The 70,093-nt window shown below is 49.2% G+C and overlaps 3 protein-coding genes across 3 annotated transcripts; 2 read left to right on the top strand and 1 right to left on the bottom strand.

Moving 5' to 3' along the window:
* Positions 1-2,330: 2,330 nt before the first annotated feature.
* LOC311191366 (solute carrier family 23 member 1-like) lies at positions 2,331-22,953 on the top strand (the record flags this gene model as incomplete). The annotated part of the gene is made up of 12 exons (XM_084263526.1): positions 2,331-2,384; positions 5,481-5,630; positions 6,869-7,026; positions 10,710-10,869; positions 11,645-11,826; positions 15,068-15,188; positions 15,323-15,479; positions 15,662-15,915; positions 18,173-18,337; positions 18,693-18,801; positions 20,306-20,401; positions 21,566-22,953. The coding sequence occupies 12 exons, from the start codon at positions 2,331-2,333 to the stop codon at positions 21,832-21,834; spliced, it is 1,875 nt and encodes a 624-aa protein (XP_084119652.1). The 3' UTR covers positions 21,835-22,953.
* A 3,869-nt stretch (positions 22,954-26,822) lies between these two features.
* Positions 26,823-41,319, bottom strand: STRA8 (stimulated by retinoic acid 8; the record flags this gene model as incomplete). Its single annotated transcript, XM_084261742.1, is given in 10 exon segments — positions 26,823-27,126; positions 30,992-31,103; positions 31,806-31,882; positions 33,356-33,638; positions 36,246-36,398; positions 36,797-36,881; positions 38,395-38,470; positions 40,916-40,993; positions 40,997-41,142; positions 41,145-41,319. Coding segments are annotated over 10 exon segments (1,260 nt in total). The 3' UTR covers positions 26,823-27,051.
* A 108-nt stretch (positions 41,320-41,427) lies between these two features.
* On the top strand, positions 41,428-59,418 carry WDR91 (WD repeat domain 91; the record flags this gene model as incomplete). The annotated part of the gene is made up of 15 exons (XM_084273040.1): positions 41,428-41,550; positions 43,306-43,485; positions 44,912-45,131; positions 45,956-46,035; positions 48,002-48,126; positions 50,094-50,271; positions 50,567-50,725; positions 52,737-52,936; positions 53,370-53,520; positions 54,915-55,009; positions 55,321-55,489; positions 56,271-56,379; positions 57,223-57,335; positions 58,080-58,277; positions 58,714-59,418. The coding sequence occupies 15 exons, from the start codon at positions 41,428-41,430 to the stop codon at positions 58,876-58,878; spliced, it is 2,265 nt and encodes a 754-aa protein (XP_084129166.1). The 3' UTR covers positions 58,879-59,418.
* Positions 59,419-70,093: the final 10,675 nt, after the last annotated feature.

Raw genomic sequence — 70,093 nt, 5'->3', positions numbered from 1 at the left:
CTACTTTGACATGTATATTGTGCTATTTCATAACCTTCTTCCAGACTCCAGATTATGGCATTAACTCTTTGCTGTCTGCTACTGTTAAACTCTTTGTTCCTAACAGGTTTACTCTGGTGCTCAGGTTTTTGGCTAGGTAGGGCTTCTTTCCTGCATTTTTTATGAAAACCTGCAGTCTCTTGGTACTCTTTAAGGTGCTTTTTTTTGGCACATCAGAGTGTCCCAGAATGGCAAAGTTGTTTTTTCTCAAAATTATTTTGAGAAAACGGATTGTTGTTGTTGTTGCCACTTTTTAAAGCATAATGATAATGATGATGATGATGATAATAACAACTATTATTATTATTTTCTTCTCATCCTGTTCACTTAATACTCCTTGCACAGGCAGTTTCACATGCTAGTCTGGGTGACACGGGCATTAGGTACCCTCTCCTTTGGGTTGTTACACAAGTTTACATGACCAGAGAGAAGAAGAAACCCTGATTACTGAATACCTGGGTCTCATTTGAAAACAGGGTTATTGCGTGACCGAGGAGTCATTGAACAGGTACTGGGCTGAAATTAAGTGGTAGACGACTTCTTTAATAGGAGGTCTCATAATAGTCTAGTAGAAATAGAGACTAGCTCCAGAGGAGTATTCTGCAGTGGCTTGGCAAAAAACCAAAATCACAATGAAAGAGACTGTGACACATGGAGAGTAGTTCTGGGAGTGGAGTTAATGGAGGGTATCAGAATGGACAGATTTAGATGGCTGCTTGGAGAAACGGCGCTGTATCCCTGTAGAAACGCAAGCAGGAATGTACCGTCATGAAAAAGGAATGGAAAAATCCAACACTCCTTTTCTGAAAAGAGCCTTGCAATGGTGCATCCTTCCTGGTATTGCATCCTCACTGGCACTGCTTAATGGACACTGCTGATACATGCAGTGAAATGGTAAATATGTAACGTAGCGCGGCCCTGCAGTGCACTGGATAGCAAGAGATGAGTAAGTCTGTACGACAGGGAGGTTCTGCCCTGCTCACTCTGGGCTGGGAACTGATAATGTTGAAGGTGAAAGCCTCCAGGGTAGTTTGACTGGTGAAAGAGTTCTTGTTTAGACCTTACAGAAAGAAGCTGCCTCATGCCAAGATCAGTGGGACTGGAAATGCACCCTTGGAGAAAACAATGCTGGGAGATGCCTATATAATAGGAGTTCAGGTATGAGATCTGGTAAAGCCTTGAACATGTGATTTTCCTGCCTTTAGATTAGACTGGCAGCTCATAAATTCACTGATGGCTTTTGGGACAAAGCTGGCTTGTCCTATAATGCAGTCCTGGTCTGAAAAGAAGGTCTGAGAATACCAAAGCTTAAGTTAGGGCAGCAAAGTTATGCCTCTTCCTGTGTGGAACCCAGGAGATGTTCCTAATGGGTGGTTGCTTTGTGTAGGTCATAGCTGCCCCTCTCCGCAGGAGCTCTCTGCAACTAGTCTGGGATGACATCCACTCCCTCAGGCAGCAATTAAATTAAATAGATGCTTTATCTGAGGAGGGTTGGTGATGGGTGGCTTGATGGAGAATTAACATAGTTTGCTACTTCTTAAGGGAAGGGCAGCTGTGCTTCAGGCCATCCAGTGATGACCATTCAGCTAGGATCCTTAGCTGAATTCCTGTTCAGATGGCCTGAAGTAGTCCTTTATCAGTCTTATGTCTTTTATACCTCCCTGGTGTCGAGTTCTGATGTATTGATTATTGCTCGCTCCCTTAAATAGGTTCTCAGTTAAATCCTCATTCTTTTCATGGTGTAATAGGATTATCGTCCAAGATGACGATGTTTGCTCCTAAGCCAAAATTTTACCGTTTAAATGCTGAATAAGTGAAACCATCTAGAAATTTAGTTGTCTTAAGATCAGCACAACGCTCTCCAAGCAGGCCCAGCCCACAAGGAAAGTGCAAGTTGCTGCTTAATCAATAACGAAACAACAAGTTTCAAGGCTGTGCCAAGAGAACGGGGAAATCTCACCTCTCTGATATCCCTTTGCATCCTTACCTACAGAGAAGGTTTTTTCATTAGTTATTGATTCACTCAATCTAGGGAAGGGCTGAGTTTGAATGCCAGTTGGTCCTCTAATTAGCTAGAGAAAAGGAAGCCAAGGGAAAGGAAATGCTTCTGCAGTAAGACTCACATGAATAGCTAGGACTGAGAGCTGGTTGACTTCCAAAGCCCAGCTCCTGCATCTTCTCATTTTGTTTCTTTACAGCTGTGTTGATTGCGACGAGTGGCAATTGGGGAGGCTTTCCCCTTCTTAATGATCTCTCTTTTCCAAGGCAGTTGCTGAAGGCAAGCAGAAGGTATGACCCTCTCCTCAGACAAAGAACTCAACGGGATAGATAACCCCAGCTTTGTGGTGAGTCTGCCCATCTGGGAAGGGTAATTCTTGCATATACAGGGAATCTGAGGAATTATTTTCTCACAACAGTCTTGCTGCTGCTGCAGACTCAAAGTGCTTTCTACTCTCTGGCACCCTTTTCACTTCCTTTCTCCCCATGGTTTCTAGAATGACAGTGTAGATGAATGGCAGCACAGGTGTATCTGTACTGAAAAGCAAACGGGCTTGTAGCTCCTTGTGGCTGTGTCCCTGAGTAGAGCATTTTATGGACTGATTAGTTAAACCAGCAGTTTAGCCTAGTGAAAAAATGTGTTTCTTTGTCTTCTGGATCTATTTCTGGGGCGGGGGGGGGGGGGGGGAATTGATTGGGGAGGGGGAGGGGGGGAGGAGGGGGATTTGAGAGTCAGCATGGGTAGAGCACCCTGTAGGGTTACAGCAGGGTGGTAAGACCTGCAGATGATGAGTCAGTTCAGGGGTGTGCACTGCTGTACCACTCACAGGGCAGAGGTTTTATTTCACTATGCTATTGATAAAGCAGAGGTTTTATTTCGCTATGAGATTGTTAGTGGTCTTGCTTTCTACCTGTTCACCCACAACAGAGAGCAGGCTAGTGACTTCCTCTGGTCTGAATAACCCCAAATAAGGTGGAAGATAGAGGTCTCTCACTTGTGGTTCAAGCAGCTCAATTTCTGACTACCTTCTCGATGCACTTATTTATGATGCTGTTGAGAACCCAGATCCTTTGTCTAGAGACTGATGCATATGGAGGGCGTCCTGATCCCTTGGATTTGTGGGAGCAGTTTGGCTTAGAGACAGCAGCAGTGGTACCCTGTTCCCACTCCAGATGGCTCCTGCCTTTTGCTCCTGACAGTATCTCAGTATCACAGACTGGATGACGTTGTAAAGGACCTTTGGAGGTCAACTCTTCCAATCCCCCTGCTCAAGTATGGCCACCAAGGGCCAGTTGCCCAGGACTGTGTCTAGACAGTTTTTTTAGAATGGAGACTCCATAATTTCCCTGTGGAACCTGTGCAGTAGTTGGTCACCCTCACAGTGAAAAAGTGTTCCCTGATGTTGACAGGACCTCCTGTGTTTGTTTCAGTTTGAGCCCACTGCCCCTAGTCCTTTCTCATCCTGTTAGCTCCGCTCCATCCTTCTCCTGCTGAACCCTGCTCACTCCCCTCCAGCTCCTGGGGAGGTTCAGGCATTCATGTGATGGTCATGTGAAGCTGTTACTGGCACAGGCTCTGCCAGGCTGGAATATGCCTCCTGGTTAACATGGGGAATATTGCAATGCAAGCAAAGGAGCTTACTGCTGTCCTCCTAGCTTAGGATTCATCTACCCATGGTGTTATTCAGGAGCAGATGTCCCCAAATAACTCTGTTCATTTTAAGTACTTTGCTGTACTTGTGTTAATACGTGGCTCAGGCTCTCCTGTTCTGAAATGAAAATGCCTCCACAGGGAGTTTTTCAGGAATGCCTTTTGCTCTTGAAGTTCATGCCTGAGTTCAGTTTAAATTAACTCTGCCTTTACCTATCCATTTTGAAGTATCTGTAATGCTCCCGGCCTACCTAGATTGGATAAACACACTGTGTTTAGAAGGTATTACACAGTGTATTTTCAACAGCGTGATCTAAAATGGGACTTTGGAGGCTCAGCCATGGGAATGGAAACCCAGAGTTTCCAGACAAACGGTGAAGCCCTTCGGGATTAATCTGCCACCCCTGCAAAAATTACAGCTGAAGGTAACACTCATCTTACATCCCTGTTCTCCCACTGCAGCACTAGCTCTTTGCTGGTACATAGGCCACAAGTGTTACTGCAGCCACCTCGATTTGCTGGGCATTTTGGTGTCTTTGGGTTCCAGCAGGACTTAGTGGATTAAAATAAAATAAATAAATAAATAAGCACATATTTTAGTGCTGACAAACTGGTTGATCTTCTTGTGGCAGCAGGTTTCTGTTCCTGCCTGATGAAGCAGGGCATCCCAGCCCAGGAAAGCCCTCTGCTGCCTAGAGAAGGGTCAATTAAACAAATGGTTTGGGATCTTAATTAGCTTTTGCATGTGGCTCAAAATGTTGCAGCTTCCCAGCCAACCTTGCTCTACCATGTGCACACGTGTGCATATGTGCAGCCTCTGTGTGTGTGTGTGTGCGAGTGCTCTGGGGCCAGAGTGGGTTGTAAGGAGGAACAGAAAACCACAGGCATCTACTTAGCTTAAGAACTGTGGCAATAGAAGCAAAGCAGTATTGTGCCTTCCATGGCAAAATATGTCTTTGTGTAAGTAGACTCTGCAAGGTGTACAGCTCCCTAGGGAGCCCTGGGGCTTCTGGCTGCATGGGAGGGGATCCCAGCCTTCTGGGCAGCCATTTTGGGGCCTGCTGCCTCCCTGCGGCCCCAGGTCCCCAGACTGTTTCCTGGTCCCTGGTGCTGCCCCCACGCTGGGACATCCTCCCAGGAGCCGTTCCCTGCAGCAGGTTCCAGAGCTGGGGCAGCACCCCAGTTACTTTGAAATGGACTCCAGGACACCCTGTCCCCTGCTGTCCCTCTGCTTCACCCAGTTCCTCTGTAGGAGCAAGTGAGGTTTTCTACTTAAGGCAAAGGGCAGGTGTGTTTATCAAGGCAGAACATTTCTAAGGGTGAGCTGAAAGAGACTGGAAAGACAACACTTAAGAAAATTAAATAAGACACATGCTTCCATTCTATGTAGTGGTTTAGTATATTTCACCAAAGGTGCTGTTTGGGTGGGACAGCCAGGAGGGACAGAGACCAGGGGACTGTGCATCTTTCACCTGTTAACCCACTGCACACTCTTCCTTGCTTCTGGTTGCAGTTTCTCCATCCTTATCTAGACATTAATGATACTAATGCACTTTGTCTAGATGTCCTTTTGAGGCTGAGACACCCTCTAATGTTTCTTCTGGTCTAGACCCATATAAACATTTCCCATAGGTGTTTTTACCTCTGTTTAATTTCTCCCCTGCCTCTTCTTTTTTTCTTGCCCTTGTTGAAAGCTATATGCAAGGTGTTCCTACACAGCTGCAGGAGAGGTGGCTGCTGGGTGCCTGCGGGGATGGGCTGTGGTTAACAAAGGGTCTCTCCTGTTTGCCAGGGTGAAGATGGGAGCCACTGCTGCTCCTTGCCAGATCGTGCTGCCCCGAGCCATGGGGAAGGTGGGGGCACAGGCCATGGCAGCAGCAAGCTTGCCTACACCGTCACAGAGGTGCCCCCCTGGTACCTGTGCATCTTGCTGGGAATTCAGGTGCGATGGGGATGCTGGGTGTGGGTGGAGGTTTAGTGATTGTTGAGCCAGTTAATGGGGGTAGAAGCTGAATTAGGGCGTGCTTCACCTCCACTAGGCATGAATGGAGCTGTAGGGGTGGATCTTGGTGAACCCAAGTCCTTCCCACCATCTAAGCACCAGCTCATCTACGCTGTGCCCCTAGAAATGCAGATGGAAAGGCCAAGTGGCTGCAGCCAATTAGTTAATAATAGGTCACATACCTCAGTAGCCAAATGTCTGAGGGCTACTGAACTTATGCCTTCCAATGGCAATAAAAACTAAGCAGAAGGGCCAATGCTGCCTTGGCACGTTAAATGACCCAGTGCCACCAATGCCATGCTGTGTGTGGTGCCTCCGGGAAGAGAGACCATGGAGTGATTAAGGTAAGGATGGACTGTGCCTGGAGGTTGGTGAGAGTTTCATACTTTGTTTCCTTAAACAGTTGTCTCAAATTTAGGGTTTATTAAACCAAGGTTTTCTGAGCACATCTGCATTGTGATTTTAATAAGTCAAGCCTCCAATGAACACAGTGAGTTTCTGAGTGCCCCCGGTTCCACCACAGCAGTCCTGTGCTCCAAAGTGTGAACCAGCAGCTAAGGTTAATATTTAAAGTAAAAGGGAGTTTGAAAAATTATTTTTGCATTTAGTAATGAATGGAAGGCCATTGTAGAAATATGTCTGTGGCTTTTCTGAAAAATGCAATGCCTGATTTTTTCCATTCTTTGGCATCCATTTTTTATTGTTATCCATAACTGCATTGTGTGAGAAAAGCTACTGATAGCAAAGAAAGTGTAGCTCCAATTTGCCAGCTTTTTATGTTACCCTTTGTGGTGCAAACGAGATGGACTGAAACATTTGCACGCTCTTTGCCTGATGACTCTCTCCCCCTGCCTGGGGATGTCTCCACTTTCCTGGAAGAGTAGTCCCTGCATCTTCGTGTGCAGATGCTGGGAATAAGACAGTGGTCCAGGGAATCCAAAGAGCTACAAAAGGCCTTTGGACTTGGAAAGCAGGAGAAATCTGTGGGGGTGCATTGCTGTTCTTGTAGGTGCTTTGGAATAGCCCCTAGCAGATTGTTAAAGTTGTCAAAAAAGAGAATAACACTGGTAACACCCAACCACAAATCTGTGAGTTACTTTTATATTTCCCTCAACAACACGGTAATAATATGTGGTCAGTTCTGTGTCCTTCACCAAGTGTTTCTCTGTGGCTCCCAGCATTTCCTGACAGCCATGGGAGGTCTGGTAGCCATCCCACTGATTCTCTCCAAAGAGCTTTGCCTCCAGCATGACCTCCTCACCCAGAGCCACCTGATCAGCACCATCTTCTTTGTCTCAGGGATTTGCACCCTGCTACAAGTCCTCTTTGGAGTCAGGTAGGCCAAATGCAAGAAACGGGATAAGTGATGAAAACAGAACAGTTTGTAGACGTGATTGCTGCGTGCTCAGCCAGCAGCCTGCTGTAAAGTTTATCAGTGAGGGTAATTAGCTACCTTTGGGCAAATAGGGATCGTTTCAAGTATCTTGAAATCCCTGTACATGGTAACTTTGCTGGGCTATTTTGCTGTTCTGATTTTTGCACCTGCCGGTACTTGATGCACCTTTGTTTGGGCTTATAAGGAACCTGTCCTACAAAATAGTAAAGCATTGAAACATGCAGTAAGCAGTATCTGATTTCTCCTTAGCCCAGCAACCCTCCAGCTGATGCAGGACCCTTCTGATCTGGGCCCAGGATCAAGGGAGCACAGAGCCTATAGGAAACTCCGGGGCAAGGGATAACTGAGAGAAATTGGGGCCCATCTGCCACCCCTTAGGGACTCTGGGAGGAGCTCTGCAGGGTATCCAGTTAAGCAGTGCCACTTCCCATGCTCAGGGATTCGTGGCACAATCTGAAAGTAAGCATTGTAAATCCTCTTTGCAGCTGAGCTGTTGAAGAGACAGCGGTGAGGAGATGAGCGTAGAGTTGGCATTCACTACCCAGAAAATGAAGCACTTATTGAGGGGTATGACTGCAAGCACTCCCCCTTGCCACAAGGACCCTGTATCTTTGCTGTCCTTACAAAGCTGCTTCAATTTGTTGTCATAGGTCTGGGTTGCTTCTTTCTTTCCACAGGCTGTTTTTTCCTCCAGTATGTTGGGGACCCATGTTTCTTGTTTGAAAGGCAAAAAATACGCCTTCGTCTTCGCAATCTGAGGGACCTGGTTAACTACCATCAAATCACTGGTCACCTGCCAGCTATGCAAAATGCTTTTTCTCCTCACATTTTTTTCCCTAGTACAACTTCCCATCTCTGTCTGAAGAAGTGGCTGTAGGTAAACCTCTCCCAGGAGGGTGCTCCCCTTCTCCTACATTGCTACAGAATTAGTGGAGGAGGGGGCCACCTTGGCTGTGAAAAAGAGAAGAGTCTGGTTCTTCTCAGTTGGTTAAATTCAGGCTAGGATTCATGACTGTTGCTGTGGCTACTGGTGTGATTCAGGCTGGAGTCTTTCCAGGCATCCCCCAAAGGTCTCAGTGATGTCCCCTCCTCCCGGTTAGTGGAGGATGAAAGAGTAGCGAGAAGAGGGGGAGAGGGAGCCTCTCCTGTGGCTGAATAGCTAAAAGAGGACTAACAGATCAAATTAAGTGGTAACAGATCAAATTAAGTGGCAAGGAGTTGTTCCCGTAGGATAAGCTTGAGCGGCTTTTGCTGTGCTGAGGACACAATTGCCTTGCTGCTGGCCCCAACTATAATGCATGAAGACATTTCTGCTGCAAAGGTGGGACTCAACTTTTGATGTGGCCAGAGGCAAAACAAGCCTGAGAAGACAGCTGGAAGCAGATTATGTTTTCTCCTTTTACTGTTTTCTCAAATGCTGTAGTAGTTAATAACCATGAGTTCCCCAAAAGACAGCCAGAAAAATATAAATAACAATTTGGAGAGGATGTTGTTGGTGTTGTTTTCCCTGGAAAACATCCATGCTACTCCCTGAGGCCCTGGGGACCCTTCAGCTAAGTGCTCTGCACAGTTCCTGGTGCCCATACTTAAGAAAGATTCATTCAGAAGGGAAGAGGTATGGAGACAGTCTGTTGTTGTGTCAAGGGGAGACCATTTTACAGAGGCTGGCCTGGTTAGCCTGGCAAAGTGGGGGCTCAGATGGGTTACAGCTACAGCCTGCAACTAGTCTGGGAAAGAAATAGCAGGGATCAGGCAGGGAGAAACTGTTTCAGTGAAAGGACAGTGTTGGCTCATGAACAAGTGGATGGGAACTGGCAGTGGAGAAGAGGAAGTTCCCACCAAGAGCGAGTGTGGTTTGAGAGCTGCCCTCCAGAAGCAGTAGCCAAGGTCAAATCCAGACCCACTGCAACCTGCAGCTTGTGTCAAACAGCATGAAAAAGCATTGAAGGGTCCAGGACAGTCACAAGACAGACTATCCAAGAGGGTCTTCAGGGGAGACACGGGTCTCTTGCCATTACAGTAAGCCCCTTAGCAGATGTTTGGACATTGTACAGTGCAGCAGTGATCAGAGCATAACTTTTCCTTCTCTAAACCTTCAGCTTTCCCTGTAAAGACCTCAGCATACCCTGTATGCGTTGCATCAGCACTCCAGTTTGCCCTGAGCCCACCCGTGCCAGCACCAATGCGGTGGGAGCTGTAAATCTATTGTTAATTCAACAGTGGTGGCACTGAGCCTTCTCTATTTTCTTTTTGTTTGCTTTTTGCCTTGCCCAGCAAAATCCTTTGAAGGCTGCAACGTGTTTGGCTGAATGCTGTAAATAAGTGACCCCACGGATGACTGGTATTCCAATATAACTTACTGGCAAAGGCCCGACAGTGCTTCGGTTGTGCTGGGCCTGAGTAATTGCAGCAGTATAAATATTTGGTTTAGGTGCTGGAGACATGGTGCTGCTACAGCAGTGCTGTCACTTATTTTCCAGTGCTTTCCAGAGCGTGGTGGAAACAGCTCTGTGTTCAGGGAAATCCGTGCTCTGACGAAGCACTCCTCTGGCTCGCGGCCCTGCTGCTTTTCCGAGTAGGCCCCATGGGAGCTCCTGGCGCAAGGAGAGGTTGTTTTGGGAGCTGCTTACAGGGGCGATTTCTTAACAGAGGAAGGCAGGACACCTTGGAGGTTGTTCAGAGCCTTGCTCCTTGGGCATCTTTGGATTTTTCAAGCATGCTAGATGAATGGCCAGAGCAACTTGCACTGCAGTGGGGTCTTAATGCCTCTGTCTCCATTCTCCCTGTGTGGAAGGAGAAGAGGCTGGCACAGCACACAGGAGCACTGGCTCCTCTGTACAAAGCTCTGTAGGAAGTCAGTGATGTGTCCCATTGGAGGCTCTTTGCTATCCTGAGGGGTTTCCAGAGTGAGGATTACTCTAAGCCAGGAGACTTATAGCATGGCGGGGGGGAGCCAACCTCACCCAGTCAGCATGCTCAGAGCATGTCCATGTAGGTGTCCTTTCCAGTGTTGGTGGAAATGGGGCAGAGTCATTTGGTTTAAAAAACTGTACTAGAAGCCAGGTCACATTTTCTACTACTCTGAGTCTGAAGATGGTTGTGATGTGGGGAGTAGTCAGTGCACTGTTCTTGTGTTCATAAGCAAGTTGTGATGAAAACTGAAAGGGACAGAGGAAGCAACTGGATGTTGGAAAGATCTGGGCCTTGGCTGATGCTAAGCTTTTCTTCAGAGTTTCACCATCTTTCTTCCTTGGTCTTCTCCCCTCCTCCAGTTTTTTTCCTTTGGTTGTTGTTTTACTCTGTGCAGCTCTGTGGTCCAGTCACACCTTAAGAGGAATATTTTTCCCTTAATGTGGGATAGCCAACTTTGACTCCAGCACCAATGAGCCTCTCCACTGGTAGTGTTTAAACCTGAGCTCTTCCCTGGGTATGTTGCTCTTGAGTGCAGTAGGCAACAATGTCCACTCATAGTCAGTGGTGGGAGATCTGCCAGAACATTTCAAAAGATAGAGCCAGAGGCCACACACAGACCGATTTTTAAATGTACTTTTCTTTTACTCACCCCCATAGACCTGATTTTCTGCATTTTTGCTCTTCATCTTTTCCCTCTGCTCTCCTCCAAGGTTGCCTATTATTCAAGGAGGCACTTTTGCATTCCTGACCCCAACCCTGGCTATGCTGTCCCTCCCCAAGTGGAAGTGCCCTGCCTGGACGCAGAACGCTACCCTGGTGAATGTTTCTTCACCAGAGTTCATCGAAGTCTGGCAGACACGGATGAGAGAGGTATGTTACATTTTCAGTGACATCTGCTCTGTATCAGAGCTGTTTGCTTTCAGAAAAGCACCTGACCATGGCATGGACATCAGTGCTGAAGAACTCACCGTCCCCAGTGGACCTTGGTCCTCATCCTCTTGCAGCTTCCCAAACATCTAGTCTCCAAGAGGAATCTGCTAAGGCAGAGGAGAGCCTCACCCCTGGAGAGTCCCCCTGCCTGGAGCAATGGGAGCAGAAAAACGGCATTTCAGGGTGTAATCACTGGCTACTTAGCAGAGATTGTCAAATGTAGTAAAGTTCAGGGTGCTAAACAGGTCCCTGGAGGGAAACTGATAACTGAGGCTGCAGTGACCTACCTGCCCTATCAGTGTGCTGAAACATCCCAAGCCCTTCCCAGCTGTGAGATGTGCAGTGACCATGGCCCTGCTCTCGTTTTCAGGTCAAGAGCTTCTCCCCTGCATTTTGGGGGAGCAGGAAGAGAGAATTCAGGGAAGCTGATGCATGGTTGGATGGCCCAGGAGGCTGGGGAGGAGGGGGTCTCTGGAACAAAATTAGCCCTGGTGAGGACTAAATCCATCAGCCAAGGGGTGGGGGGGTGACATGTTGGTACTTTGATGGTCCTTCCCTGCACATAATGCTCACCCCAGCTTTGCTGTTGCCAGTGGGAAGCCTCCATGCTGGTCTGTCACTGGAGACTGAGCTTGGGCCTCACTGGCTTTATGAAGAAAAGGCTCAACAGCCGGAGCGCCTTTCAACCTCTTGCTCTCTTTCTCTGTTTTTCCAGGTGCAAGGAGCGATCATGGTGGCTTCCTGCTTTCAAATCCTTGTTGGATTTTCTGGCCTGATCGGATTCCTGATGCGATTCATCGGTCCCCTGACGATTGCCCCCACCATCACCTTGGTCGCGCTGCCTCTCTTTGAATCGGCTGGAGACGAGGCTGGGCAGCACTGGGGCATAGCGGTCATGTAAGTCTCCCTTCCCTGTGGGAAAGCTGAACATACCCAAACTGCCTGCCTCTGACATGAAACCACCACGTGTCGCAGTTGGTAGTCGCTCTCCCCTGCCTTGGAGGTTTGTTTGTTGACCACTAATGTGTGGCAGGCTTGTGGAGGACAGCATCATGCCATAGTTCCCAGCCCCCAGGAGCTTAGAGCCCTGGGCTGCAAACCCAAAACTGAGTTAAAAGTTCTGATTTTGTGAAACTCTGACATTCAAAGGTCAGTACAGAAACAAGTCTTTCCAGTGTGTGGTTCCTGGGGGCAGTCTCCATTACAGTTGTCTACAAACATTGTCTTACACACCCATTATTTAAATTAAAAAGACATTCCTAAAATGACAAAGCTGAGCATTCAGAGTTAGGTATTCCCCAAATTAAATTAGCTGGTGCATCGGCTTCACATGACAAGGAGGAATTTATTTCTCCACAGAGGGCCTGGGGGGCTCTGGAAATGTCTTTGCACCTGGCTCTGCAGCATTCAGGGCAGCATTGAGTGCAGGGGTACCTTTGTGCATGACCTTGTTTAGGAGTGTGCTTGGTGGCAGAATTTCCTTGGTATTTCAGAAATTAATTTAAAACCAGAATGCTTCCCCTGCAAATTCGGCACCTTCCACAGGAGCAGGTTGTTACTCTGTGGGGCCCCATCAGTTTGCTAGCACTTTCAGGACTGTCTTAGGGTCAGGCTTAACTGTAGCCCCAGGAAAGCAGTGTGCTGTTGTGGGGATCTCTGGTCTACCTCCCTCGGGTTCTCCCTGCACCTGCTGTCCCAGGCCCCAAAAGCCACCTCTCTCCTGCACTTCCAGTTCCTCACCTAACTGGCCTCTTGCACCAGCACCCCATATGACCCTGAACGCTGCCTGCCTCCCAGGTTTCCTTTCACCATTGTTTCCCCCATCACATATCTGGCTTGTCCTGTTCTTCAGCTCTGATGATCTGTCCTTGCTCCTTTGCTCAGTCTGTCTGAATTTTCCTTACAAAATGTATATCCCTGTCTGGACTCTCTGTTTTATGCCTCATCTCTCCAGTCACTGGCTCCTAGCCTCAGTCCCTCACTCAACCTCTTCGCCCAACCATGGTACTCCAGTAGTGGGTTTCTAGTCCTCCAGCCCATGTCCTTGTTCTCAACCCCAGTCACCCTTTCTGTCCTGTTAATTTATGTTCTATTTTCTACCTGTGCTAATTCCAGACCTTTCTTTCCTAACTCAGACACCTTAGTCCCAACCTGGTCATCATGGTTTGAGCTGAGTTTGTGTCCCCTTTTGCTGCCTCCTCTGTGCTATGTGAGTGCCACTACAGAAGGGGGGGGAGAGAGATGATGGAGAAGACATGAGCCATGTGGTCTCATCACCACTAGTGACAGTGCATCCACAGGTCATCAGTGGACAAGGCCTGAGCAAACTCAGAGAGAGCTTGAAAGTCTTAAGAGCTGCAAATGCTAAAGCCTGAGATGTTTCTGCTGACTGCTTGGGACCTGGAATGAGTCATCATTGTAACAGACTGATCATAGTTGAGCAGATGTCTGTTGGAAAGAGCAGTATCACTCACCCCAAAGAACAAGTTCTATTAAATCTCAAATTTCTACTCTGGGTCATAAGCAGCCCCTGCTTCTGCTCAGGGCAAAATTACCTTCTAAATACAGGCTATGCTATGGGTAGTTCCTGAACATCACCCTTTGAAATAGGTTTGGGATATGTTTTTTCTTTCCCAGAGATGTTTGGCTTGGAGCAGCCGTTTTCCATGGAAGCTTTCACCGTGAATGGGTAAAGTTAGGCAGAGTAAGGAGCTGAAAATAGCTCCTGTTAATGGAATGTGTCAGGCACCCTGAATAATAAGCACTGACACCTACCTGAGAGACACATGGGCTCTGCAGTGATTCAGAAGGCTGCTGAGCACCTCTGTGACTGCAAATGCACATGTCTGGGCTCTGTAGCTTTAGAAGCCACAGATGGAAACCAGTTCCTCCCCAGCCTTTCTGCTTCCAGTCACTCAGCACTTTGCATGGTGACTGGTAGGTAACCTTTGGCTGTACCTCACAGCGTGTTTTTGCAGAGAAGTGAAGTTTGTGTTTCCTTTGCACCACTGGTATTCCCCCTGCTCATTAATATTGCACCTATAATTGATGGAAGGATGAGGCTTCATAATGAGTCACCTTTTCATGCAGGGAAATCTGCCAGTTTTCTGTGTGCTGTCAGTGGGGTTCAGCTGGTACAATTGATTTCTTGCCAAATCCTACCCAGGTGAGTTCACTCGCTGTGTACAATTCAGTTTTGTTAGAGGAAAATAAACCCACAAGGAGACCTTCAGAGGCCTGGTTAACGTAGGAGGTAAATGTCCAAAGTCTTCTACCAGCTCAGCAGTCAAGGTGAGGTGACCAGTCCTCGCCTTCTCACTGCACATCGCAGCATCCAGACTCACCTGGCTGCCCTTTCTTGGGGGGTGGGAGACACACCAGGGGCAGACAGGACCTGTGGTGAGCAGTTGTGCTGCCTGTTTGTGGGAGATGTGTCCTATGTGAGGGATGGGAAAGGAGCTGCACCTCGTGGTTGCTGCCAGAGGCACATGTGAGAAGCCCTGCCTTGGAGGACCCCTACACCGTGCAGCCCCCTTGCAAACCAGAGGGCTGTGTTCTCCCCTTCTTGGCTGGCTGGGAAGGCTGTGTGGGCACAATGTGCAACCCCACAGTCCTACTATGGGCCTTCTCTTTCAAAATAGGGACTTGATGGACAAATCAAATGCTCTTTCTTTGTGCCAAGGAGGAGCTTTTTGTCACTTGCAGGGCAGCATAGGTAAACCTGAAATCAGGAAGCCAAGAAATCCTCTATTTCCAGTGTATCTGAACTACACTGAGGCTCAGGGACAGTTTCCTACGTAGACTGCCTGGACCTTGCATGTCTCTCAGGTTTTTCTTTTACTCAAGAGTCACTTTTAATCTCTGGTAACTGCATCGTAGTTGGTGACACACCACTGGGGGGGGGGCAGTTTGGAAACTAAAGGGGGGGAAAATACCATTTGCTGCCGGTACAATGTGATGGAAAGCTTGTTCCATTCCAGGTTTACTGGAGTAGGAAGCCACCCTCTGGTACTGAGATCATGTTTTTTGGGGTCTCTTGAGTCCTGGGTCCTCAAGTATCAGGTCTTCAGCTAATGTGGGGACTGGCAGGCAGCTCAGTACCCACTTTGTCTCATGGTCTGGTTTTCCCTTCTCCCAGGACGATTGCTTTCATAGTTCTGTTCTCTCAGTACCTGAAAGATGTCCCTGTGCCGCTGCCATCTTACCAGAGAGGCAAGAAGTGCCACTTCTCCCCGGTCTACCTCTTCCAGATCTTCCCGGTACGATGGGGTTCCCAGGGCAGAGGGATGGCAGGGAGTCCTGGTGGCCCTCCCTCCCTCATTTCCTCCCCACACGCTGTACCAGAGACACGGCCGTGCCCTAACCAGACCCCACTGCTGCATGTGATGGGCAGGTGCTGCTGGGGCTCTCCCTGAGCTGGCTGCTCTGCTACGTGCTGACGGTGACCAATGTCCTCCCCGCCGACCCCTCCATCTACGGCCACCTGGCCCGAACGGACACCCGTGGGGATGTTTTGTCCCGGGCTCCCTGGTTTCGGCTGCCTTACCCAGGTACCACTTGCCTCCCTTTCCCCATCCCACCGTGCTGCTGCTCCCTGCTCCAGCTTGCACCTCTGCTTACGGCTAGCAGGGGAAGGTGAAATGTCAAAAACCAGCATCCCTGCTGTTGTCTTCCACGGTGGATTTCAGGGCAAATGTGCCCCACCAACCTGAACTGAGCTTTTTACTCGCAGGCCAGTGGGGAGTGCCAACTGTCAGCCTGGCTGGGATATTTGGCATCTTAGCTGGGGTGATTTCCTCCATGCTGGAGTCGGTGGGAGATTACTATGCCTGTGCCCGCCTCTCCGGGGCACCACCGCCACCGAAGCATGCCATCAGCCGCGGGATTGGGGTGGAAGGCATCGGCTGCCTCCTGGCTGGGGCCTGGGGGACAGGGAATGGCACCACATCCTACAGCGAGAACGTTGGGGCCCTGGGCATCACCAAGGTAAGCCTTGCTGCAGCAGGGTGGCTGCAGTGCCCTGACCCTCCTGGAGGTCTCTCCCAGGGGTGTATGTACAAAGGAATAGTGCACATGGGTTTGTGTTGGACCTGGGATGTCATCTTAGCCCAACTCCTGTAAGACACACAGGGAAAATGTGCCCTGGCACATTGGCATCCACCTCAGCAGCACTACAAATCACCTAGCAGAGGGGGACAGTCCCTCCCTGCTGATGCTCTGCACATGGGACAAGTGCATACTGCTGGTACTCACTGCGCTTGGCTTAAGTGAGACGTTACAACAAGGAAAAGGAAAAATACTTAATAGGGCTTCAAATTCCATAATTTTTCTAACCACAGGATGTCAGTCATGTGAAAGGTGGACTCTTCCTTTGGGATTTTAAAATGTGATGGCAAAGGTTTATGTTTTCACCTCTCTACAAACTTTTGGGTATGGGAAAGAAATTTCCAGATAGGAGCCTGACAATCAGACCATAGATTTTCACAAAGCTTTACAGCCAGGGGAGGGGAACATCCATCAGCCCAGTGCAGAACATTTTTAAATCATTGTCAAGTAAGTAATGTCATGTCAGCAGAGCTGAGAGTCAGTAAATAAATGCAGAGTATGAGTTATGGCTCCCTCTCTATAGTATTGCTTATTTGTCTGGATTTTATGAACCTCGTTCACAATAACCATTTCTCACAGACCAAGGTGGCTGTAAGGGCTGTCTGTCAGTCTTCCTGGAGTCCAGTTTAGCCTGTTGCTCCATGTACCTTGTCACTGTGAAACCTGTGCACGCTGCCCACATGCCTGAGCCTGTTCTTTCCTGACTGCACACGTGTGGGACACAGCATAGTGCAGAAATGCTTGGCCGTAACCATCCAATGACAGGGTGTGCTGCCCCCATGTACCCCAAGCCCTTCAGGTGGATGTGCCATCCCTGAAAATTCAGGAGAGGTGTTTCCTTAGATCCCACCTCTGCTCACCTTGTTCAGTCTTCAGTGAGCAGAAAATAGGATCTCCTCTTAGCCAACCTTAAAGCAGGGCGAAGGCTCTGGCTGTGCTAGATGGGGATGCAGAGAGCACTGGGCAGGTTTCTGCTTGGCTTTTTTAATGTGGGAAACACGTTTTTCCACAACAAAGGGTAGTGCAAGGGACTTGTTTCCTCTGCTTAAACAGGGGTGTCCGCCACCACCACCTGAAACATCTTTAGATATCTCAGATATCCACAGGGGCTGTCAGATAAGGCAAAGGAGAAGCTGCCAGAAGCTGCCAAGATGCAACAGCTTAAATTGTACCAGGTGCCCATGTTTAAGCTGCTTGATCAAGCCCAGCATGCCAGTACTGAACTCTCATTTCCAAGAAGGAAGATTTTAGGGAGAGGTAAAGACCTCAGTCACCATTTAGATAGCAGGGAACTGCATGTTTTCTTCCACCTTAAGAAAGAGAACTGATTTTTTCTTCTTTTCCTGACATAATTGAAACAAACTCTAAACTAGAGGCTTTAGCAGCATATGCTCACAGTTGTGGTATCAGTGGATTAGGTAATTTGCCTTTGAGGCTAATGCCATATCCTGGGTAATTGGATATTTTGGCAAATTAAGAATCTGAAGCTTCATTCTAATCCTGGAACAAATAGAGCTGTTGGCTTTTATTAAATCACAGTTTTGATCATAACGGTGTCCCAAGGTTTTAAGCCAGGGAATATAACAAAGCCCACCTGAGGGAAATGCATGATTTTATTTTTAAACTCCCCACCAAATCTCTTTCATTTATCTTTCACAATCAAGTGAGGCTTAAAATAAAACATTGATTCAAAGGGACACGGTTAAGAAATACTTAAAAAGAGACACTGCTAGTTACTGGGGAAGTTCTTGTTGAAAGCATTCACAAAAGGCCCTTCCTGCAAATAGACATTCTTCAGATACTTAAAGGGAAGGATTAAAATATTTAATTGAATTATAAAATGCTTGCAAAGGATTACAGAGTTTCCCTGCCCAAGACATGAATGTTGTAAATCTTAGAGTGACTCTTTCAGCTTCCCAAGTTTTGCTGTGGTGAGGGGTATCTTGAAGTGAGAGTCTAACAAATGCTGCTGCTTTTCTTTTTAGTTCCCCCAAAAAAATCTCTAAATGCCTTTTCCATCCCTGAACCTGCGACTGAACGTACCACCGAGTGCTTCGGCCTGAGGTGCAGCCCCTTCCTGGCAGGAGCCTACCACCCCTTACCTCTCTGTGCTGCCCCCCTCTTCCTTTTGCCCCAGGTAGGGAGTCGAATGGTGATCATTGCTGGTGCCTGCGCCATGCTCCTCAGCGGCATCTTTGGGAAGGTGGGGGCGATGCTTGCCAGCATACCCACCCCTGTGATTGGAGGCATGTTCCTCGTGATGTTTGGCGTCATCACGGCAGTGGGGATCTCTAATCTGCAGGTAACAGCGGTGTGAGCGCCCGTTCATCCCTAGGGAAGGGGACTTGGGTGTCATGTCAGGTTCTTAGCGGGCTGAGCCAGACATCACCGAGCTGCCAAAAATGTGGACATTTGCATTGGCAGCTCCGTGGGTGAACATGTCCCAGAGAGGGTAAGTCACAGAGTGCTCCCAGGGCAGGGCAGGGCTTGCTGGCACCCCGGGCAGCAGGATCACTAACACCCATAGCGGCGGTGGGGGCTGCTGCCCAGGTCCCCTCCTGCATGCGGTGTTTACATCTGAGCACGGCTTGTGAATTCAACAGCAGTCCACAGATTTGAGTAATTCCAAAGGTAACGTGTACAATTCCTCTGTGCAGTACACAGATATGAACTCTTCCAGGAACATCTTCATCTTTGGATTTTCTGTATTTACTGGGCTCACGGTTCCCAACTGGGCAAGCAAAAATAGTACACTGCTGGAAACAGGTAAGAAGTGACATCAGAAACATCTCCTGTAGCAGAAAACTGAAGCAAAGGCTGATCCAGAGATCACAGAATTGTAGGGGTTGGAAGGGACCTCCAGAGATCATCAAGTCCAACCCCTCTGCCAAAGCAGGTTCCCTAGGACAGATAACACAGGTAGGTGTCCAGATGGGTCTTGAATATCTCCAGAGGAGACCCCACAATCCCCCTGGGCAGCCTGTCCCAGGGCTCTGTCAGCCTCACTGGGAAAAAGTTCTTCCACATATTGGTGCGGAACTTCTTGTGCTCCAACTTGAGGCCATTGCCCCTTGTCCTGTCCCCACAGACCACTGAAAAGGGGCTGGCCATTTCCCCCTGTGTCCCACACTTCAGATATTTATAAACATTAATAAGATCCCCTCTCAGTCTTCTTTTCTCAAGGCTGAACAGCCACATTCCATTCAGCCTTTCCTTGTAGGGGAGATGCTCCAGGCCCTTAATCATCTCAGTGGCCCTCTGCTGGACCCTCAAAAATCGCATTCTAAAATGCAGCTTTTCCTGATAAAACCCTGAAAGCTGTGCTTTGACTGTTGTCTGTGAAGGCTGCTCTTGCCCTTTGCTCTGATGCAGAACTCTGGTGTGGGAATCTCCTCTCTTGATTAGTGACTGCACCTTGTCAGATTCCTGCGGGGCTAAGGATTGCAGAGCTCTTCCTTGGGACTCGTTCCTGGGATGGGGCTTTGTGTGGGAGAATACTCCAGGGCTGAATCCTGATCCAGATCTCAACGAATGAGGCTTTCTTACATGCTCCTACACAATAAGACTTGGTGCTTGCGAAGCACAAGAGCAGACTCCCCCTAAAATCCATCAAGGTCACCTCACTGAAATTTCCAGTCCTCCAACACCTACTTCTTCACGGTGTCTCGTGTGACTAATGTGTTTGTCACAAAGGCTGTAGTGTCCTCTCCTAACTTATACACGGTGTGCTGGGCTGCCTGTTGAAAGAGCTGAGCCCACAAATCACACGTTCTATAGATGGCCCACCAGATGCTCGATGTCCCTGTGCTGTGCTGTTCATGTCAGTTAGCCCTCACAGAGAGACATCACCTTAGTAACTAGTGGTGAAATCCCCTGCTAAATATACCTGTATTTCTTTGGGTACCGAAGCTCATGCTTTTGTAGGGAACTGCCTGGAGTTGGGTCATGGAGGTGCAAACAAGTTTGGAGCAGAAGGCAGCTTTTTCTGGGACAGTGCAGTACTCTGCACTTTTAACAGGCTTTTAATGTGCTTAGGAGTCGCCTCCTGTCACTGGGTCAGTGGATAATTATGCAGAATAAAACTGTAGGTGTGGAACTGGCAGTGAGATCCATCTGCCTGGCACTGCCAGGTCTTATGATCTGCTTTGGGATTTGCAACTCTTGTCTAAACATGCATGTGTAGACGTGTTTAGCCTCTTGGCGTGGGGTATGTTGCCAGTCAAGCACACATCTCTCAGCACCACTCTCCAAAGCTCTGTTTTTCTGCTAGGAATCATCCAACTGGACCAGGTGATCCAGGTGCTTCTCACCACTGGCATGTTTGTGGGCGGACTCCTGGGTTTTATCCTTGATAACACCATTCCAGGTAGGATTTGCTGAAATGAGCTAAGCTGCTAGTCTGTCTCTGCCCTGGGGTTTGTTTCCGAGTATTTTTGGCTGTGTGACTGCTGTTCTGTGGGTAGGAGTTGTGCTAGCAACCGTAACATACCATGTGATTGAAGGCCTCCCAGAGAGAGGAGAGGAACAGGAGACATCACTGAAATGGCCTCTAGCTGGAAAACGGCAGCTTATCAGAAACAAAAAAGCCGGTCTGAAGAAAAGGTTTATTTAGAATAAATGTCTTTCAGGGAAAATGCCAGTTGATGGTTTAAAGGAGAGAGAAGGGCAACCGCAAGAAGTGGAAGGAGCCAATGCATGTGTCCTTACCACAGCTGCTAAAACTGAGGCTGAACTGGTGCCACAGCAGTGAACAGCAGCAGGAAAGGCTGATGACCAAAGACAAGATACAGCATCAGGAGCTGGCCCTCAAAGATAGCAATGAGCCTGACTTTCATCCAGCCTGGGGAGGGATGGCATAAGGATAGGAGAGGAAACCCTCTTTTCTGCTACAGAAAAAGAGCAGGAAGGACATCCTGTTAACCAGATTTCTGGGTTTTTTTACTGTCTCAGTCTTCTTGGAAAGGCAGTCTCCTTTTGGCCCATTAATTTTCCTTGATTTTCACCTCCTGCAGGCAGAATTTCCAGGTGTGCTCACTCCCTTTCCCAAGGGGACTCAACAAGAAGTACAGGCACTTAGCACTTCCTTGGCTAGTATAAAGGCCCGTGCCTGATTAGTAATTGCTAGATGAAGCTATTCCCCCACTCCACAGTGTCTAGAGGGCAGTTAACATCCAGCCATGCTTTCCTAGCACTGTATGACACCCCCCACCCCACCCTGGCTGGGCCTTTGAACAGTTCTTGGATGCCTCATGGCTTGTGAAAACCCACCTTGCTATACTTGGTTCCTGTAGAAAGCAGTGGAGAAGACTGCTGGTCTAGAAGCTGTTGCAGGAAGCTGGGTATTGTCTAGAAGTTTGTTAGTGAGCTTTTGTAAAGAGCTTTGGGGCTAGGGGTGTTTCAGTGCAAGGGGTCTGCATGTTGTGCTGGGTCTTGCTGGGATTTGAGCAGTGGGTGCAAGGCCCACAAGGCAATCCTATGCTGAGAACATCTGCTCTTTTAAACACTTCAATCTCATATTCTGCTGTTGCAGGAACGCAGGAGGAGCGGGGGCTCCTGGCGTGGAAGAACAGCCATAAGGGAGAGGCGGAGAGTTCTCAGCTTGTTTCCAAGGTCTATGATCTTCCCTTTGGCATAGGCACCAAACACTGCGCGGCCTCGTGGTTTCGGTATCTCCCTGCTTGCCCCAAAAGACTACCTGTTGGCAAGAGGATGGATGAACTGCAGGCTGCTGGGCAGGAAAGCAGCGTTAAAGCAAGCTCGGAACAGCACTCTGAGATAGGTGCTGATACAAGGATATAAGCACCTGGCCTGCAGGTGACGTCATCTCAGAAGTAAGAGGTCTGAAAACCGTGCCTGCAGCCCCCATAATTTGAACGTGAGCTGGCAGCTCATGAGGCTGGAGCAGGAGAAAGATAATGTCGAGAATGATACTGTCTTTCACTTCCAGCTCTGCTCCCTGCACCACTGGTGACCTTGAGAGACTGATTTTCCTCCTCTCTGCGCCTGCCTGCCCACCTCAGGAAAAACATAATCTCTCTCTGGGGAACACCAAAGCCCAAGAGATGCCTGGGGAAGATGTTCTGCAAGTGTTCCTTGCACTGACACCATGGAGCAGCTGTTTAGCTGAAGCAGAGCTCTTCCTGTCCCCTGTCCTGGCTGTTCCAGGGGCCACAGGAGAAGGCATCCCTGATGTGGGCCCTGTACCACTCCCAGGCACCTGAAGGGCTGAGGCTAATCCCCACCACCTTAAAAATCTGTAATGGCAATGCTCACCCTTCTGTTTGTGGTTTACACCTCATCCTAGCTGAGGAGAACAAGCAGGCACCTCCAGGGCATGATTCATCTCATTCCATATTCCCATAATTTAAAGTCAGTCAAATCAATGTTGTTGTAAGAGAGCTGTCTAACGCTAATGGGATGGATTGTCTTCTGAACATGTCTTTCCCACACAGAGGAAATCTAGAGACCTTACTTAGGTTGTTGACCTAACCAAAAAAATCCAGGTTCACCAAAATGGACTCCACTTGAGGTGCTGGGAGCAGTTATTGGGGGCACAGCTTTCCTGGGGCACTGAACTCTACAAAGATGAAGGAATCATCATCAAAGATGAAAAAGAAAACTCTTCTGCTCACAATCTGATGCATCCCTGCCACTGCTGTGTCCTGTGTCTCTCCACTATACCTGTTTGGCCTGGTGACTGTGGAGGGACAACCACTTCTCTGGATAACGGTTGGCAGACTCTTGCTCCTTTCCACTACTGGCAGAAAGAGCCTTAACCTATATGACCATATATAATATGACTGCACATGGTGCTGGTTGCCAGGGGTGTTTAATAGCGTTATTGCTGTAGCATAAACTTGTCTTTCCTGCATTGAGATTTATACTTGGGTGTCTTCTGGGGAAAAATAAATCAAGTGTACAGTGTAATATATCTTGGGAGTGATGCTGTAGTGAGTGGCAGGTGCTATTCAAGGAATCACAAAGTTAATTCAGTTGGAAGGGACCTCTGGAGGTCATCTGAGCCAGCCCTTGCTCAGGGCTGGTCCTGTTAGCCCAGGTTGTGGACTGTGCCCAGCTGAGCTATGGATGGAGAGCCATAGCCTCTTTCAGCAGCCTGTTCCAGGGTCTTGCCCACCCTCATGGTTTGTAAGACATGGATGCTGACATATGCCAGCTAAGCCTTGCTTAGGTAAAAAAAATTAACACTGACACAGGTTCCCTACAGAAACCTGTCTCCAACTGGCTTTTTTGTTCCCCATTGCTCATCTGTTGTCCCAGCCTCCTGCACTTCCAGCTTGCTGCTGTGTTTTGGCCCTGCCCTTCCCCCCCCCCCCCCCCCATCTTGTATTTGGCTTGCAAGATCCCCTGGAGTAGAGCTGGGCATGACTTTACAACTCCTTTACACCACCTCCTCCCTCTCCAGCAGCAGCTCACTCCTTACCCTGGTGCATCCTACAGCCCAGGAGATGTGCACAGCCTGGGGAGGGGGATATGCTGGTGTGGGCCAGCCGAGTCTGCTGTCGCTTTGGCTTCGCACTGCAGTGACACAGCTTCTGATTAGTTGCCACTTAATGAAAATAGATGAAAAATCAGGGGCTCTTCTGGTGTAAAACTGAACACTTGAGGGCTGTTCTGGAGAACAGCCAGCTACCTGTCAACCAGATCACCCTCCGTGCTGCCATTGGGTCCTGATTTCAACCAGGAGCGGGGTCACCCCGCTTGCAGCTGTGCAGAGAGGCAGGCAGTGAATTGAGAAGTTCAGGCAGGTGCTCCTGCTGTGCTGGCAGAGGAGATTCGGTGATGGCTACTTGTTTGTACCTGGTCACACTGGCTCTAGAACAGCTAATTGGCATCTCATTGTCACAGCCTTCTCACATGAAGGTGTGACCTGGGCAATAGGTCTGACGTTGTTGCGCTCACTGTGTTGTCATGTGAGGGGCTGCAGCACTGCAAGCACAGCTGTAATGAATGTGCTCTGGATCATGAAAGGTGGGCCTGGGTGAACCTAATGAGGTTCAACACTGCCAAGTGTAAGGTGTTGCACTTGGGCCAGCAGAATCCCACACAGATAGAGACTGGGAGAAGAGCTCCTTGAGAGTAGCCCTGCTGAGAAGGACTTGGGGATTGTGGTGGATGAGGAACTTAACATGAGCCAGCAGTGTGCTCTTGCAGCTCGCAAGGCCAATGGTATCCTGGGCTCCATCAGAAGAGGGTTGGCCAGCAGGGACAGGGAGGTGATTGTCCCTCTCTACTCTGCCCTCCTGAGGCCCCATCTGGAGTCCTGTGTCCAGATCTGGGGCCCACAATACAAGAAAGATGTGGAACTGTTGGAGAGGGTTCAGAGGAGGCCATGAAGGATGTCAGAGGGCTGGAGCACCTCCCCTACGAGGTGAGACTGAGGGACCTGGGCTTGTTCAGCCTGGAGAAGAGAAGGCTGCGGGGGGAACCTCATTGCAGCCTTCCAGTACCTGAAGGGAGCAGAGAAACAGGAGGGGAATCAACTTTTTAAAGGGCAGATAATGGCAGCACAAGGGGGAATGGATTGAAGCTAAAGGAGGGAAGGTTTAGATTGGATATGAGAGGGAAGTTCTTCACAGAGAGAGTGGTGAGGCGCTGGAACAGGCTGCCCAGAGAGGTGGTGGATGCCCCGTCCCTGGAGGTGTTCAAGGCCAGGTTGGATGGGGCCCTGGGCAACCTTGTGTAGCTCCAGGCCTGGCAGTTGGTGGCCCTGCCTGTGGGAGGGGGCTTGGAACTGTATGATCCTTGGGGTCCCTTCCAACCCAGTCCATTCTGTGATTCCATGATTCTATGAATGTACCTGCTCTGCCCAAACCCCTGCAATGGCTGTGCTTCCACTGATGCCTTCATGGTTCCCACTCCCTCCCTGCTGCCTTTCGGCCTCTGGCTCCTTCCCACCTCCCTGCCCCTGTAGCCCACTGGCTCTGCAGGAGAGGCAGCTCTCTCCCCATGTTACACACAGGCCTGCGGGCCTCTAAACCAGGATGGTGCGACAGGAGGAACCCAAGTAACGTGCTCTTCTTCTCCCTGGTGCCGTAACACCTCCCACAAACCTTGCTACCACCCGGAGGAGTTGTTTTTACTGCACCCCAACACACCCCTTGTTTCACACTGATGTTCAGGCCTGTCCTAACCTACAATCCTCCTGGTGAAGCATCAGAAGCTCTGATGTGATAAGCGAGGGAAGGCATCTACCACAGCATATGGTGTCCATTCCAGACTGGTAAGGTGGCAGGCTTAAAGCAGTTTGAAAAGGAGATATTCTGCTGTTTAATTTCATCCTGCCCCTTGAAAGGGTGGTTAACAAGAGTGATAATCTTTGGGCATTACCTGCTGCCAAGTTTGACCCCAGCTGATGTGGTGATCAAGATGGAGGTGGTGAAAGAAGTTATTAACGTAATGAACCTGGCCAGGTGCTGTGTGGCAAATAGAACTGGAGATGAGCAAGGTCTGTAGGATTTCCACAGCTAAAAGCTTGTAGAGGAGCAGCCTCAACACTGAGGCCTCAACACCTACCCCCCTCCGCCCCCCCAAATGACAGGATGGTAAGAAAGCACAGGCAGAACACAATGTAAACACTTCTTATGGTAAGTATGTACATGTGTTCTTTTGTACTAGCTAAAGGAAAGAATGATGTGTCCTTGGATCCCCTGCAAAGCTTGTACATGCATTTCATCCAGCACGTCCCAAGACCCAGGCTGCCCAGGGGATGCACATGCTTGGCAATTTGAAATAAGGGGAGGCAGGGTGGAGGAGGAATAGGGAGAGAGAGCCAGCATTGCTTGCAGCCTCAAAGCAATGATAGCTTGTAAACACAAAGCATGCTGGAAAGGCCATGCAAGGGCAAGGCTGCACCCTGGACAACTCAGATTGTCCCCAACAGGCTACATAATTAGGACCCTCCTCCCCCAGTTGCAAACAGGGCAGCCTGGCAAACACCCCCACTTGGGACTGCCACCACAGCCTCAACCACAGGCACAGAAGGTGCCCTGGAAGAACTGCTCTCCCCTTGTATTTCAGTACTAGGGTCCACCTGTGGTTCCTTGAATACAGCTGCACCTACCATGCTCTTACAGACCATGGCAGTGCTGGGCCACAGGCCAGCCCCCTCGGACTCAGTCTAAAAGCCTGGCTGCTGAAGACTGATGGACACCTAGGCATGCCAGCTTTAGTTCAGATCTCAAAATAGGTAAGTTTTAGCCTTTTTTTGCAATGGCTGTTAGTATGACCTCAGCACAGCTGCTGTCAGAAAACAATTTGTCCAAGCCTGCAGAGCCTTTAATGATAACTCTGAGGTGTGAAGGATCTTACCCATCTTTGCAGCGTTTTTTATTCCAAGACGTTATCACAGAGCAGTGCTGCTCATCAAAGAGCAGCAGAAGATGTGGCAGAAGAGCACAGGGCTTATCACTCAGCTTTACACACTTTGTGGAAGTAAATAATCCAAAGTGCACTGTTGTGCCTGGATGCTTATGGATGATTTGGGAGTGGGTGGCCACTACTGCTGTCTTCTTTTGTAAAGAGACAGAAGAACCTCACCTCACTCTGTCCCTCTTTCCTTGTCAGCCTGAGATGAAAAATCACACCAGAAAAGTCATCAGTGCCAGGGTGCTTTCTGCAGGTTGCAGTTTGAGCCGTGCAGCTACGGGGGGTGCGCAGGCTGCCACTGATGTGACCTCGCTGCAGCTCTTCAAGAGCTTAGCAAGGTCATGCCTCAGTTTACTTGTGGCAAGGTTAAACATTAAAAAAACAACAGACAAGAGTATTTCCAAAGATTTTATAAATATCTAAAACCCGAAACTTTTAAATATATAAATTACAGAACTGAGAGGTCACAAAGCACTGGTGTAGGTAATGGGAAGTCAGTGGTAACAAACCAATTTAACGCTGTCTCTACAGTCTGCTCAGAGAGGTGCTTCACTGAAAGAGCTGCAGTCTCTTCACATGGCTGCTGTACCTGTCAATGCTTGGCAAAACGTTAGTAAACAGAGATACTGTTTAGAAATCTTCATCATCGAAGGTCTCGGTGCACCTCAGCATCACCGTCTCATAGTCAAACTGGAGATCTTCTTCCTGAAAATCGTTGTTCCCCCCCCCCAAAGCCAAGCAGGGTTAAAAACTACAGGAGTTGATTGTGTGACAAATATACAGTTAGTTGGTCAAGTGCCAGCAGGCTCAGCTAAGCTGCCAGGAGCTCTCTTTCCCCTTTGAATCCGCAACCAGCACTTGTCAAGTGCCTGGGGTGCCTGATAAAGAGCAGCTCGGCTTTCCAAACCAATTCCTTTCTAAAACCACAGGGCTTTTTGCATCACTGTTCTAAACCCACTGTGTCTATCTGCATCACTTAGGTTTTACTGACAGTGGTAGCAAGCAGGTCACATAATAGGCTCTGAAGAGCCCTTGACTTCAACCAACTTCAGGCTTTGCTGCTCTTTTAGCAACAGAAGGAAACGGTCTTCTCTTTCCCCAACCTACAAAGAAGTAGCTCTTGAGAAATCAAAGTCAGGGAGATGAAAGTTTTCATGCCCACAGTCTATCTAGTCCACCTTCTACATAGATGCAAGGCCCTTTAGGGCAAGACTGCTTTTGAAAATAGGTGCTGTTTAAAACATGTGTAGCTTCAGGAGCACTAAATCCCACTTGCTTGTCAAGCCACTCATCTAAACCCCGTGATTTTAAAAGCAGGCCTGCCTTTGAAGATGCAAAGGTGCTCAGTGCTGTGTAGAAAAAACCCCCACTGACTTTCAGTTAAAATACTGCAAAACCTTTGGGCCTCCTCAATCTAAGTGAATTCTTTGCTGCTAAGCATCTCTTATGATGTAACCTGAAGACAAAATTACAAGAAAATTGAAAAATTACAAGATTGCTTAACTAATCTCATGCCTGGAAATATTTCTCTGCCATGAAGCTTCCATGTAGCATTCTCATTCTTGGGTCACTGTTCTTTCCAGCCCCCCCCACCCCCAATCTCAAATTATTTCCTCCCTCCGCTTGTGTGAATCTTTCTCCAGCATTTTATACCTGGGCAGCCCTGTTGGGTGCCCATCGTATCCTCGCCTTGGTACCACAGCTGCTACCTACCTCTGGATCTTCTACAGGGTGTGTGCACAGTGCACCAGGACATCATGTTATCCTTGGGATAATTTATCCCAGTGCTGCCCAAATTCCTGGGCTAGAGTAGCACTGGCACAGGTACTAACTCCATGGAGGGAAAGGGGAACTGTCTGCAGGAGCCCAGTCACACCTGCAGTAAGCAGGAAGGGCTCCTTTCCCTGTCAAGTCCAGGAGCACCTGATGCTCTCAGTAGCCCAATTTCTGGGGTAGGGTGTGTGGCCTATACTGAGCAGGCTGCTGCCTGAGTTGGTGTGTTACAAGGTAGCTGGAACACCTCCTAGCCCCCATCTGCAACCACTTCCATAACTGCCTCAATCTGTTTGCTTTGAGATGGAGCTGAATTTTTTTTCTCAAAACAAAACATTTTTGTCTTCTTTTTTTTTTGTCTTTTTTTTTTTTTTTTTTCCTCTGGGCAGGTCTCCCTAGATGTGCTGTACTGCAGTTACCTAAACCAGAACACATTGTAACCTCCACATTATCAGCTCTCTCTAGCCTGGGTGATTTCTGTTCAAACTCCCTTTTTATTGTCCTATCTATGGCAGACAACTCACAGCTCCCTCATAAAAGAAGTGTGTGGAGGTTTTTGTACCCTTTCAGATCCACAGAGCTCAGTCAACTGCCAACTTGCAGTACTTCAGATTCTTTTGCTGCCTGTCTTCCCATCATTCCCATGCTCCCACTCTTATTCCAAATGTCCCCCTTGAAGGCTTGCAAGACACGCTCCCTCTTTTCACACCACCTCATCTATGAGCTGTGAGGGGGACTTAGGCTCACCTAACAACACAGCACCAAGCACAGGGACAAAAATGGGATCCCCTACGTAATGCTGCCAGGTGTGACATCCCCAAAAGAGATTTTAAACCAGAAAATACCCTGTCTTGCCTCAAGCTGTTCCTTCTTTTCTAGGTGTGCTCAGTTCTGAGTTATTTATATAAGCACCCTTAGGAAGAACACAGCTATGCACAGAACAAAGGGCTGTGTAAACCAGTGCCTGGTCTCTGACAAGAGACAGGAGTGGGTGTTTACACAAAAAGTATGTGCAGTGTGCTCTGTTCCACAATACATGCTCCCACATCAGGGCAAACCCTGTTCTGAGGACCTTCTGTGAGGGACGTTTTTTTACAAGGTACTGTGTGCAAGGACATGTAGTGATAGGACAAGGGCAATGGGTTTAAAGAAAGAGGGCAGACTTAGATTAGATAGCAGGAAGAAATCCTTCCATGTGAGGGTGGTGAGGCGTTGGCACAGGCTGCCCAGAGAAGCTGTGGCTGCCTCCTCCCTGGCAGTGTTCAAGGCCAGGCTGAATGGGGCTTTGGGTAGCCTGGGCTAGTGGAGGGTGTCCCTGCCTAGGGCAGCAGGGTTGGAACTAAGTGATCTTTGTGGCCCCTTCCAACTCAAACCAGTCTGGGATTCTATGACCTTCTGAGCTGGAAATTGTATTTTGACCTTCAGGTTTAGTAATTGTCAATGGACTGATGCCCCAGGAGTTAAATCTGGCCATGTGCATGTGCAGGCATTTTTTAATATCTGGTTTATTCAGTTCACTGAATGCTTTCTAGTTCTCCTGATGTAAATAATCATACCATAGACCAAACCCAGATGATTTGGGATCAAGACTCTCTCTTTTTGCAGAAGAGTCCCACTCTAATAACTCCTGTTTGATGCCTTTTGCTGTGCCTGCAAAGTCCTCTGCACTTCCCATGGTCTGTCTCCCTGAGATGGGGTGCATCAAGTGGCACACAGCACCCACTACGTGATAGTGATGCAACACTAATTCCTGCTTTGCTTTCTGTCCCAATAACCCCTATTACAAATACTCTATTATTTCCTTCAGAGGAGCATCTGCTCAAGTAAAAGAGACTAGGTGGAAGCTAGGCAGTAGAAAATAGCAAAAGGGTGGCTACTGTGGAGGTACAATCAACTCTGAGCCCAAACAAGCGTGCTCTGGCTGAGGGATATTGCCCTTTGGGCCCTCCAGCCACGTGTAGGCCAAGCCACCTCCTTGGCAGGAGGGCAAGAGGGGCCAGGGAACACAGCAAACACAATGACTTCTGGCTCAGTGAACTTGCAACAGCAGGCTGAGGTTAAACAGCTGTGGTGCTGCTGCTTATCAGAAGGAAAGTGGACTCAGAAGGGAGAAGAACAGAGGACTCAGGGTATGGAACCTGGCACCCAGACAAGCAGAAGGCGGTCCTACTGAGCGCAGGACGAAGCAGCTGGGGGGTTAATGGAGAGCTGTGAAGTGAGCTTTGCCTGCTCAGCTCACATCACTCGAGCTTTTCCACAAGGAACTTCAAAACAATATTAAAAAAAGGAAAAAAACTAAAAAAAGATAAAAAAAACCGAAGAAAAAAACCCCGAAAAAAAGAAAAAAAAACGAAAAAAGAAAAAAAGAAAAACAAAGAAAAAGGAAGAAAAGGAAGAAAAGGAAGAAAAGGAAGAAAAGGAAGAAAAGGAAGAAAAGGAAGAAAAGGAAGAAAAGGAAGAAAAGGAAGAAAAGGAAGAAAAGGAAGAAGAAGAAAAAAGAGAAAAGAGAAAAAAGACAAAAGGAAAAAAGAAAAAAAGAAAAAATAAAGAGTTCCTCATGTACTTTGCCATTTTGAATACTATTCTAAGCAATATTATTCACACAGTAACCCTTCCCACATTGCCTCTTGCAAAGGCAATCCTACTGACCTTTTGGAAGGACACATCTGAAGCAACAAATTCCAAGGAATTTATAACGAGCCTCATCGTGATCAGAAGCACAGAACACAGAGACCCTTTTCTGACAAAGATGCAAATACATTCCTCCTCCCATAAGGAAGCCTTTTGCAAAGCTTACCTGGCAAAACCGTGTGTTAGCAAAGAAGAGGCTTTTTAGGAAGTTAGTGATCTGCAGAGAGAGCCTGTGGTGATCCTCTGGGTTTCCAGAAGTGCAGCTTGCAAAGGCCAAACTGAAAATGGAACCAGATATTATGTTTAATTTCCATGTATCTGACACATTCTCTTTTAGGTAACTCATCTGACCTGCAGAGGGAAGAGATGTTATTATTTTACAGGTCTTGTGTTTCTCTGATGCTTCAGGTGTTTCAGGTGCTTCAGATGTTTCAGGTCAAGCCCACTTTAGCTTGATCACCTCCTTATGATTGAATTAAGATACTTAAAAGAAGCAAGGGAGACAATGTTAAAAAAATGACCAGTTTTGTCTCATTAAAGGGGAGCAGAGTTTACCACTAGCTGACTTACACAGGGAATGCCTTATAGTCCTCATAGACTTGAAAAGTGAGAGACAGGAAGAAAACATTACAGATACTGTAATTTGAAGACAAGGGAAAGCTATGCAGAGTGGCGAAGAAAATCAGGAGAACAGTAGTGAAGAAAATCAGGAGAGCCCCAGTTATCTTCAAGTGACAGAGTGCTCTTAAAAAGTGGTTCTTACTGGTTCTGCTGTAAATGCCTATTAATCATTTCACTTTTTCACCTTAAGAGAGACAGTACTATTGTAAGCTGGAGGGTGCTATTCCAACCATTTACTAAAAATCAGACAAAAATGGAAGCTAGGCTATTGCCTTACTCCACAGCAAACTTGCTGTGGGGCACTGGCAGTGGACTATTAGCTTACTCTATCTAGCAAAAAGGGTGACTTTGTAATTTACCTCTGTCTAGACATTCCCTGAGTCTCACTTCTGTCAAGGAAACCAGCAACAACATCAAATGCATCTTCAAACATCACCTATCAGAGAAAACACTTCAGATGTCAACATATCCAGCCACCTAAAAGTTTGACCCAGGGCATCATTTAAGTATAAAAGCATGGTATTCTTTCTTTCTGTTTAACAGATATGTTTATGTCTGGAGTTAACCAAGAGGGCTTTGTGGAGACAGAAATAAGAAGGACACCTGTATTTCATAACTGGGAACACGAGGTTAGTCCATTAGCCTTTGCTTCAGCCTCTAGGAATCAGACTTAACATTGCATGTCCCAAAAAATCTGTTAAATCAGTGCTTTAGAGACCTGGCTGTAGGGTGCTGCTGCTTGTGGCTTGAGATCTCAGCCATACCAGCCAGTGTCCCCCAGACCTGATTCCAGCATCTGACCTGGCTTACAAAGGGGTTTAGGTGCTCCCTGTGGCAAGCTGATAAGCTCATCCTTATCAGCTCACTCGGCCACAACACAGTTCAGGCATTTTCTGTGCCAGAAAGTACTGTACCTGCAACATCCCCGTGATGTCTCAGCAACAGGACTTGTGTCCTGAGACTCAAAAAAGAACTCATCAATTCAGCTGCTTATGTGCTAAAGGTGGACACCTGTCCCTCCCTTGACACTAATAAAATTACACGTCTTTCACCAGCCAGTTGCTTAGGTAATCAAAGCTCCAGGGACAGTTTACAAAGAGTCAGCTTTTATTTCATCTCTTTTTAACAAATGCCCCCCCTCTGCTCAGTCACTGACTTCTTGGGGCTGCAGAGGTACATGGGCACAGGCAGTCATTACCCCTGTGCCACTGGAAACAGTCTACAAATACTTCCTCTTTGCTACCAAGTGCTTTGATAAAAAAACACAAAACAACAAAAAACATCCAAGAAAAAACACAGCAGGAATTGGCAAACTGGGTATTCCTTCTGATTTAGCTCATCTGGGGAGTTTGCAGAGCACAGTAACCGTACAGTCCTTGTTCTTGCTCTCTCACCCTGGAGCAACTTAGAGCAAATTTAACTGTTACTTAGCACAGAAACTCTACAGGTCAGTGGAGACTAGCAGGATTACTACCACTGCATTCCTATAACTTGCTGTGTATCTTAAAAAGAGAGAATTTGGGGCAGACATTTACTCAAAGATTGCTTATTGTATCCACTTACCCATTCGTCCCATGTAGGACAAGGGGGGAATGGATTCAAACTGCACCTGGGCAGGTTCAGATTAGGTATTAGGAAAAAGTTCTTCACTAAAAGGGTTGTTGGGCATTGGAACAGGCTGCCCAGGGAGGGGGTTGAGTCACCATCCCTGGATGTGTTTAAAAGACGGGTAGATGAGGTCCTCAGGGGTATGGTTTAGCATAGGACAGATATGGCTGGACTGTGATTCAAGTGGTCTTGGGAAAGCTTAACTACAGCTACTGTAAGTTTCCACTTGGAAGCTGCAGAGCCAATTAGCAACTGAAGGCTTGGAATTTCAGAGGCAGACTGTGTGTAACTGAGCACTTACTTCTGCTGGAATGGAGACTGAGGAACCACTGGCTTCCTCACTGTTACCTCGGCTGTCCCTCACGCTACCTGCAGAGCATGAGGTCTCTTGGCAAGCAGCCTTAGGATCCATGAGGAAATCTCTCTCACTATAGTACTGAAGGATGCTGTCTCTCCTTTCTTCAGAGAGCTCTTGCCAGAGGTGGGAAATAGCTGTGGAGACCTCAGGGAGAGGCACCTCCTCAGTGCAAACAATTCCATGCTCTACCAGCAGGTCCACTGTGTGCTTATAAAAATACAGGTATCTGTAATGAAGGGAAAAGGAGCATCTCTTAAGAGCAGGCTACGAGGATGCCAACTACTGTAAAACAGAAGGGGAGTAGCTCTGATTTGTGACTACTTCACTGACTTTCCCCCTGCCCCCCCCCCCAAGACTTCACACAATTACTGAAGGTTGCCCAACACTCTTTGAAGATTTTAGCAACTCTGCTCTGCCAAGATTTCATCTGCAAAAGGCAGGTTCCAGCCACAGCTTGAGCAGGACTGGGGCTGCATCACAACAGAAACTCCAGGTGCTGTAGGCTGTACTTGTTGCACAGGCAAACCTCATTCCAGTGTGTGAGGCATTTTGAGTTCCTTTCCTTTGTATCCTGGGGCTTTTAGGCTGTAATTTTTTTTATATACTTTTACTGTCACTGCACTACACTTAAAAGCATTGCCTGAGGTCCTGCCCTGACCTATTAGGTACTTTACAGACAGATGGAAAAAGACTCTCCCAGGCCTGGATGCTCTGACTCAAATAATCACAGGAACTCATTTCTCCTCCACTTTACATCTGAGGAAACACACCCCTGTGACTGATCTCTGTGCAGCCTGTAGCAAAACTGGCACTTGAACAGAAGTGTCGTAATTTCAGCCTGGTGACTGTATCCCAGAATAAGGCATCTTCTTCTGTGAGCACTGAGTGGCACAGGGGACCAGGGATAACAGGGTGCTCCTTGGAAAGCAGCGCTGGAGGTTCTTTTACATTTATTAAATGCTTGGAGCTTCTCAGGTGAAAATAATAAGATCAGAGGAATACAAACCAAGAGTTTTATGAATGTTGTTATAGAGTTATTGTTACTAAGTTTGGGCTCAGAATAATCCCTTAAAAGATGTCCCAAATGAGCACATTTCCCCATTAACTGAGCAGGATTGCATGAGGAAGTAATTTAAAATTAAGTTCAGTCTTTTATTTAATTAATATTTGTCCCAGCAAACCAACATTGAAATTCTTAATTCTGCATGCAAGCATAAACACGTTTGAACTCCTGTTTCCATACTCTGGAGTATTTTCCACCATTGCTGGAGACAAAGCACCAGAAGTGCTCTCATGTAAGGTACTGCACTCACCAAAGATTCTGGATGTCCAGCTCCAAACAAAAGGATCTAGAGTTCCTCAAACAGAAGAATGTGAATCATCATCAGACTGCTTTGCTAAAGAAATTAAGCTTGAACCATGACTCAACTACATCCTTCCCAGCTGGGAGGAGGCAACCACATTTTGCACTGGACAAGAGTGCTGTTTATCCCTACCACTGTAGCTCCTACTGCTGGACATGGGAATAAAACCCAGTCTGTTGAAGCTCAAAGCGCTTCTGATGCAGCCCAAATACCTCAAGAAAAAGCTGTTATTTTCTTGGCTGAAGAGTCCTCATTATTTTATGCTCATTATGAAAGGTCAGTTTTTGAGAAGAATTAGCCACAAACCAGCTGCAGTCTGCCATGAGACTGCAGGGGAAGCGCCGGGCTCCACTCACAAAGTACAGGCCCTGGCCTACCTTGCGAGTGAAGAAGGAGAAAGTCAGATGTTTACAGCTCTGTCGTGCAGCCTGTGATGAGAAAAATCCCGATTCAGCGCGTTTCAACGTCTTACAAACGATACCTTACTCCAGCCAGCTCCGGCAACCAGAGGAGCCAGAGCAGGAGCAGCAGCAGGGGGCTGGTGCCACCTGCCGGCATAGCCACAGGCTCCTTTGGATGAAAGACAAGCACCAGGTCAGAGCAAAAGAGAAGGATGAACTGCGGATGGTTTTGTTTCTGGTGGTGATGCTATGGAAGAAGATCCAGCTGCAGCTGGGGACTCTGAGGCTGAGAGAGTTGGGCTTGTTCAGCCTGGAGAAGAGAAGGCTCTGGGGGAAGCTTACAGCAGCCTTCCAGTACCTGACAGGTGCCTGCAGGAAAGCTGGGGAAGAACTGTTCACGAGGCCATGTAGCAGTAGGATGAGGGGTAATGGTTTTAAACTAGAAAAGGGGAGATTTAGGTTGGATATTAGGAAAAAAATCTTCAATATGAGGGTGATGGATCACTGGAACAGGTTGCACAGTGAGGTGGTGGAGGCCCCATCCCTGGAGATATTCAAGGTCAGGCTTGATGGGGCTCTGAGCAACCTGATCTAGTTAAAGGTGGCCCTGCTTACTGGACTAGATGACCTTTAAAGTTCCCTTCCAACCCAACACATCCTGTGGTTCTATTTTACCCAAGCTTACCTGTTAAACTGCTACTGTTAGTCTGTTAGTGGGTATGTTGCATTTCACTCTGCAAGCCACCTGGACAGTGTAAAGTGTGGCCACACAGGGGCTGACACACTTGAAAGAAAATTTCTTCTCTTTCTTAAGGATGTGTGGAAAATCCTCAGGGGTTTCCCAAGGCCTGGAGTGCTGGGGATGCTGGGAGTCCATTCGCATGCAAGTCACAGGTCAAGGGATTTGGGAGGTGCTGGGCTTTGCCACCAGCAAGGATGAAGATGCTGGCACAAGGCTTCTAGGAGGCAGATGCAGGCTCCAACAGGGCAGCATGAATAGCAGTGATGGGATGCATGGTGTTAATGCAAACACATTAAAAACCCCAAGGCAATGTGGGGTGCACCTACCGTTCAAATTCCACCAGATGTGGGGATGAAGTGCCTGGGGACTGGATAAATTCTGGCTTCCCATCCTCGCCCATTGTTTGTTTTTCACATTTTTTGGTCAGATGCTGGACAGTAGAGTCACTGTCACTCACAGCTTCCGAGGCTGCCACGGTGCTGGAAAGAACAAACAGGGAAAAAAGCCACATGAACAATTTAACTGGATTAACAAGGTCCTAGTCACGGTCATGCCAGAGTCCAGAGCCATTCTTCCCAAGCCACCTCTCTCCTCCTCCTTTTGCTTTGCAGGTGAGTAAGAAGTCCTTGGTGGAGATGAGCTACACAGAAAGGAAAGGACATAGAAGCGCTGACTGGAAATGAGATCCACAGCATGCTTGGAGTGTTAGTGCCCTGTACAGGGTTACAGGGGTACAGGTGGAAACTCTGGATCTTTTTGTCACCATGAAAGGCCTCTGCTTGGAAATGCAGTAACAATGACAAAAAGGTTCAGAGATGCTGGGATGGAAGCCAATGCAAAGTATTATTGCCTCTCCTTGACTGGCATAAGCCTTTACCTGTGATTGCTGAAGTGCCTCTCGACATACTCCTCCCTGACATCCTCCAAGCTGGACGGGTTCCCATCCTCCAGACTGAAGGACGCTGTTGTGAGCAGAAAGGTTACTGTCACATCAGCAGCACTTTTGCTTTCCTTCTCACCCTCAACCAAACAGAATAAGTACAACAACTGGTCCTTCACGACCCAAAGCTTTTCATTAGGCAAAAAAACGACGTGAAAGGAAACTTTCACATCTCTCCTCTGCCTCTCCTACAGTGTAACTATCAATACTGGGAGTTTACGATCCTTGAGGAACTTGGAATTAATGCCTTCTTCCTAATGGTGGTCTGACAGAACTGATGGTGAAAACAACCAGCAAATCAAAACTCCAGGTAAGCACCAGTCAATACAGTGTTTTGTGACTGCCACATAACAAGCAAATTCCCTGTAAATGCCCCAGACAACTAAGCCCTGATTCACAAGCAGTGTGAATTGTAGGTATATGCAATTCTTAACTGTACGTATATACAAATAAATACAAGGGGAAGTTTACCTCCAAACTGTCCTCAGCCAGCCTGTGATCCCTTAAATTTTGCTCTGTCAGTGTTCCTTCTACCTCTGACTGACTTTTATGAGCTATCTAAGGATGTGGGTTGAGAAGAGATTGCTCATTTTAAGCACTGGGCCTTTTAATTGATGCAAATTATTGGAGGTGCAAGTTGCATGAGTAGCAATGTTTGGTTTTTATTTTTCTAGCTGGCAGTAATTTGGACACTTGAAAGGACACAAAAATATGTCCTGAGTCTCTACCCCATCAGCCCCCAGTCCTACTTGTGCCACTGGAGGCACCAGTAAACAGAAGGCAAAGTGGGGAGGGTGTGAAGCTGGGCAGCAGGAGCTGCCCCAACTGCTGACAGCACATGCTAGATCAGTGTAACCCACGGTGTCAAGGGTGATAAGGGAGGAGTGTGTGAAGAAGGCCCACCAAGCTGAAAGAAAACAAGATCACAGCATCTCTCTGAACAGTTTCTACTGCAGTAAATTCCTAACTAGAGGCTCGTGTTTCCCACAGTGGGAAATCCTCCGCAGTTTCTCCGTCCTCCTGCCACTCACACCAGCGCTGCTCTGCTGGAGCTGGAGCTCTGGCTGTGCTGACTGGCAAGGCTGGGGGCTCCTGACAGTTGTGCCCTGCACTGCGCCACATCGCTGCGGCCAGGAGGAGCACGAGTGCGCCTCCAGCCCCTCAGCGGGAGCCCAAACACACAGCATGGGGACCCACACCAGCCCCACAGTGCTGGGGTGAATCGGCCGCAGGGTGGCAAAGGCACTCTGCCCGAAATGCCTGCTTGCCACGGGACAGCAGCAATTAACTCGTTTTCCTCTTTCACTTCGGCTGGGGAGGGGGTAGGAGTGAACAAGAGTGGGAGGCATGTCTGAGGTGCAGTGCTTTGTGAGTCCACAGGGTTTTTGCCCCATCCCTTACTGCTTTGACTAAAGCCCCAGGTGGCTCTAATGCTTTAAGGGGCTCAGGCTCGGCTGTGTACCCATCCATCCCTAACAAACAAATAAAAGACAAGTCTGGGCACTCTGTCTAAGGCAAATACTTGCATACAGTACCTTTCATCTTCAGCAAAGAACCCAAGGTTTGCTCCAGCTTCTGGATAGATTTCTTAGCCTTACGCAAAACCTGATACTAAACATAAGAAGAAATCAGAACTGATTGCTCTCTGCTCTGACTAGATTAATATTTTAACATGCCTTGGTTGTTTTCTCCACTTTTCCTTCATTTTGATTTGCAGTTATCTCCATGTCTCTGTGAAAACAACTGTGTTGTTTCACCACCTACCCTTATCCACAAGAAAAGGGGAAAGAACCAATATTAGAGCAAACTTAAATACAGAATATCAATATTTGGGTATATATTATGCAATACATACACATAATAGTCACATAGACATTTGCTACTTAACTTCTTTCATCAGCAACTGGTCCTGTTTGGATCACTCCCTTCTTGGAGAATGTCCAGGAATATCATGCTGTGAAGTCTTGTTGGATGTCTTCCAACTTTGGGCATAAGACTTTACTAATAATTTCCCATGAGAATTTTGCTAGAAGCCTTTGCCATGTTCTACTCTCAGCTACACTGATGTAAACTGGAATAACTTCAGTGCTGCACATCATTCCTTCATCATTTATAGCAAGTATAACTGAGAACATATGGCCAATGCCATATGTTTAGATTAAACATACGCAACTCAAAGCTATTTCAAGATTAATGTGATCAGTGAGACCATCCACAGTCACCTTAGACATGATGTCTACCTTGCAGAGCTTTCACACTGGCTATTTTAGCCAGACATGAAGTACTAAGATTATGAATGAACTTCTGTATTTAGGCTCTTGAAGATATTAATTTCCCCTAGCCCCCAAAAGCCAGACAAGAGGCACATGATACTAAACAAAAAGCAATTTTAAGAATTGGTATGTGAAGATAGCCCCCTTAGACTAGACACAACAAGTATGTTTAGTCTTGTCTTCTGAGATCATGGCGACTTCAGTTTAACCTGCATCTTGTTCAGAACAGGGTACACTGAATTCTGACTACAGACTGAATGAGAGGTTCAGGGGGTCAGCAGGAACCGGCCTGAGAGAGCATTTCATACACTCAGAGCCTCAAAGCCCTTCACAAGGACAGTTCCTTCACTAAACAGTCATCACCCTCTCCATTTTACAAACTCAGAAACTGAAAGTAACCAATCTAACTAAATGAATCGGTGGCAGAGTTGAGGATAAAAGGACTCCTGCTTATTCCTCTGCCTTGAGCACTGTAATATCCATCTTTTCAGCATTTTGGGTCAATTTCACCTTTATAAACAAATCTGTTCTCCTTAAATAGTTTTTAGCTTAGTGCAGACCAATAAAAAGCCCCCATCACCCTTTTTTTCCAACTTATTTTTCCAGTGTGTCTTGAAGACAGAGTATATCTCATATGCCTGAATGAATTACTCTCTCTCCCATAACTTCTTCTGTCTCTAAACTCACTATTCTGACTTCATAGCAAAATGCTGTGAAATCAAGACAGCTTCATCATGGGATCCCTTGGCTTGTTTCCAAAAGACTCTAAAGAAGCAGCAGTAAGAAAAGGCCAGATAAGTCACGGGACAAACACGTGACCCAGAGACTGCAAAGTGAACAATCTGCTCATGCTGATCTGGTGGCTTTAAAGTAAAAAGGGATCCAGGAAAGCCACACACAGGGAAATCATATGCCCAATCATATGTAAAGGGACAGTAGTCATCCTAACAAGGCTGGTTAAAGTTAAACACACTAATGACAGCGATTCACAGAGAAACAAAGTTACTGCTCTGCACCTTGGAGGCTGAGTTCTCCGACCGGGATAAAACAGCTTCCCCCAAATCACCGAGGAGTCTCACCAGCGTAGCTCGGTGACGTGCCTGTGACAAGCGTCGCTTTGCCACATGGGGTTCTACCTCCTGCAGCTGTGTCAGGGGATTGGGACTCACTCTGGCACGTGTCTTCCTACAGTCTCCAGCTGCCTCCATCAAACGCTGCAACGCGACATTGATTGATGCTGAGTGAACATCTACGCAAAGAAAAAGAAATCTCAGAACCTGTGTCGCAGGCCAGAAAGAACAAGCACCCCCAAGGCAAGGCCAGGGAGACTGGGAACAGCACTCTGGCTCATTTGTCTGTAGGAAATCGTGGAGTTTGGAACCTTGCCTTTGCCTGTGGGATGTCACCTCTAAGTACTGATGATAAACTCCATGGCATGGAACCCCCCACCTCCTGCACTGTTCCCTGAGGATCCATTCCCACAGGCTATCCAGGACTTGGCTTCACAAAGCCACGAGACTCTTCAGCTCCTCCCGCTGTTAATGACAGACTCCCTCACAGCATCATCATTTCCCCCCCCCCTCAGCTTAACCACGACATCAGAGCAGGCGACCGTACCAGACGTGCACACGCGTGGGAGGGCCGGGCCTGCTGCAGCCGCCCCACCAGCCTGACAGGAGCCAGAGCCGCCTGCCTGGGGAAGCCCTTCCCAGCAACTGGACCAGTGCCCGCCTCCCCCCGCCCCCTCCGCTCCCCACCGCATGTACAGCCTTGAGAGAAGAACACCCGCCCCTGCCGTTTCTTCTGCAGCCGGGACGGGCTTCCGCAGGGGGCCCACGGCCAGATGCCGCCGCGGACCTATCTACCGACAGACCGACCGACAGCCCCGCATGGGCGGGGCGCGGCACGACACACCCCCTCCCGCGGCCACCGCCGCCGCTGCCACCTCCCTGCCCGCCGGCACCCAGCAACATGAGCCGCACGTGGCGGAGAGCCAATCGGGGCGCAGCCAGCGCCCAGCGGCGGCCAATAAGAAGGCGGGAAAAAAACGCGGGTTGTAGGTGCCGGCGGGGAGGGGAGGGCGGCTGGGAAGGGGCGGGAAAAGGCAGCCAGCAGCGGCTGCGCGCATGTGCAAGGTGGGACTACACGCCTCGGCGTGACTGGGGCGGGGCGGGAGCGGCAAGGCATTCTGGGAGTTGTAGTTCTCCTGGCGTTGGGCCGCGCTGTTTCCCTCAGGGCCGGGCTTCGCCCCGCCCCGCCCGTGGGCGGGCGGAGTCGGTTTCGCCGCGGGTCCCCATGGCGGCGGCAGCGGAGCGGACAGACGAATTGGTGCGGGAGTATCTGCTCTTCCGCGGCTTCACCGCTGCCCTGAAGCAGCTGGACGCGGAGATCAAGGCGGACCGGGAGAAGGGCTTCCGGGTGAGCGGCGGGCGCGTCCCCCTCCCTGGCTGGGCGGCGGTACCCGGCACCCCCCCCCGGCTCCGGGCAGGACGCGGTTCCCGGGCAGGCCGTGGGCGCCCCTCCACCTACCCGCTCCTGGTGCCGAGCGAGGGGAGCGGGCCGGGCGGCGGCGGGAGAGCTCTCGGCGCTATCGCGCGTCCTCGCCCAGGCAGCTCGCCGCCCCCGCCCGCGTAGGGTCGGGCGCCGGGGCCCGGCCGGCCGCGCAGGCGGGACTCTTAGCATCCCGGTGGCGGGGGTCGCTGCTCGGGCCTGGCGCCGTTTATGGAGGCACAGCCTCCCGCTGCGGCGGGGGGGTGGTGGCGGTGGTGGGGCTTTAGCCGGCTGAACGCTCGGCTCCCCTCCTGCTGGGCTCCGCGGCGGCGCTAGCACAGGGCAGCGGCGGCTGGTGACCGGCTCCGTCCCCTCGCCTGGGGCCGCAGGTCTCGGCCAGCCCCCGTCTGCGGGCCCTGGGTCCGACCTGTAACCCACCAGGTGTTTCTCGGCTGATGTCTGGCGCAGGGAGGAGATGGGAGTGGGAGAGGGCAGCGGCAGGAGGGCATCTCCTTTGCCTGGATCTCATCTCTGGTCGTGAGGCTTTTACCCAGTGACTTTACAGCTCCGCTTCTCGGTTTGGGCGCTGTAAGCACCGTCTGCCCCTCAGCCTGTGTGGAAACTGGTGCAGAATCTGCCAGCGTCGAGAAGCACAGTTCCAGCCCTTTGTGAGGACTTCGCGCGCCTGCAGCAGCAGCTCTGGCCACGGCATGGAGGGTTTGGTCGGGTCAGGTTTTACTGAATCCGGCTGTGCAGCCACTACCTTTGTCTTTCATGAAACATGTTGCTTTTGTTTTCAAAGCACCAGCGCTTTTCCTATGCTTAGAGGTCAGCAAACAACCCAATTGGGGTATTTATTGTCTAAGGTTAAATCAGAAAGGGGCTGCTGTGGTCACAGGTCTCTTGTTTTTTTTCCTGTAGGAAGCCACACAGAGGCTGGATGGCGGCCTGAGGCGTTGACTGATGAGGGGGGAGCAAACCACATATTAAACATATATAGGGTGCAGGTTTTTTTATTCCCTCCGCCCCCCCAATGCCTGTCTCGGCCATTGGAAGTTACTGAACTAAAAACCTATTCCCATACCACCTTTCTGCAGTGTCCCTATTGCAGGAGTTATTTTCAAGGAGGCATAATGACCAAAAAACCCACTGTTTCTGTTGCAAGCTTTTATGCCTGCCTTGTTAGCAGATGATGTTATTAAAGATACTTCGAAGATTGCAGCACGATGGATCTTTCTTTCTCTTGGCTAGATAATTGTGTTTTTTCCATTTTAATCTAAAAAATAATACTGTTTCCCAGGTGCTGCACTTTAGCTTTCAACACTTAAAGAAGAAACAGGAATAATGTGATGATTTCCAACTGACTTCTTTTGAAAGAAGTGGAATTACTTGCAAACACCAACACACGCACGCTTTAAAAAAACGTGGTCTTTTTGTCAGAAGCTGTTTCAGTGTTTTGTGTTTCTCTTTTTTTATTTTTTTAAAAAAAAATTATTTATTTGAAAAGAGCTGCAGAATGGAAGTATGCTAATACAAAATCCAGCGTTTCCTGGATTATGAAGATGGCTAACACTTACTTAAATGCTGAATTATCCTCTTATACGTGCAGTTAAGTTACAGCAAGTCTGTCGTGCCAGAAGAGCCCTCACGTGACTCTGGTCTTCCCCGTCCTGCCCTCCTTAGGTGGATAAGATAGTGGACCAGCTGCAGCAGTTCGTTCAGAGCTATGACCTGGCTGCCCTGCGGGATTACTGGAGTTATCTGGACCGACGTCTCTTCAGCCGTTTGGAAGATGTGTACCGGCCAACAGTGAACAAGCTGAAAACCAGCCTGTTCAGATACTACCTCGTCCATACTGTTCAGGTAGTGTTTGCTTTAAAAAGGGTCCTGGTGTCTGAACCCTTCTGAGCCTCTTGGCAGGCCTGGTGGGTAGGGGATGAGCAATTTGTGTGCTGTGTATCAGCAGTGTATTAAGGAGATTGATGCAGGCTCACATGACAAGCTTGTAAATGGGATAAGGAAGGGGAAGCTCAGGCCAGAGGGAAATGCAACTAGCCAGGAGCAGGATATTCACACTGATGGCTGGGCCTCCTCAGGCAACGTGCCACAGCCTTTGTTAACGATTCTGGTACCGGGAGAGATCACAAGGTTTGTAAACATCTCCTTGTGTGGCATTGCCATGAAGACAGAGGTGGGGGTGAGATTGCTCAAAGCAGTCCAAGTTGAAGAAACAGGCAGAAGGAGGCTCCAAATGCCTGTGTGTAGGTAGGAGTAATCAGTTGCTCCGATGCAGAATGATGACCGATTGAGCAGGGAGCAGCAGTGCCGGGAAGGGCCTTAACTGCAGCATTGGGGATCAGCAGGCAGGATAATCTATTCCTTCCACCCTAGCCTTGTGGCAGGACTCAGCCAGTCCTTCCAGACACCATGGTTCTCAAAGCATCAAGGGAGTTGGAAGGAAAAAAAAAAAGGTAACTTTAAGTTGTTGGAGTTGACTTTTATTTTGTAAAAGAAAGAGGAAGCAGGCTTCAAATCTGTATGAGGTAATGTGGGAGACAAAATGAGTGAATGTTCTGAGTTTTTTGTTTTGCTTGCTTTAAGTAGAACAGAATAATGATCTTAAAATGGAACAGATATTAGCTTGTTGAAACCCTTGGCAAGTCAATGCGCAGGGTGGGCTTTGGCAAACAGAATAGACAAATACCCATCAAGAATTCATGTTTTATTTCTTACCATTAGAAGCAATGTTTCCTCCTTGATTCCTTCCCCTAATTGGCAATCTTCAGTGATGGGTGTTAGTGGAGGAGTCAGAATCTTACGCACGTTTCTGGAAGTGCTTTTCTTTGTGTTTTGCCTTGACCTTTGCTTACCCTGAGGCATGAGTGTCCCACCTGAATAATGTCTCAGATGCAAACCTTTCCAGGCTACATCTGTTAGACTTGAGTAATTTGAAGTACACTGTGGTCCTGTGTAGGGTTACCCACATCTTAGGCCAGTGCACAGACTGTGCTGGTTTAGCTGGAAATCAGTGTAACTCGTTAGTTTGATTTGCCTTGGCCTCTAAACAAGACTGCGGTGACTAGGGAGAAGGTCAGATGAACTGCATTTGTGAGTTTCTCCTTGTGTAATTGAGAGTCTCTTGTTTCTAGATGTATCTCCTGCCACCCTACAGGGCAAGCAGTTGAAGTTGGTGGTAGTTACTTCGGTCACAAGACAGAGCAAACGTTCCCAGGACCCGAGTCCTGGCCGAGCGGGAGCGCGAGCCCTCTCTCTTCTTGCTGTGTTTCAGACTGGCCGCAATGACAAGGCGCAGGAGTTCTTCCTCAAGCAGGCCTCCGAGCTCCAGAACCAGGCGGAGTGGAAGGATTGGTTTGTCCTGCCCTTCCTCCCTGCCCCAGACTCCAACCCCACCTTTGCCACCTATTTCTCACGCCAGTGGGCAGATACATTTATTGTGTCTCTGCACAACTTCCTGAGCGTCTTATTTCAGTGCATGCATATCCTTTTCTGTGAGTGATTGATAAATCTCCCTCGCCCTGGTGTTACCCTTGCTATTAACAGTGCAGCCAAGAATATAGTGTTACACAACTTCTAGCTTTAAGGTGGTTGTTCAGAGTCAAGACTTAATAGGAAGATGTTGTTTACCAGGGGATGTTGGAATAGTTATCTGATGGCATGTTCTATTCCCTGGGTGCAAACAGCTGTGGTTGTTGCTAAAGCTGAACTTTTCTCTGTCCTAGTGACTAGAAGTCTTGTGCACATCATGTTCTGAAATGCTTTTTCTCCTTGCTTGGTGTAGTACAAAACAGGCACACAACCAGCCTTGGGTCGTGGCCTGTAGCTGAACTAAGCATCTCCTGTTAGACCCCTCTCTGGGTACGTATGTTCACAATGTTGTCTAGTGACAGTTCATTACAACGGGGGAGTCACTATTTCTGTTAACACTGGCAGAAGTAGCAGCTTTTATCCCATGCCACAGAGTTCTGACCTTGTTTGCTGATGGGCAGGTTTATACTGCAGCTGGAATACAGCTCATCTTGAACTGTTTCTTTAGTGTACACTAATGCAGTAACATAACCTGTCTTGTCCTCTGCTTCTGAAATGTGAAGAGGAGGCATCTAAAAATCCTTGCAAAGCCTGTGTGAAATAGTTTGTGTTATAGTAAGGTGCAAAGTTGGCCCAGGTAACCAAGGTGTCCTACAGCCTTGCCTGTACTTCTTGATAGTACTATGGATGGGGCACCTTTGCTGTCTGACAGGCTGGTATGAAGTGTTGGCTTTTAGAAATAAGTACACACGTTCTTGCCTTTGTTTTCTTTAACATTCCTTACCAGTTCCAGTCATTTTGAACTTTGAAGCTGAATGTCTCAGGAGCAGTCTCATACAAGAGGAAAACGAGTCGTTGCGGCATAAGGTCAGGACTGAGGTCACTCTTTACTTGCTGACTGTATGAGGCTGTGAGTTGTGCAAAATTCAGTGCAGATTCTTCTGCAAGTCCTTTCTTATGTTGGTTTGTCTTTCAGCTATCTTCAGTGGGCATAGAGTTGTGATTGTGTTGTGAAATGCCTGTTTAGGCTATTACTGCCCCTTTGCTGGAGGTGACTGTCCCTGTGCTGTCTGACAGGTGGCTGGACGCTGTGCAAACTCTCTTCCTGTTACACTGCAAAGTCTCAATACAAACTGAAACTAGTGGCAGTGGCTGACTTTGCATGGAAACTTGTGGTTACTGTTCAGTCATTGCCAGGTTTTTAGCTGGTGGAACAGTAGAAACTGGCAGTAACTTCTGGCAAAGAGGCAGAAACCGTTCTGAAATGGCCACTTCACCATGGTTGAAGTGCACTCAAAGCAATTTAGATCAACTAATGGAATTGTGAATGTTTTTCCTGACTCTAGACCTTACAATAAACTGTAAGAAGGGCTGACTAGTTCAGACAAAACGTGGCTCAGCTCCATGTCTTTGTTTTAGCAGCAGCAGCAGATCCTTAGGGGGTGTGAGAATAAATAACATGGGTCGGTCCTTCCCCGGTATAATTTCCTATTAGAGAGATTTGGGAAATTCAGAGTTTAAGAGCTCCTTACATACCAGATCACATGTGGGTGGTCATGTACAAGTGGGAAGCTTTGTTCATGCAAGCAGAACCTTAGTTTCACTTCCTCAGGCGCACCAAATAAGCTCTCTCTGTGTACGGAATACTTCAGTACAGTAAGTTCTGTGCTGCAAAACATTGTGTGTTATACATTGTGCTTCCTGTTTCAACTGCTTTGGTAGGTGATCAATACTGTTTGTTTCCTCTAAAAACATTGAAGTAAAATTGAACAGTTGATTTCCAAAAGGAGGCTTTTTTTTCTTTGTGAAAGAAAAGCAAAGTTTGTCACAGAGTCCTGTGTGGAGTCACTGGATCAGGCAAACTTTGGCAGGAGGGTTCTGCAAAGATGGTCAGTGAATAGGGACAGCAGAAGAAGGTATGTTTTGAAAAAGCTCACTTACTTCCTCCAATTTGGTGTTCTGTACTTTTAGTCAAATGAAAGCTGGTTTTTGCTTGTGAGAAGTTGATTTACAGCACTTGCAGAATGCATAAATGCTCTCTGGCAACAGGGCAGAGGTAAAAAATCAGGTTGAAATCAGGCTGTGATTCCAGTTTCACTGTTGAAGCAGTGCAAATACATGAAGAGCAAGCTGGATTTCTCAAGCTCATTTTTCTTTTAATTCCTTTCCTATAATAAAAGGAAAAAGAAGAATTACATCAGAAAAACAAATGTACAGGAATAGAAGAGCCTGAGGAGCTCTTCATGTGAACAAGAGTCACAGGCATAAACCACATCCGTCTCGGAGAGCTGCATCCCGAGGTTCCTCCCTACTAAAGAGGAAAAGAGAAATCTGTCTGTCTCCATAACGTGGAGAAAAATCTCCCTGTCATGCTTGGGAGGGAGCTTGGCACGGTGTGGAGCTGGATTTCCGGGTGACCTGATGGCGTTGGCCTCAGTGCACCCTGCCAGCCCACCAAACCCTTGGCCCTGGGAAGATGACCTTCTAGGCTCGGTGCCCATACGTTGCTACTGCCGGTCACATGCCCCGGCCTTGATGCCTGTGTGGGGTGGCTGATCAGCTCAGTCCTGGCTGGCACTCGCTTCCCAGCACTGTTGATGTCTCTACAGCAGCAGCCCAAGGAGAGGAGTTTAATCAGGCTCCAGTTTCATGTGTATAAAGTGTTAACTGTTTTGACTACTCAGGCTACTGTGGTGTTTAGCCAGTCGGAGCTGCTTTTCTTCCCTTCCCACCCTTCCAGAGCTGTCAGAATAAAGGGAGTGAACAACTTCAGCAGGTGGGAAGCAGGTGAATCTCACTGACCCTCTGTTTACTTGTCTCTCTTCTCTTGTAGTTGTTTGCTTTGCAGGCTGAGTCTTCCCGCATGAAGAAAGAGGAACTGGAGGTGGAACAAGGAGTTGTGCATCACAAGTTGCCTGCATATGTGGCCAACATGGATCGACTTGGGGACTCTGAGCTGTGAGTGCCTGCGGAGGAAGGAGCTGGCTACAGGCTCTGCTGCTTTTATTGGGTTAGGGAGACTCCTGGAGCATCACTTCCTTGTTTGCTGCCCTGGGAATCAATGCAGAGAAATACTCAGGCACAAATTCTGGTGATCCAGTTAGGTTTCATGGGGGTATTCATGACAGGCATCTCTTCTGCCATTTGGGAGAGAGATTCTTGCTGATGGGTGAGAGCCCAAGCACATGTGGAAGGGATTCTCTTCCGCTCTCAGTGTTACACTGAGGTATTCTGGGCAGACAGGGCACCGGTAGCAGTACAACACCCTGCTGAAATGGACTGTCTCTTGACTCCTGTTTTCTTTGGTGCCTGTGGTGCAGTAGGCAGACTCCCATGTCTCATTTTCCTGACATTGTTAATGTATGACCCAAGGGGGTCATTGTTACACAGAGATGCTTTCTTGCATTTGCAAAGTCAAGGGAAAGGGAGTTTCTCTTCTGCAAAGCTCAGTTATGCACAGAATTCCCCTAAACTTCCTGCAGTTAAAGTGTGCTTTATGGCTGCATGTATTGTGTTCCTGTCGGTGGAAAACAGGCAGCGTGGCAGTTAAACAAGGTGTACTGCTGTCTGTTTAACCTGCTAATTTTCCCCAGTACAGTCATGCAAAAAGCAAGTCTGTGTTTGAATTCATTGTGTTATTGACATTTTCTTTTCCTTGCTTTCAAAGAATCTGAAAGCAAATGTAGGTTAGTCACAAGGTATTAATAACAGTGCTGGGGCTTTCACTTTCTCCTGTGCATTTAGTTCTCTTCAGACAGGAAGGGGATTGAGCAAATTATGCTGCTGACCATGGCAAATAGAATTTGTAGCAAAGACCACACTAAAAAAATCTTAGCTTTAGACTAAATGTTGTCTGTTTAAATAGATGTGCTTGGTGAACTATCTTGATGACTCCTCTGCATAGGACAAACTACAGAGTTTAACTGAAAAAAAAATCTGTTTATTTAACTACTCTGTATGGAAAGCCCTGATGTTCCTCTGCACACATGGTGGGTGGAGATGTGAGGGATGAGAATTTATTCCCATGTTTGTTTTTATTGATTTGTGTTAGCAGAAAACTTGCCTTAGAAGTGGCATTTCTCATGTGTGCAACTCGTGTCTTAGTCTGGGATCTAGTTCTGTTGCCTTTTTCCATGTCTCTGCTGAACCTGAAGCCCAACTTTGGTAGAACAGTTTGCTTTTAGAAGACAGGGTGAAGACAGGGTAAAGACAGTGAAGGTCTGAAGTGATTGCATTCCCCTTCCCCTGGTTGCTCATCTTTTCTCAGAGAAAGCTGTAGCAGAATATGATCAGTTATATTCTGGGAAGTAGTTGCTGTTCACAGTGGTGTGGGCTGAGAAGGGAGGTGTGTGTAACTGTAGACATGGACATAAACTTTCTTATTTTCTTTGGGTCCAGTTTTTGAGGTACTGAGGGTCTGTGCTTCAGAGTTGCTGAACACAACCTGCTGAGTGTCTAAGGGCGTTCAGTGAAACACTGGATATTGAATACCTCTCAAAGGAGGTCTGTTTTATTCCTTCAATTTGGAATCCCAGCTGAATAGGTTTTTAGAAATCTGGATTCCTCTGCCTTTCCCTCAGGGTCTTTCCAAACTAACTAGATGGAGTGGAAGGAGTTTGAGGTGGCTGTACAGGGGATCTGGCAACAGCTGGGCCCAGGGTCTCAGTGGTATCTCTTAAGAAGTGAGCTTTGGTTACAGTAATTATAATGATCAGTTCCAGGCTCAAACAGGATGTTTTAAAACAGTTGTTTAATGCAGAGAGGTCCATTGGCTTGGAAAGGAACATCTGTTCTCCAGTGGTTCAAACAGCTGGTACTTTGTCCGCTGGGTGGTCTTTGATCAGGTTGTGTGGCTACACATTCATATGCTGTTTGGTGGGGTTTGTTTGATTGATGGGTTTTTTGGTGTTTTGTTTTTTAATCAGTGATATGACCTGCAGCCAGAGGAGTACTGCCCATTCTCTTCAGTCCCGGGGAGGCTTTCTGTCCTCTTTTCTCTCCCAAACTAAAAAAGGCCCTTCCAGACCGGCCCATCCAAGTGGGGCTTCTCCAACGCAGACTGGCGGCCCCCTGCTAGCGAAGAAAGAACCAACAAATCACCAGGTAATTCCCAACTGTGTGTGGTGGAAGGTGCTCAGTATCCAAGGAGATAAATTTCAGCACAGCATTGCTCCAAGCTTTTGCTTCCAACTGAAAAAATAAAACGCCCTTTCCTTCCTTGCAAGTGTATGCTGGGCCTGGATGCAGCGTGGGAACAGCTGCTGTTGTCTGCGGGGGGGGGGGGGGGGTGTGCTTCTGGAGCCCTTGTGGGTGCTTGGTTTCTTTGCATCCTCTTTTGCCCTTCATCCTGCAGCCTGGCACAAGTGTAACTTTGCCAAATCATTGCTCTGCCTTCCAGAGTACCAAAGGAAAAGAAGGGACAGTGAGCTGTAAGGATGGGAAGAGCCACTTCACTGGTTTAATAGCAGGGGAGTCGGCTACCCTGCAACAGCGGCAGAAGCGCTTGCAAGAGCATGGGAAGGAAAGGAAGGAACTGCTGTCAAAAGGAACCTCCCAGGTACCAGGCAACACCACAAGGCTGGGAAGTGGAGGGCTGGTGTTTCTGTAGCTTGTCGTGCCAGCTGGTAACACAAGTGCTAGTGTTCCTGCTAAGCTTCTGAATTACTACTTAGATCGAACTGTCTCAAAGGTTAATCTCTGTAGTTAATCAACTCCTTCCATGCTTGGTTTATTTCTGTCCCTGAAAGGAAGTCAGTATTGGCCTTTCAAGTGGAAGAAGAGTTGTTCTTTGTCGCAGTCTTTTTGACAGCTTGGTCCTGGGGAGGGTATGTTTCATCCACCTTAATGATTATGTTCAAATACCTTGTTATAATCCCCACTGCGTAGTCACAATGGGCTTGTCTCACCCATCCCGCCCAGCTGAGTTCTGCTGCTGCTTTCTGCAGGCTTTGTGTGAGATGGGTAAAAATTGATAGAAGGTTTGCCTGGATAGGGGTGGAAATTCCTTCATAGCCATGTTTGTTTTTCGGAGTTTTTCGCATTGTATGTTGCAGTCTTGCCTGGGGTTATGCCCTGCTTTATAATCTAATAAAATAATAAAACCATGTCCTGGATTTTAACTGCTGAAGGTCAGCAGACTGCCTCTGTTCACCTGTGTGTTGTCTGATGCTCTGCAGCTATGTGGTCAAAGGATAGAGAGCACAGGAGGAATGATGGCAGCATATCAGCTGTGTTTATGCTGTCTGAATGAGAGACTCTGCTGTGGGGGAGAGAGTGCTGAGGGACTGTTGCCTGTTGTCCCAAATGTGTGGCTGTTGCTCATGGAGGAGCACTGCTTTAGAGAGATGTTACTCCACCACTGAGCATTTGAGGCTGCAAGACAACTCTTTCCTTCATGGTTCGTCTAAACCATCTTAACTAAACATTGGTCAGAAAACTGCAAAGTCCAGTTTCCCAATATGTATCCTGTAACTTTACTTTTTCTGTGATACTCCAGGTAAAAGCAGTGTTCTCCTGGCTCTGTAGAATTTGCTTCTGGTGGGTGCTCTAAGGAAAGCTGATGCTATTTGGCTTTCTGATGTTCTCAAGACATGTGAATGACAAGGAAACAGAAAGGCAGCACTGTTTCTTTCATATGAGTCTTATTTAGTGGTTGTTATCTCCCCAGGTTAACTAACACAGAGGCACTCTAGTATTTACTTCCCAATCTTTTCCAGCTTTGTGATTTCAGATGATTTGATTATGCAGAGTTTGTTCCATTGACCAAGATGTGAAGCTACTATAAATAAGGCAAGGTTGTATTAGGGGTTCAAAGCTATCAATACCAATGCCACATTGGGGCAGTTCATTTTTGGAGGACAGTTTAGCAAAGGAACGCTTGCAGGTGTTTTACTGGCTTATCTGCTGTATCTGCTTCTTGTTCAGCTTTTGGTGGTTTAGGGAAGGCTGCTGCAGTGCAGATCTTGTCTCATTCAGATACCTTCCCCTCCTAAAGCTCCATTTGTTCTGTCTGCCCTGTCAAACTGGGTTTTTGAACTTTTGGACACCTGTCAACTCAGCTGGCTGCTGCGGTCGCCCCAATGCACGCAGACTAAACCTCTGGCAGACAAGGTTAATCCTTCTGCTGGGACTCACCAACAAGAGTTTTTGTGCAGATTCACTGAGCTGCACGTTATACAGACCTAACTTACATTGATTGCAAGGATTCCTTGAAATACATATGTGTGTCTGTGCTCTAATGACGTCAAAATTGGGCCCCCAATAACAGCTGAGATGCCAAACAGGTGTTGCAGTTCCTTCAGTTCTTCCAGGAAAGTGTATGGCTGGGCACATAGAGGGGGATATAAAGGAGTCCACAACCAAGGAGGCTGTATTAAATGGTGCAGTTGTGCAACATGCTATCCTTGTGCTCAGAAGGGTCACTGGCAGAATGGGTGTTGAGCTAACAGTACTTCTGTTTTGGTGCAGCTTCTTCTTTTGTTTTTTTTTTTCTATCTTCTCCCAGTAGGCTGGGGTGGGTGAAGAGCTTGATCTGGAGCTTGTATCTGACAGAGGATTTCTTTCTTCAGGGCCAAAGCACTGAGAAGAAAACAGATACTAGCACAGCTGAGACAGAGCCATTCTCAGAACTGCACGCTGAGCAAGCAGAGCCTTCAACCAAAACGTCTGCTGGCAGTGCAGAGGCTGTGGGGGTCCGGCAGGAGCAGCCTTTCATCGTCCTGAGCCAGGAGGAGTATGGGGAACACCATTCATCCATCATGTACTGCAGGTAAGGGGCTGGCAGGAGAGGGCTTTCTTGTGGAATCCTCTGTAGAGGACCAGCTGTGTCCGTCTTTTCTCCCAGCCTCTCTGATTTGCCCAGTGCATTGTGCTTGTACAGTGTGGTAGGGTCAAGTTGGTGTAACTGAAAATAGCCTGTAGCTTGTGCAGTGAGAATGGACAGATGTTTTTGTGTTTGGGAGATGCCAGACAAGAGGAAGGTTCCTGGGAAAGCCGGATGGTGTTGCTTAAGGGCCTTATGCTTTGCATGTGGAGCTTGGTGCCCTTCTTTGTGCCAGTTATTGTGGACTGAACAGGAAGTGGTGCAAGTAAATTCTGATTCCTGCAGAAGGAAGCATGTAGCCAAGACAGGAAAGGGGCATCTACTTGTATCTAAGAACTTTAGGGAGAAAAATGCCCAATTGGTTTCCTTCTGTACATAGGGTTGATTGTTCTGGACGGAGGGTGGCCAGCTTGGATGTGGATGGGGTCATCAAAGTCTGGTCTTTCAACCCCATAATGCAAACTAAAGCTTCATCCATTTCCAAATCTCCTTTGCTGTCTCTGGAATGGGCGACCAAGCGGGATCGGCTGGTGAGTAGTCTGCATGTTGGGGGATTGAGAGTCACAGCAGAGGATTTGGGAGTGTGTTGCTACATGTTGTACATTTACCTTCTAGACAGCTGCATCGTGGATAAGATCAGGGTAATGGTTTCACTTTAGTGGCACATGGGGAACTGGAGCCTTGAGGGTCTAAACAAAACAAGAGTGAGGAGTGTGGCCTGTGTGTTGTGCAAGGAATTCACTGTTGGTTGTGGTGAGATAAGATGCCAAGCTGCAGTTGGGGGTAGAGCTGCAGGATAGAAGTAGCCCCATTTAAGAGAAGTGCCTCTTTCCAGGCAAAGCAGGCAGAGGCAACCTGATCCAACAGCCCATGGGAATCCTGTGGCAGGGAGCTGTGGAGCTTTACTCATGCCCTGAGCCAGGAGAACAGCGTGTGTGGTATTGCCATTCTGCTTGTGCCAGTGTGACAAGGGCTCTGTAGCCAGTTTTACACTGGTGCCTTACGAGTTGAGGGTTGGTGTGTGTGTAAGTCCTCCTTTAAATATGACAGGTTGAATATTACCTGTAGCACTTTTTTTCTAGCTACCAAAGAGGTGTCTTAAATGCTTCTGAGTCCTGTTGCTAGCATTTGATGCCCTCCTGTGGTGAAGCTGTGGGGCAGCTTGAGAAAGTGGGCCTACAACAGAGGGAATATTACTCACTTTCTGGCACTGCCCTTGTGTTGCTGCCAGTGCCAAAATGCCACCTGCAGAGAGCTGGTGCTACCACTTGTCTCTTGTTCTTTGAAAGGAAGTAGTCCATGCAGTGGTTTGTCTGTTTCTTCTGCTTTATGAGGCTTATTTCCTTTTTTGCTGACAGAAAGATTCTTCTCTCTGAAACGTACGGGCATTCAGTAGCAAATCAGCCTCTGAAATGAGAAGGATCTGGCTGTCTTCATTTTCTTTGATAACACATCCCTTCATAGTTTTACTTTTAAGTTGTAGTACCACTGACAAAGCATGTGTGGGCCCTTCTGAATGATTCCTCTCTCCCCTAGATGAAAGGAGGTGGCTGCTTCTTGGGTTTTGTTTGGTTTTTTTTCCTCAAATTTAGGTTGTTAATTCTGTGATACTCTTTCCTTGCTTTCCTAGACATTGAGACTCCACATGTTCTGCATCTTATAATGTTGCACTATGCTCACTAGGCTTTTACTCCACCCTGGTGACTATCAGATCTCTTTCTCACTGGAAAGCAGTACTTTTACTGTAACCTTTGTGGCTCTGGGGTAGTCCTACTAAGTGTGATATGCACAGAAAGATAAAATATACCCTGATGGAATGATGTTTAATCTGAATGCATAAGTAGGGGGGAAAAGATAATATTCTATGGTTAGACAGCATCATTGTACTCACTCATACTCCTATCTCTTCCTTGCTGGTTTCAAGCTATTGCTTGGCAGTGGGGTTGGGACAGTTCGACTTTATGACACAGAAGCCAAGAAGAATCTCTGTGAAATCTGCATTGATGAAGACATGCCCAGGTAACTCTAGAATTCTGACTTGTGTATATATATATAAATGTAAAAAACCAATGTTTTTGGGTTTGACTGTGAAAAGGTAGGAGAAGCCTCAATGTTCCTGCAGCTTCCTTGCAGCTTCAGGACTATCTAGCCATCATCTAAAATCACTCAGTTAAATGGGACACACTCAAAATCTCTAAGCACGTGAATCCTGCCCTGCTTTGCAGTGCACCCTGTTCTTGCAGGGTTTTAATGGGGCTGCTTGTAGTTGGGTGTGTTGTTTTGAGGCAGCTGCTGGAGAGAAGCAATCCGGACTGTTTGCTGTGTTTCAGGATCCTCTCGCTTGCCTGCAGCCCAAGCGGTGCCTCCTTTGTCTGTTCTGCAGCAGCTCAGAGCTCCATCTCCCACATGGACTTCTCAGCAGTCAGCTCTGGGGGCAAAAGCATGAACCAACTTCCTGGGAAGCTGCTGCTGTGGGACACTAAAACGATGAAGCAGCAAGTACTTGCTGGGTTTCTTTCCTTTCTCAGTCTGCTTGCTGAGAATGAATGTCTTCTGTTTCAATGCTTAGGATTCCTCTTTCTAAATTCTGCTGACTTCCAATAGCCTTTTTCCCCATTCACCCTTTCCCCTCTGTCACCTGTAAGATAAAATAAATTGTGTAAGTAGCTGCTGGGTTTGGGTAGGGCTTTTTGTCTTGGTGGTGCTGGGTTTTTTTGAGGGATTCTTCACAGTAGTCCATAGCCTTGTTTCTATCTTGCCTGCAGAGTTTGTGTCTGGAAAGGTCCCAAGTGGATTGAATGATGCTTTGCTTGGGCTTTTTCCAGTTGAGCTATCCCAGAGGGCTTTCTCTGCTGCTACTTCTCTTGCCCTCCCTGTTTTTGAGTGGAGTGCTTCTTTCAGAGGTTTCATTTCCTGTCATCTTTTTCATTGTTTTGATTTAGATGGGTCAGATTCTGTCAGAGAATCCTCATCCCATCCCTCACCTTTGCTGAAGTATGAAATACTGTCCCTGATGTGTAAGAAAAAGCAACATACTCAAGCTCGTGCCTGCCAGAAGCTGGTTTTGCAGCCTGGAGGCCATAGCTAAGAAAGCTGTGGCTTGGCTGAGGTGAATTGTTGGTTTAGCCTCACAGTAAAATGCAGCTGCCAACCTTGAAGTCAGTAGTCATGAGAGGTGTGTGTAGGGCTCCAAACTGGAGGAGTTCTTGCTACTATATACCGTCTGCCTTCCCAGCAGATCAGTTCCTAAGCACTTACTAATGCAGACTTTCCTTTCTAGCTGCAGTTCTCTCTGGAGCCTGAGCCCATTGCCATTAACTGCACAGCCTTCAACCACAATGGGAACCTGCTGGTTACTGGGGCTGCAGATGGGATAGTCCGTCTCTTTGGTATGTTGGAATTGGGCTGAGGGGTGCCCCCTCAGTGTCCCCAGCTGGCTGCCACTAACACCCTTCTGCCAGTGGAGAGTTAGGATATGCCTGACTACCAAGTTGGAAGCTATTTTCTCGCTTCCACAACAGTTCAGTGTTGAATTGACATAAACTTCTGTGGGGAATGTTAGATGGAGACCCTGATAGTGCTGCTGGATTTGTTGTTTCCTTCCTGATACAGAGCAGAGTTAATGTGCCCTGGAGTCCTGTGGTCTTGGTTGTGCCATATAGCAGTACCACTGCCAGAGGCTGAGTCTTGAGGAAAGGAATTAATGTGTGACCCTCTAATTGAAATCAAGGGGTTTGCATTGGTCCTTCCTTGAGCAATTTCTGTTTCTCAGGTTTTGTCCTCTTCAACCCAACCTGTCTGTAGGATAAAGACCGTTTGGGCTTCCTTCTTCTCTGAGGGATCTGCTCCTGGCCCAGGTTCTGAGCTGGAGGCTGCAGTCCCAGGTCTGTGGGAGGATGGAGCTGGCAGCAGCTATGGGCACGGAGAGGATAGCAAGGGGAGGAGAAGAAAGGCGACAGTGGGCCTTGGATGTGCTTGCTGTTGACAGTGAGTGTGTGAGCAGCCCCATAGAGCCAGGGTAAAGAGGTGCATAGTTGCAGGCAGTATTTTTTTTTTGCCAGTGTAAAAGACACATCCTGGAGAAATAAGCCCAGGGTGCTGGGGTTGGATTTGGCTCCTATAGGCTGGTTTAGAGGGCTGGGACAGAGACCTTGTGAATGTCAAAGGCCATTCTCTATTCACCTCTGCTCTGTGTGAGTACAAGGAGTGTTCAGTACTGGTTCTCCCCTCAGATATGCAGCAGCACGAGTGCGCCATGAGCTGGAAGGCACATGATGGGGAAGTCTACTCTGTTGAGTTCAGCTATGATGAGAACACAGTCTACAGCATAGGCGAGGATGGCAAGGTAGGCTCTGGGTGACCTTCTACCGGTTGGCTGGCAGGGAGGTCCCTTCTGGAGCCTTCCCTGTATGGTGGGGATGGGAGTGAAAAATATCTGCGGAATCTGGAGGATCCGTGGGCTGCTAACTGTAATCTCAGGTGTGCAGCACCACCCTGCTACATGCAGTCTGCAGAGTGTGGCTGGAAAGTGTATTAACAGCTGGAGCCGTCTCAGACCTTCCCTACAAACTGTACTGTTGGCAATACTCATTTCCTAGGGAATCCATGTGAAGATGGCCTTTCTGTGCCCCTGAGATGACCACACTTGGGATGTGGGATTCGCTGAGGAGCAGCAGATCCTTGACTGCTTTGCATAAATTCCCTTGTCAGTGTCTCTCTCCTCCTTAAAATAAAGGCTTGTATTTTGGCAGTTCCATACAGTAGAGGTGTGGCTCAGGGAGGGAGACCAGCCTGAAGGTGTGGGTCCTTAGCTGATGAGGGTTAATTGAATTGCCACCAGGATCCTGCACACAATGTGGAAGACACCTATGCTCTACCTTCCACAAGAAACACTGCCCATGTTTGCATGGATAGTAGGCACTCTTACAGCCTGTGTGTGATAAATATAGCTACTTCAATATAGATGCCAAAATGCCATATGTCTGTGAGAAAATAACCACTTTGCTTAAGAGCAGCGAATGTCCTCTTCTAGACTTTCATCCCAGTCAATTTAACAACGGGCTTTTGTAATCTTTTTTGGTCATTCTAGTTTATTCAGTGGAATATTCACAGAAGTGGCTTGAAGGTGTCCGAGTATGATCTTCCCAGTGAAGCTACAGGTCCTTTTGTTCTGTCTGGGTACAGTGGCTACAAGCAAGTCCAGTTCCCACGAGGAAGGCTTTTTGCTTTTGACTCTGAGGGCAACTATATGTTGACGTGTTCTTCTACTGGGGGAGTAATTTTTAAGGTAAGTGTGAAGTGATGGAGACTACTTATACATATTCATACAAGCTCTTGTGACAAGGCTGCAAGAGCAGCCACTGAAAGTTCTCAAGCAACACGTGTTCATCATTCCCTGCTCTGTGAAACTGGCTGTTCCTGCATGCGTTTTAGCAGGGTGTAGAGTTCAGCAAGGGCTTGCATCCTCTGTACACATTTGTCCCTCTGTATTTAGCCAGTGCATGTGTGTTAAAAGAGCTTGTTCTTCAAAGCTAAGCTGCAGCAGTTTTCCATGGTGCCTAGGACAAAGTTTTATTTTTATTTAAACATCTCTGTTTTTCTCCTTAATTATGTATACTGATAGGGATATAGAGTCTGTAGCAAGCTTTGGCTTCTCCTGTGGGTGCACTGCCCCCACTGCAGAAGCTTGCTTCCTTAAAATGTTATGGTTTCCTTCCTGATAGTTAAACAGCGGGGAAAAGGTTCTGGAGAGCTGCCTTTCCTTGGGAGGACACCGAGCTCCTGTTGTCACAGTGGACTGGAGCACAGCCATGGACTGCGGCACCTGCCTCACGGCCTCTATGGATGGGAAGATTAAACTGACAACCTTACTGGCTCAAAAGCCTTAACCTGCGTTAACTGCAGAAAGGAAAGAGCAACAGACTTGATGAAAACAGTGTTACCTGGACAGGAACAAACCGTGTGGGAGAGAAGGCAAACCACAGCCCCTCTTCTCGTTGTAGCTTTTGCCTCTTGACCACCGTTAAATACACTTGCCAAAGCAGGGTGCAGTAGTGGTGCAATCAAAGGCTGGTGTGGGACCAGATCAGTGGCAGCACTGAAAAATAAGTTTCCACTGACCTGTTGTGGCAGCCAGACTCCCTCTGCTAAGGGAGTCTTGAGCTAGCACGTTGGTTAGAAGGCTGCTGGGATCACATTGTGGGTTCTGTGGAAGAAGGTGAGGCTATGGGAGGCACATGTGATGCAGTGGATGGTGGGGTAACATGGCTAAAAATGGCAAGGCTGGTGCAAAACCAGAGTGTTCTGTCAGTACAGCATTTGTTGTAGTGCTTTTTTTTTTTTTTTCTTTTTTTCTCCTGGGGAGTTGGGGGTCAGTTTTACTGGGTTTGGGAGTTTTTCTTCCTTTAAAAAGAAAATATTCCCTCGCACTTGATTTCTGTGCCTTGTTCAGTTATTGCTGCAAAACAGGGAGGGTGGCTGGGACACTGATGTGCCAAGACAGGCTGCTGCATAGAGGAAAGACACTTGTGCTTTCACCAGGTGCTTCCAGCCCTGACACCCACATGGGGTGGGTACTGGAAGGCTGTGGCAGTGGCCAGAACAGACCTATCTCACTCGCTCCTCATTTCACCTCAGTGTGTGGGGGTGGAGCCTGGGGATGTACATGAAGTATGTGGCCCCAGTCCCAAAACCAAGGGGGCAAAAGAGATCAGGTGAGGTGGTGCAGCCCTGCTCTGTGGGGTAACCTGCTAGCTGACCAGCCTGGGGACCACAAATGATGGGTTCCTTTTTGCTGGCACATGAGGGCAGCTATGCCCTGGCAGGCTTCAAGAACCAAAGTGACTTCTGGGGCTGTCTTCAGGTATGTTTCCACCCTAGCTTCCTCCTCCTTCCCTGTGTTCTGTCACAAGATTGCATCGTGCTCAAAGAGTTGCCTGGGCTGTGCTCAGTGCCCCCTAGAAGCCAAAAACCCAAGCAAGTGTGGCCTTAGAAACTGAAGAGGGGTGGAAGTGGGTAGATTTGTGGTCTTCTCAAACTAGGAGCCTTATTTGTGTACTCATTAAAGACAAAATGGGGGCAGTCATGTCCCCATCAAATGAAGAGGGTGCAGCCCCCCTACACCAGAACCCCACCACACAAAACCACAACAGCTAGGCTAGCTCTGCAGCCATTCTTCACTGGCAGCATAACACCTCCCACCAGGACTTGGTGTCTGAGAAGGTTGGTACCCTCTTTGTGCCTGCAGATGCTCCATCTAGTCTGCCGTTGTTTGCCCTGTTGCATGTAGGCCAAGGAAGACTACTGTAGTTAGAGCCAAGATGAGGTCAGACTCAGGAAAAAAGCTCAGTGGAGCAGGCAGGGCCCCCATTGTGTAATTTCCAGATCCCTGGAGGCATTTGTGCCTTGAAAGCAGAGCATCCCATCTGTGGCATAACTTAGCCACCAGTAGGCTGAGCAGGGGGCTCCAGCTCCAACCTAGGTCCCTGACAGTGGTCTCCCATCACGCTCACAAGACAAAAGGTGTTTCCCTGGGGGTGAGATGGGATTCCCCCTGTTGCAGGGGCAGCTGGGGCACTGCAAGCGGGCCTGAGGCAGCCCACCCTGAGCACACATGGGGTGTGTGTGGGGCTGAGCTGAGTCTCCAGTAAGCTGCCCTCGCGCAGAGCCAATCTCGCCTGAAGTCTCAATGGCTGGGGGAGTGCTGGGCTCAGCCCTGTAGTATCAGTGGGATGAACCCGGGGCTCTGCACCAAAATCCTCTGCTTCCTTGTAGACCTCTCCCCCCACTAGGCCTCGGTTGAGGAGGTTGTTGGGCTGCCCCTCTAGCTGTGCTGCTGCTGGGCTTGGGTGTGGGCTGCTTCAGCTCATGAGCTACAGCAGAGTCACTCCAGATACTATTTGGGCAGGTGAAGTACACACAGGTGCTCGGGGTGTGAAGAGAGTATTAGCACTGCACCTCTGGGGCTGCCACCGCTGTGATGGCAGCGTGAAGCCCCACAGCTCCTCATGTCAAAATTTCCTCAAGAGTCCAGGAGCTGGACAAGCAGCACAGTCTCCTTGGGCGACTCCAAGAAAGGAAGCTGGCTTGCCTTTCTGCCTGCTACTACTGAGGCTGGGTATGGCCAGAGGGACGTACCCACGGTGTGCTGCTGCTTCTGACCTGTCCCCCTCCCAGTCGTCTGGGTCAGGGCCGGAAGTGGGAGCTGGGGTGTTACAGGCGGCCATTTCCAGGCAGCTCCCAGGCTGTGCTGTGCACGTGGGGACCTGCTGCCCACTCCCCTCAGGAGCAGCAGCATTTGCAGCTGAATGCCATAGCATGGCTGGACACGGGCCTTTGGTCTAAGGAGCGAATTCCTGCCAGTGGCTAAAGCCACTGTAGGACAGAACCCTCCACAACTCAGCACTGAGTCTGCGTAAGAAATGCTCAGCCTCCCTGAAGGTGGGGCGAGGGAGCATAGAAGATGCGGATGTGGGACATCTGGTGTGTGCCCACCCCCTGCCATCCAAGGACTACAACATCATGGTGATCTACGCTGGATGCCGGGGGGGTGGTACACACACAAACCCTGGCTAACACCATCCCTAACACTTGCTGAACCTCATCAACAGCCAACCAAGAGCATTCCGACAAATTCCACCCAGCAGGAATGTATCCCCCTTCCTCAGCCGTGCACCTAGGCCCAGAGTCAGCTGAAGGACAATGTGGGTGGGGAGGAATTAAGGTGACTCAGACCCTCTCCAACCTCCAGGGACCCTCTGGAGGCCATACTGGGCACGCGTCCCACCGCTGGGTGGAAGGTGTGGCTGTGCCAAGGACTTCCTGACTGTGCAAGGAGACAACACTGTAAAAAGGAACGTTCTCCCCACTGGACCAGAAGACATGGGACTGAACGGGATGCTGCAGATATTGCGCTCTCTCCCTCCCTCTCTCCCTCTTTTCCACACTTTTCTCTTCCTTCCCCCCTTCTCTTGCAGGCTTGTGTGGGCCAAATAAAAGTGACTTGACGCTCGACTCCGGTGTGAGCCTTAATTCTGTTCCTGAGAAACACCAAGACCTGGTCAGGATAAAACACCTCCTTGAACCTCACTCAGGGGTTAAGCCCAGACACCCCCAACCACCCGGAGCACTTTGAGGTCGCTTGGAACGCAGCGGGGTTTCACCTCTGCCAAATGGGTCTATGTAGTTGTGGATGGTGACATTTATTAGGAATAGTGAGCTGCAGCAGAACACTTGGGTCGAGATGTCGGGCAGCGGCTGCACGAGGCGGAAGGCCGGGGTCTCCAGGCTTCATTTGTCTCTGCGGGAGCACTGTGATTTCTGGCGCTGGCACTACCTCTGCTCCCGCAGCAGCTCACCACTGGCCGCAGGTTCCGCTGGATCTGGAGTAGGGCTGGAAAAGGAAAGGCTGCCTGTCAGTTTTACAGCAGGCTGGGCCAAAGGCGGCACCGCAAAGTGGATCCTGCAAGCGCAGCACGAGCGCGCAGATCCAGACCCCGACCAGCTTCTCCAGCTCTCGGCTTTCACTCCCGCATTTCAAAACGGAAAAGACACACCACACACAGAAGGCAGGAACAGCAGGTTTGCTGTTGCTCTGCAAACAGCCTGGGCCCCTGTCAGGAGAGTCTTTCGCTCTACCTTGGCTCAAGACCTGTCCAGTTCCTCCTGCAACTGCAGTATGTGTTCTGTCAGGTCCATGATGCGGCGCTTCTGCATTTCCAGTGAGGCTTCTGCCAGGGCGTTCTTTTGGAGAGCGCTGGCAAGCTCCCGCTGCAGCTGCCTGACCTGCCTCTAAAGGGGAAGACACGGTGTGCCATGAGCATGGGGAAACCGGTAAGATGAAGAGAACACGAGAGCTTCTTTTCCTCGTGGGAATGCATCATTAGGTCTGCAGGGCAAGCACTGCCCAACAAAGTCCGAAGCAAGAACTTCTCTCCTTACACTGACAGGCTCTGCTTACAGGTGTCCGCATGATCCTCCCAGAGACTTACCTGGAGGTCTTCTGAAAAGTCCACTTGAGTGGAAGCCTCCTTCTTTGTCTGCAGCTCTTCCCTCTCCAGTGCAGAAACCTAAGTAGGCAAGAACACAGGCAGACAGACAGGGAGACAGTGGGGAAGGGATTCCTCAGCAACACTGCAGCACCGCACCGCATTTCAGTGCTGCAGCTACAGAATGTGACTTCTGCATGGCAGTTGGAAGGGTAAGTACCTCAGTCTGACAACAGGAGGCACCATCTCCATGTTGAGCTCCTGCTGCTGGAAGGACACCTATAAAGAAAGTAAGAAACATGAGGCGGCTGTGAGTGCTTATTTCACCCTGCTCTTCCCTATCCGCTTCGCTCCAGGGAAGCGCCCAAACGTAAGCGTTCAGTTCATCAGGAAGTTACCACTGTCGCGCTCCCCGGCAACAGACTGCGCGCACGCTCCAGCTCTGGGTGCAGGTAGCAGCAGAAGTACATCCCACAGATCGCTTAGATCTAGAGGTTCCATCTGTGGAATTCAAAAGGCATGTGTGAGAACCGGCACAGACTCCTTCCCGACCCGTTTCCACGCACAAAGCTCCCGCGTCAGCGCACACACCTAACGTGGGCTGAGGCGACAGAAAGGAGGGGAAGGGCAAACGAAGCAGCGCGCTCGGCATCTCTGTTGTGCAGCCCTTTCAAAAGGGACCGAGGTGCACCTGCCCAAGATGGAGCAGAGCTGGGCAGCAGCAGCAGTGGCCAAGCATCTAGACGGCAGGCCCTGTGGGCATTTCTTACACTTAAGCGGAGGCGAAGAGTGGCTGGGAAGCTGCTTGTTGCAAAAGGGCCTGTGTGAGCTGGGGGACAGGCAGCCGAGTGTGACCGGCAGTGTTCCCAGGCAGCCAAGAAGGCCAACGGCAGCCTGGCTCCTATCGGACACTGTGTGGCCAGCAGGACTAGGGACGTGACTGTCCCTTTGCAGTCGGCGCTGGTGAGGCTGCTCCTCTACTAGTGTGTTGAGGTTGGGCGCCCTGGCTACCAGAGAGACACTGAGGTGCTGGAGCGTGTCCAGAGAAGAGCAACGAAGCTGGTGAAGGGTCTCGAGAACAAGTCAGGAGCAGCAGGTGAAGGGACCTGGGGTGGTTTAGCCTGGAGACAGGGAGTCTGAAGGAAGACCTTAGCGCTCCCTACAACTACCGGAAAGGTTGTAGCCAGGCAGGTGTCTGTCCCTTTCCCCAACAGCAAGGGACGTGGCAAGAGGAAAAGGAGTCAGGTTGTGCCAGGGGAACTTTCGATTGGTTCTCAGGACGGTTTTCTCTGCTGAGAGGGCTCTCAAGCATGGGAACAGGCTGCCCAGGGAAGTGGTTGAGTCCCCATCCCGCGAGGTTATAGAAAAGATGTGGTGCTGAGGGATACGCTTGAGGGTTGGCCTTGTCCCTGCTACCTTTATGATCTCTTCCAACCTAAAGGATTCTAAGAGCTATGATCCTACCCGAAGATTGAAGAGAGAGTCATTGTCCTCTTCTGCTCCTGCTGCTGGCACGATACCTACAGAGGAGGTAAGAAGCGCAAAGCTGCTATGAGTGCTTAATTCCCTCTGCTTTTCCCCTTCCATCATGCTCTGTGCTCAAAGGAACGAGTTGTCATCTTGTTACTGGGAACAGTGCTTTGTCCTCCTTGCCTCCTCCATGGAAGGAGGACGTACCTGCACCTGTCCCTGCAGGTTCCCCCAAGGGACAATCGGCAGTTTTCTCTGCACAGGAGCTCTGATGTACTGCTGGGCCTCCTGTGCACGCTGCAGAGCTCTCCCCCATCCTGTCGCAGCTCTGGCATTCGTCCTGCTGCGTGGCAATTCTGTATAGAGAGATCCAAGAAGGAGGTGCGTTGGCTCGGCTGTGTCAAGGAGCCTGTGCCAACAGACTCCTGTGCCCAGGCCCTGGTCCCTGCCTCCAGCGGGACTGCCCAGCCATCCAGCATGTCCAAGGACACCGCAGCTTGGCAGCCTGAAGCCTACGGAGGCCACATGAGTCAGTGGGGCCTCCATAATGTACGGAGCCGGCGGAGTCAGTGTAAGCTGTCTCTGCTGGGGATAAGGCCTGCTGAGCTCCACAGCAGGTCCAATGCAGGGACAAGGCTGTCAGATGGCAGGAGGGCAGGGCAGAGCAGGGCAGCGGGGAGCGTCTGCCACCTCCTGTCCCAGACTGGTTTTTCTATCTCTATATCTATAAGGCACCTATCACCATATCGATAAACATTCTTTGGAACCCTCTGTGGAGCCAGCAGCCCAGCTCCTCGGCCCCTTGCGACTGTGCTGGGCTTTGCCGGCTCTTCCAGCCAGGGGGTTGGAACCTTTGCTACTTGTCTGTGTCGTACCCGTTGTGGCGGGGTCTCTTCCGGGACCAGCAGCAGCAGGATGGCTGCAGCGCGTCGTCCAGGTCAGGGTGGGAGGCTGGGCTGTGCAGCCCGTCCTGGCCTTTGCCCTGGTGTTCGCCGCAGGGCACGGAAGTCTGTCCCGATGGTGACTGGTCCCTCAGGCTCCGGAGGAGCCCGGCGAGGCGCTGCATGCTGCGGCGGGGATGACGGGGGCACAGCCCGCCCCACTCCGCTCTGTCCCGCTCCGCTCCGAGGTTAGAGGTTACGGGAGATGCCCGGCTGCCTCTGCTGATGTTGGACAGGGAGGGGGAGAGGACGAGCAGAGCACGGCAAGAGCTGAGCCCCGAATGCTGAGTGCCAGGTGGACGCTGTGGCTCACAGGTTCTGATGCTCCCAGCCAGAGAGGTGCTGCCGCTCCTGGTGTGGTGGCAACAGCACTGAGCGATGGCGGCTGCAGCAGGTGGCCTGGCAGCGGCCAGCGCTCGTGACATCACAAAGGAGCAGAGTGACGTCAGCTGGGAACGAGCAGCCATTGGCTCTGCCTCCACCGTCAACGCGCCATGGCCGGGCCAATCGGTTTGAATGTGTCTTCAAAAACGTGCCCCTGAGGGGAGCGAGAAGATGTGAGGAACTGCAGACACCAAGGGCAGGGAAGAAGGAGGGGAGTGGACATGAGGTGCTTCCGGTGCTGGAGAGAGAGTGTCCTGGTTTTGGTCAGGATGGAGTTAACTTCGTTTGTATCAGCGGATGGAATGCTGTGTTTGGGAGTTAAAATGAAAGCAGTGCTGATAACACCCTGATGTTTTTAGTTGCTGTCAGACAGTGAAGGACTTTCTCAGCTCTTCGCATTTCTCTATTCATGAGAAAGGAGGGGCGAAGCCAGGACAGGTGACCTAAACCGGCCAAAGAGAGTATTCCATGCCAATTACATCCTGCCCAGGATATCAGGGGGCTGACGGGAGGAAGAGCAGGGGTGGCTCTGGGACGCGCGGTTCTTGGGGAAGGTCAGGTTCCGGGACGGCTCTGGGTGGCACGGCCTGAGTTGTGGGTTTGGTGAGAAACTGCATTGTGGATCAACAGCTTCATATATTTTTGCTCTAAAGTCCTGTTAGCATTGTTACATTGTATCTTTCTGTTATCTTAGTAAACTGTCCTTATCCCAACCCACGGGCCTTTTAGTTTCTTGGGTTTGGGGTTATTTGCCTCCTCTTTTTCCCTTCCCTTGCCTCTCACCCCCCCTTCCCTCTTTCCCTGCTCTTTTCCTTTAAGGAGCAGGCAGCTGCGTGGATCTCGGCTCTCAGCCGGGGTAAAACCACGACAGAGAGAGTCCCCTGCCACCCGTGGAGAAGACCACGGTGAAGCAGGCTGTCGTCCCCACAGACTGCAGCCCATGGATAATGACTGGGAGCCGAGATCCCATCTACAGCCCACGGAGGACCCCACGCCAAAGCGAGTGGAAACACCTGAAGGATGCTGTGACCCCATGGCAGCCGGCATGGGAGCAAGCTCCTGGCAGCGAAACCTGCAGCCCGTGGAGAGACCGACCCACATGGGAGCAGCTTTGCTGGAGGAACTTGTGACTCTGTGGGGGACCAGGCTGGAGCAGTCTGGGCCTGAAGGTCAGCGCCCCACGGAAGGGATCCAGGCTGAGGCAGTTGGTGAAGAGCTGAAGCCCCATGGACAAGGTTGAAGAAGTTTGTGGAGGACTGTCTCCCGTGGGTGGGACCCCACGCTGGAGCAGGGGGAGAGTGAGAGGAATGCCCCACCCCGGCTGAGAAGGGTGAGGAACTGGATGAAACCCCCATTTCCCGCCCATCCCTGTGCCACAATGGGGTCATGCGGGAAGAAGGGAGCGAAATCGTGACTAGAGTGAAGTCAGCTAAGAAGGGAGGGGTGGGGGAGGTGCTTTAAGATCTGGCTGCGCTTCTCATGATCCGACTCTGGTGTCACTGGGTGTGCAGTGCAGGGTAAGAAATTAGAGAGTTTTGTCTCCTTTCTTCTGTGCTGAGTCTGTTTTGCCCGGGACTCTAATTGCGGACTGATCTCTCCCTGTGCTTAACTCCTGAGCCTCTCAGTATCTATTGTCTCCCCTGTCCATCTGCAAAGGGGAGTGAGAGAGTGGCTTTGGTGGGTGTCTGGCCTCCAGCCAGGGTCAAACCAGCTCAAGGTGCTATTCAAGAGCTTTACGTGCTCCCTTCTTCTCCCTTACATCCTCTGCTGTGCGCCCAGGTCCAGAGTCAGTTGAAGGACAAAGTGGGTGGTGGGGTTTGGACCGTCTTCAGGGGGCTCGGACCCTCTCGAACCTTCAGGGACCCTCTGGAGGCCATACTGGGCACGCGTCCCACCGCTGGGTGGAAGGTGTGGCTGTGCCAAGGACTTCCCGACTGTGCAAGGAGACAACACTCTACGTTCTCCCCACTGGACCAGAAGACATGGGACTGAATGGGATGCTGCAGATATTGCGCTCTCTCCCTCCCTCTCTTCCTCTTTTCCACACTTTTCTCTTCCTTCCCCCCTTCTCTTGCAGGCTTGTGTGGGCCAAATAAAAGTGACTTGATGCTCGACTCCGGTGTGAGCCTTAATTCTGTTCCCGAGAAACACCAAGACCTGGTCAGGATAAAACACCTCCTTGAACCTCACTCAGGGGTTAAGCCCAGACACCCCCAACCACCCGGAGCACTTTGAGGTCGCTTGGAACGCAGCGGGGTTTCACCTCTGCCAAATGGGTCTATGTAGTTGTGGATGGTGACATTTATTAGGGATAGTGAGCTGCAGCAGAACACTTGGGTCGAGATGTCGGGCAGCGGCTGCACGAGGCGGAAGGCCGGGGTCTCCAGGCTTCATTTGTCTCTGCGGGAGCACTGTGATTTCTGGCGCTGGCACTACCTCTGCTCCCGCAGCAGCTCACCACTGGCCGCAGGTTCCGCTGGATCTGGAGTAGGGCTGGAAAAGGAAAGGCTGCCTGTCAGTTTTACAGCAGGCTGGGCCAAAGGCGGCACCGCAAAGTGGATCCTGCAAGCGCAGCACGAGCGCGCAGATCCAGACCCCGACCAGCTTCTCCAGCTCCTGGCTTTCACTCCCGCATTTCAAAACGGAAAAGACACACCACACACAGAAGGCAGGAACAGCAGGTTTGCTGTTTCTCTGCAAACAGCCTGGGCCCCTGTCAGGAGAGTCTTTCGCTCTACCTTGGCTCAAGACCTGTCCAGTTCCTCCTGCAACTGCAGTATGTGTTCTGTCAGGTCCATGATGCGGCGCTTCTGCATTTCCAGTGAGGCTTCTGCCAGGGTGTTTTTTTGGAGAGCGCTGGCAAGCTCCCGCTGCAGCTGCCTGACCTGCCTCTAAAGGGGAAGACACGGTGTGCCGTGAGCATGGGGAAACCGGTAAGATGAAGAGAACACGAGAGCTTCTTTTCCTCGTGGGAATGCATCATTAGGTCTGCAGGGCAAGCACTGCCCAACAAAGTCCGAAGCAAGAACTTCTCTCCTTACACTGACAGGCTCTGCTTACAGGTGTCCGCATGATCCTCCCAGAGACTTACCTGGAGATCTTCTGAAAAGTCCACTTGAGTGGAAGCCTCCTTCTTTGTCTGCAGCTCTTCCCTCTCCAGTGCAGAAAGCTAAGTAGGCAAGAACACAGGCAGATAGACAGGGAGACAGTGGGGAAGGGATTCCTCAGCAACACTGCAGCACCGCACCGCATTTCAGTGCTGCAGCTACAGAATGTGACTTCTGCATGGCAGAAGTAAGTACCTCAGTCTGACAACAGGAGGCACCATCTCCATGTTGAGCTCCTGCTGCTGGAAGAACACCTATAAAGAAAGTAAGAAACATGAGGCGGCTGTGAGTGCTTATTTCACCCTGCTCTTCCCTATCCGCTTCGCTCCAGGGAAGCGCCCAAACGTAAGCGTTCAGTTCATCAGGAAGTTACCACTGTCGCGCTCCCCGGCAACGGACTGCGCGCACGCTCCAGCTCTGGGTGCAGGTAGCAGCAGAAGTACATCCCACAGATCGCTTAGATCTAGAGGTTCCATCTGTGGAATTCAAAAGGCGTGTGTGAGAACCGGCACAGACTCCTTCCCGACCCGTTTCCACGCACAAAGCTCCCGCGTCAGCGCACACACCTAACGTGGGCTGAGGCGACAGAAGGAAGGGGAAGGGCAAACGAAGCAGCGCGCTCGGCATCTCTGTTGTGCAGCCCTTTCAAAAGGGGCCGAGGTGCACCTGCCCAAGATGGAGCAGAGCTGGGCAGCAGCAGCAGTGGCCAAGCATCTAGACGGCAGGCCCTGTGGGCATTTCTTACACTTCAGCGGAGGCGAAGAGTGGCTGGGAAGCTGCTTGTTGCAAAAGGGCCTGGATGTGCTGGTGGACAGGCAGCCGAGTGTGACCGGCAGTGTGCCCAGGCAGCCAAGAAGGCCAACAGCCGCCTGGCTCCTATCAGACACTGTGTGGCCAGCAGGACTAGGGACGTGACTGTCCCTTTGCAGTCGGCGCTGGTGAGGCTGCTCCTCTACTAGTGTGTTGAGGTTGGGCCCCCTGGCTACCAGAGAGACACTGAGGTGCTGGAGCGTGTCCAGAGAAGAGCAACGAAGCTGGTGAAGGGTCTCGAGAACAAGTCAGGAGCAGCAGGTGAAGGGACCTGGGGTGGTTTAGCCTGGAGACAGGGAGTCTGAAGGAAGACCTTAGCGCTCCCTACAACTACCGGAAAGGTTGTAGCCAGGCAGGTGTCTGTCCCTTTCCCCAACAGCAAGGGACGTGGCAAGAGGAAAAGGA

The sequence above is a fragment of the Gallinula chloropus genome (assembly GCF_964237585.1).
Source record: "Gallinula chloropus genome assembly, chromosome: 1".
Taxonomy (NCBI): domain Eukaryota; kingdom Metazoa; phylum Chordata; class Aves; order Gruiformes; family Rallidae; genus Gallinula; species Gallinula chloropus.
Note: the sequence above shows the minus strand (reverse complement) of the source record. Positions and strands in the feature narration are given on the sequence as shown.